Here is a 60948-nt window from a genome sequence, read left to right as displayed (position 1 = left end):
CATTTTAGATGCTTCTCACCCTCAGGAAGCACTTAAGCTGAGTGCCTAGTCACCGTGTTCTTTTCTGGCCATAGTTGCTGCACTTCTCTATTTACTCTCAACATTGAGCAATGGGGTAACAAAGACACAGCCAGCTGGACTGTCTGGGTGCTAACAAAGTATCTTCCTCTTTGCTCCCATTGTGTAACTGTAGCCCTGGCTCTTCCTGCTAATCAGGGTCAATTACTGCTGCTAGGATGGTGACGCCTGCTCCTTGCCTGCTGGTCCCTTGGCATAAGGGGCTCAAAGTGTCTGGTGGCACCTGAAGGTTAAAGTTCAATGGGATTTTTGTTATAGCCCCTGATGAAAATACTCCCATTTTGGGAACCAGGGCCTCAAAACCCTCAAAGTTCACAGGTGCAGTGAGAAATACCCAATGGGATCACTGGGCTTAATGGTACGTGAAGCCACTCCTACTTCCACCACTTGCTTCTGGACCTGTCTGTTCTTATTGGGACACAGCACCATACTGACTGTTGACAGAGTGTACATGGTGTCATGGAAGGTGGTACCCTATCCTTAGTTGGTATCATCTCTGTGCTGGAACCTCAGCTATGCCTTTACAGTCCACTCCTTCTCTCTGTTCATGCTGGCATCTGGATGGTATAGAATGTGATAAGGCCAGTGGATCCCATGGTCACATGCCACGGTCATGCCTCCTTTGCTGTGCAATGAATGGGTCCTTTGGTCTGATGCACCGTTATATGGGATCCTATGTCAATAGGTCAGACATTCAGTAACACTCAAAAGACACTGGTGCTGGCTGAGACCCTGCAGGCAGAAAAAGCAAACGCCCAGAATGTAGCAATTTCAGTCAAATAAATGGTTGCCTTTTCCAGGATGGAGAGTATCCAACGCAGTCAACTTGTCATCCAGCCTGGTTGCTCTCCTTGAGGAATATTGCCATTTGGGGGGCTCAGCATTGGCTTAATTGCTGGTAGTTTGGGCATTCAGCAGTGGCCTCAGCTTTTGCAAGTGGAGCCTATGTTCTTGGATCCATGTATTACTCCCATTCCTGCTACCATGGCTGCTCCATTCACATACCCATTGTGCTGGTACCGAGGTGGCTGATAGCATCTGGGGGCCATCAACTGATAAGTTATTCTTCCTACTTGTTCTTTAGGGCCTCTTTCAGGGTAGATACTCTCTGCAGGGCATCTGTACACTTCTTGTCTACTCAGAGTCCACCTATATACTCCTCTCTCTCCCAGACCTTTTGTTTTTTTTTTAGTTTATTTTTGACAGAGACAAAGACAGCATGAGTGGGGAGGGGCAGAGAGCAGAGACAGAGAATCCCAAGCAGGCTTCATGCTACCAGTGCAGGGCCCAATGCGGGGCTTGACTCACAAAACCGTGAGATCACGACCTGAACAAAAACCAAGAGTTGGACATGTAATCGACTGAACCACCCAGGTACCCTTCTCCCAGACCTTCTTGTCTGTTTTTTTTTTCATGTGCACTTATTTTTGAGAGAGAGCAAGTGAGCCCAGTTTGGGGGGGGGGCAGGGTAGAGAAAGATGGCGACACAGAATCTAAAGCAAGCTCTAGACTCTGAGCTGTCAGCACATAGCCTGATGCAGGGCTCAAACTCATGAGCTGTGAGATCGTGATCGGATGCTCAGCTGACTGTGCCACCCAGGTGCCCCTTTTTGTCCATCTTTCTTTCTCCTGCCAGGTCCCCAGTCAACCAGCCAAATCAACTGCCAGTGCTGTGAGTCCATACATATTTTAACTACTGCTACATTTCCACACAAAGTTAATGGCCAGGTGCACCACTGAGGATTTATCCTTTGGGAGAATTTTCCTGGCCACTGTCTTTCAGGATCACCTCAGGGTGGGGCTATAGTACAGACACAGTTCATTTTCTACTTGCATCCACGTACCATTCAGACCTATCAGCAAATTAAATTTTGCTTTTTTTCCTTGTTAGCTGATCAAAGGGACCTCACTTCCTATGTAACCATAGGTATGAGTTGAGGGCAGAGGCATTGGTGCAAAAACGGTAAGTGACACGAATGTCTAGGTCATCTGCTGGTAGAGCTTACTTGTGCCCCTGATCCTGTCCATACCCAATTCTGGATGTACTACTTCTGTCCTGCTAAGAATTATTGCTGGGCCTATTTAACTTTATGTTTTAGTAGGTCTAAAGGGCAGAACCTAACTTACACAAGAAAAGCTCATGATGAAGAATTTGGGGCCAACAAAAGTATACAAAGGGAATAGCTTTTCAACTTGTTCTGGGGATACACAAGCAAAAAGTTTGTTGATAACGGATTGGAAGGGAGGTCAGGCTAGAGAATACTGTTAGGGCCTCAACAGAAAAGTAGAAGAGAGAATGGTGTAGAAGAAATTGATCTATAAAATTCTAAAGTGGAAGAATTGGTAAGTTGGTACAGAAATGGAGACAGCAAGCATATTTATGCCATCCTTTTAAAAAACAAAATCATAGCTGTGAAAGGAAGGAGAGAGGTGGCATCTGAAAAGAGGATGAGTTAAAGGTCTCTTTTTCTCAAAGCTTTTTTGAAGATGGACTTATGTTTATGTACTGAAGGAAGAGGCAGTAGAGATGGAGAAAATGGCTAGATTTGAGGGTTAGAGGGGCTCAGCTGAAGTTCTTGAGAACTCATTTTGATAAACAAAACAAAAACAGAAAAGAAAAAAGAAAAAAAAAAAAACCAAAAAAGCAGAAGTGCTAAGCTTTTAATCAAGGGAGCAAGACAGTAGGAGAGTTCAATCTCTCTCCACACAGCCCCCTCCTGGCCATCACTGGGAAAATCCTGACTCAAAGTTTCAAATACTATTTTCTGTTATATACCCATTTCTCCTTACCTGCTTTCTGGGGAAAATAAATATCAATACCAATCCCCGGAGTAAAAGCAGACAGTCTGGATAGGATAGATCTAAACTTCAGCTTCCCGTAAAGTTTGATTTTTTTTCTCTTTTTAGAGAAACATTTTTTATTAATCTCTGCAACGGTTCAACTAGCTACAGGAAGAGTAAAATTTCTAAATGCATGGTCTTGGAATGAGCACAACCCCTTTTGTAGCAAGACGTCCTTTTACATATATTTTCTCGTCCCTAAGTTACCTGTAAGAAAAAAAAAAGGAAATAATTTAGTGTAAGGTTTTCCTACTGGACATCCAACAGTTGTATTAATGAGATGGGTACAGATTAGTAATCTGATGGCTTTCGAGATCGTTTAGCCAGGGTGTTCACGGGTGGTGCAAAGTAGGTTTTAGGAGACCTGTTTACCTTCTCACGCTAACATCTTTGAGTCAAAGAGAGTGGGATAGCTACTACGCGAACTAGGGCATCTGTCCCAAGTAACTCCATTCTGCTGCCCTTTTACCAAAAGGTTTTTCAATTTCCAGACTGTGACAGGCCACCTGCCCACGTAGCTCTCTGGAAAGTGTCCTAGGCTCTAAGGATGCCACATCGGCCCACTCTAGCGACGTGGGGTTCAGAGAGAAGATGAGTGCTACGACTCCGACCCTCGGAGACCATCCCAGTACCTTTGGTTATTAAAAGCGCTTCCGGGAGAGGCCAGCCGGAGAGATCGAAGAAGGTATTGATGGCAGCTGCTTCTAGGCCTCAGCAAGGTCTCCATTCACCAAAGGAGTCTACACCGTCCCGCCCTCTCCCCACCCGAACCTGGACACCCCCAGCGTCCCGCAGAGGCAATACCAAGACCCCATTCCACCCAAGATTCAAAGTAGTGAAACAGGAGACGCTCCCCCGCCTCTCAAACCAATTGAGCACTGCGCAGGACTCTAACTGACACCTGGTCGCGCCCCCCCGCGGGGTGGGGTCTTTTGGTCGGAATATGGCGGCGGCGGCGGGGTCTACGGGTCACTCTCCGACGCGCCCTTGACTGGCTCTCCGCCGCGCCACCTACCTTGCTAGCTAGGGGCCCGGCGCGCTACACGAAGGGGCGGGAAGGAGCGCTGACGAGCACTGGGCAGCGCCAATCAGCACCGAGGAGTCCGGACCGCGCCCAATCAGGAGCCGGGTGGCCACGAAGGGGGTAGGTTGCAGGCGAGCAGCGCATGTGGCGGACGCCGAACGCCCGGGACCTCACCTGCTGCTGCGACTGAGCCGCCCACCTCGCTGCTTCCCGAGCGCTGCACATCAGGGCCCCGGTGCCGGCTTGAGGACGCCAAGGAAGCAGGGAGCCAGCAACGCTGACCGGCTGTTGGCCTGCCGCGTTCGCGGCCTGAGCCCAGGAAGGCCTCTTGCAGAGGTTGCGGGGCCACCCCCGCGACTGTGCCATGACCGACTCTCTCCGCAAAGGGGACTCTTCCTCAACGTTTACTGCAGAGAGAGATGAAAAGCCTGTTAGACCGTGAGACGAGCTCGGGGCCGACCGACTAGGGGCACTCGCGGCAGGCCGCCCGCGCCTTCCCGGACCCGTTCTTTTTGCCCTGAGAGGGAGGCCTAGTTCGCCTCCGGGCGCGCAGCGGGCGCCGAGGGGTGGGGCAAGAGGGTCTGGGCGGGGCGCGCGTCGGCGGCATGTTCCTGCGGAGGCCGCGGGCCCTGGCCGCCTGGCTAGCGGGCGCGGCGGCGGCGGGACGCGCGGGGGCGCGGGGCGGGGGCCTGCTAGCCCTGCTGGCCAATCAGTGCCGCTTCGTGACGGGCCTGCGTGTGCGGCGCGCGCAGCAGATCGCGCAGCTGTACGGCCGCCTCTACTCGGAGACCTCGCGCCGCGTCCTTCTCGGCCGCCTCTGGCGCCGGCTGCGCGGCCGCCCTGGCCATGCCTCTGCCTTGATGGCGGCGCTCGCTGGCGCGTTCGTGTGGGACGAGGAGAGGATCCAGGAGGAGGAGTTGCAGAGGTGAGTCCGGAGACGAGGTCGTTCGGTCCGGTTCGCTGGCGCGGGTCAGATTGGGAGATCGGCACATCGATCCTCGGGGCCTGCCTTTTCGGTCAGTGTGTCCGGTTTACCCGGTGGTACTTGAAGTGACGATGCAGTAACTTGATCCTGTTTTAGCACACCATGTTTTTTTTTTATTGTCTTTCTGTGCTAATTTCATTTGTCTGGCTAGAAATAACGAAATGCAGATTGGTGTAGGTGGGAAGACTTTGAATAGGGAGCATCACGCCGAAGAAATAACGTTGTAAAAAACAAATTAGGTCTTGAAGGCATGTAACCCATTGGTTCACGTAATCTTTAATTCTTCCAAAAAGGTGCAAATTCAATGCAGGTTTCAAATTTGACCTAAGGATATGCAATTTACAAAATTACTGCATTCCAAATGGGATTTCGTGAGAAATGCCAGGGGAGCTCTTTTGCTGCTGTGACAGAATTATGAGGCTGGAAAGGCTTTTGGCCTCTCAGACCAGTAGCCCAGCCATTTTAACCTGCAAAAATTAGGTCAGTTTTTTGCTGCTCTAACTACAACTTAGGGAATAGTGTTTCATTAGACTCTGAAGTTACGCTGTCATCATCATCAAAATTTCTGGGTGAAAAATGCAGTACCATTGGTTGAATTTGTTAATCTGTGGTTCTGAGTCTTAATCCTTGTAGTTTTCAACTCATTTCATGGGAAGCCTTGATTTAGTTCTTGCTTTACAGTATCTTTGTATTTTCCTTTTTTTAGTAAACTTTTTTTTTAAGTTTATTTATTTTGAGAGAGAGCATAAGTGGGAGAGGAACAGAGAAAAAGGGAGAGAGAGGGAGAGAATCCCAAGCAGGATCCGAAGTGTCAGCGCAGAGCCCACAACCGTGAGATAATGACCTGAGCCGAAATCAGAGTCCAGATGCTTAACCAACTGACCCACGCAGACGCCCCTCTGTATTTTCCTTTTAACAGCTATCCCCTCTCTCCCTCCACCCCCTAAATTTTTGTTTCCCTGTAAATCTTTACAAAATTAAGTGGTTGGCCCTAGGCTATGGTTTTTGATCCCTGCATTACTATGATAATACATATAGAAAACTAGTTACTAAATATCCACCCTGAGGATATAAATGCAATTGAAAGTCTTAATCTTATTCACAAAAATGTTAAGATACCAAAGCATGATAGGTTGCTTGCCTAGTTTCTGTTAGTATTCTTGTGCAACTTCTCAGTCTCAGGTATGGGAAATAAAACGACTTATGGGAGGAAAACCTTTGTATTAAGAAATTATCAATTAACTGTTTGAATTTTCGTTTTCTTTTTGATGATGAAATACCTATGTTCCCCAGTAGTCAAGTTTGAGAGGAAAATTCCCAGTTGGATCTATTAAGGAAAGACAAGAAAACCAGAAAAGGGCTACCTGGTGCAAAAGAGAGGGAGATGTTTTGGGATGGGAATTGAATAGCATTGGGGGCCTGGGTGGTAGATGACGTTCTTTGGCTTATTTCATGTGTTTTTATGGACAATCTGTCCTGGGGCCTTTGTTTAGTAGGCTTGCCATTAGCAGGAGCTAGAGAGGAAAACAAGATAAAAAATGCATGTGGTAAAACATTTGAGTCAGTAGTCACTACCCACTGTAGCAGAAAGAGACCAGTTGATGACCAGGCCCTGTATTCGTACCATTTCCCTTCTCTTTGAGCTGTCTGTGAAACCCGGGGGCATTTGAAACACTCTTGGTTCTAATCCAGCTCCTGAAGAGGTATTGCCCTCTGTTAACCCACTCGCGAATTTCATAAGCTTAGATGAAGGCCAGTCAGAACACTGAAGGTCCTTTCTGATTCTCCAGAGTTGTTGTAGTAAAGATCTTCGTTTAACAATTTGTTTTCTAGTTCATGCTTGAATTCAGTTATATACCTAAAATTTGATGAAGGTGTCCATTTTGAGAACTAAAAAAAAAATGTTTGTTACCTTGCTAGGGAGACGAATAGTAACGCTGTTCAACTATATGCCGATTGTACGGTGGTTCTATAGGTTTCTTATATTTCTAATATCTTGTCATATATTTTATTTAATAAAATATTCTGGGTTCAGGTTAACATTTTTTGTTTGTCGTTTAAGTATTTTATTTGCTTTAAAGGAGGCACTGCTGAGGTTCTTATAGCTAGTTTGGAACATCTTAGATTTTCTTTGTTCTAGTGAAATGATTTTGGGTGGCTTCCATAATGGAGCGCGGTTGAATGTGCCTCAGGACAAGTGCATTTTTTTCATTGTTAATGAAAGAAGAGCATGATTGTCCCATGGCCCCTAAATCACAGCATTTGGTTCTTCTGTGCTGTTTTTGTACCAACTTGTGCTGGTACTCTTTGAATGTATGCTTTAAACGTGGCATGTGTTTTTTCTTATGTTACTTGAGTCTCCGTTCAGAATGAAAAGGAATAACCTGGCTTTCAATTCTTCTATGCTTGAGAACATCTTAACAAATAGAATCTCATTTATTTAGCAACAGCAAGAAAATTTGAGAAATGGAGTAACGTGTACAAAGTGACTCTGACGCACTGATGGGCACCAGGTGTAGAAATCAGGTCTTTTAATGCTTGGTCTAGTATTCTTACCCAGTGGCTTCAATTAAACAAATCAAACAAAATAACTTTCAATCATTGTTTTTGGTACTAGCTGGCATTCTGTGAGCCCAGGACAGATCTTATGGAAAAATACAGTAGTAATTTTTTATTGCTTTGGAACATTAAAAAAAAAATTACAAGAACAAAAGGAGGAAGGAAGTTAAGAAATATGAAAGGCTAGGGGAAAATGTTCTATTAACCCCTCCTCCTGTTAAAAAAGTTACAGTCCATTGCTCCAGAAATTTGAGTAAATAAGTACCAGTAAAATTTCATAAAGAAATTGTTTAGTTTCCCGCTTTTATCTCAGGTCATTTAGAATAATTGTAACTTTTTGGTGTATTATTAATTAGATAAATGACCAACAAAAGGTCCTTCATCTTTTTTGCCACTGTCACTTGAAGATTTTTTGCTGGCATACCCTTCTTAGATCATCAGGACTACATTAAACCTGACTTGAAATTTTTTACATTGTCTTCATTATTTTCCCGTTAACCAGTTGGCCCAGAATTGCAGTGAGCTAGCTGATGTTTTGTTATTTGTAGATGTGTTGTCTCGTAACAGTTGTACTTGAAAGTTTCTAACTTTGACCGTAATTTGTAATTTAAGGAAGGGATTATGTGAATTGAGGCAGTTGTGTTACTGAAATTACTAATTTCGGGATGGCTTTATTTGAATCATTTTGGGCCCTTATATCAAACTCTATACTGGGGCAGGACTTAACATGGCCGAACCTGGTTATACTTATTACTCTGTTTTAATAGTTTTATGTCTTCATTTTCTTTCTATACCTCTCAATCCATATTGAAATCACTTTAGTTTTGGAGAAAGGTAAGCATTGGCTGTCTTTTTCTTAATCCTTTTACTAATCTGCTGGTTCTGTTACTATTTTGGGAATAATCTCTTTTGTCCTTTCTTCTTATTACCTGTTTAAGTCTCTTAGATAACAAGGTTTAGACACTCACCCTGTCCAAACAGGATTTGGCACAGCAGGCTAAAGAGATGTATGGTGAGAGGTTTTCCTTCCTCCACATACAGGATAGTGACTGACTTTGAACACCTGTGTGCTGCTAATGATGTCTGTCATGTCAGCATTTAGAAGTTGAGACCCTTCGGGGGCGCCTAGGTGTCTCAGTCCGTTAAGCGACCGACTTCGGCTCAGGTCATGATCTCACAGTTTGTGGGTTTGGGCCCCACATCGAGCTCTGGCTCAGAGCCTGTAGCCTGCTTCTGATTCTGTGTCTTCCTCTCTCTCTGCCCTTCCCTCTGCTTGCATTCTGCCTCTCTCTCAAAAATAAATAAACATTTAAAAAAAAAAAAAGAAGAAGTTGAGACCCTTCACATATTGTTGAATCTGTGGACAAGAATCATTTGCATTTTCATGTCGCAGTCTTGTGCCAGCATTCAGATTGTGCTATTTCAAGTATGAATGTCAGGCCTTCACAAGACCTTTCTCTCCCCCTCTGGGGACTTGGTCTCATAATTTTAATCAAGGTCACCTAGTGGCCTTTAATTATATAAGAGAGGTTGATAAAGCAATGGGTCAGAAGCTCTGTACCACCTTAGAAGGCCATTAAAAGTATTGCCTATAGTCATATAATTTTCTTAAAACCTTACTATGTAATTTTATGAGCCTCTGATGAAGTTTTAATAAGACATTCCTCCCCTTCTTCGATATGTGATAAGAATGACATTCAAGGGTGGTGCTTAATTTTTACTGAAGAATGCTTTACTAGTCCTAAAAGTGTCATAATTGGTGCTGTGTGATGCCTGAATTGTTCTCTGAGCCAGTCTGGTTCTGGTTTTGCTTTTGCTTTTTTCTCTGAAAGATCTTACTGTATAAAGTTCCTTTCCTATTTCTATATGTGTTTGTAGTGGTAGCAGTGAATCCTGTTTTGCAATTTTTAATTCAAATTAAAACTTTTTAAAAATGGTTAAACTTTTTTCATCAGAACATCAGTATAAATTGTACTGGCTAGGGTTCTTGGTTGCAAACAGTGGTGATATTGGTTAACTTAAGCCAAAGGGATTAATCAGAAAGATGTTAGGTCACTCAGGGCATTGACAAGAAGACCAGAGTACAGGTTGGCCAAGAGAACAGCCAAGACTTGCCATAGGAATAATCAATCTCCTTAGGGTACTAGTGCTGATTTTGTTTCCCCTAGGTTGGTTGCACTGCTAGACTCTCAACTTCTTCAAGATCACTGAGAATAATCTCCAAAAGATCCCATGCCTTGTATTATTTCCTCAAGATTCACATCCTCTACCAGAAGTCTCTAATTAACCTCCTTTAAGTTAGGTGCTGTACTTCAACTGCTAGGGCTTGAAAGAGGGCTATATCCCACCTATTTTGGGATTCTCATCGAAGCCCAAAGTTTAAAATTCAGAGAAACGGAATTTTAGAGCTAATAGAAATCTTCAAGAAATAATGTCCTAACATTACAGGTAGAAAAAGGGAGGGATTTACAGGTAAAATGACTTGGCATAAGATCACATAGTTGGCAGAGTGAGGACTGGAACACAGGTCTTTACAGTCACCATCACTTTGGGTTGCTCTAAACTTTTAATCTTGGGCCACTAGTATAACTTTGAATTTTTGGCTTTTAAAGTAATGTGTTAATATAATCTTTTAATAAGAATTTGAATCATTGAGGCCTGCTTTCATATATACTCCATTTATTCAGTAAACATTGGAGTCTTTGATGTTTACTAGGTACTTCTAGATGCTGGGAATACAGACATGAAAGACTGATTTGGGGACATTAGGGAATTCATAGTTTAGTAAAGAGGCATGTATAAAGATAGATTAATTATAATATGATATATGGCTGTAGAGGAATAAAAGTAAAAGAATATGGTTACTCTGCCTGGAAGTTGACCTTGAACTGTGTGTTTTTTTGAAGGTTGAAGAAGAGTGGGCATTTCAGACAGTCTATCAGTAGTTGATGTCTTCTTCAGTCTTGAATAACAGAAGAGTTGTATATGATGCAGACAGCCAGCATTCTTTCTTTCCATGGGCTATTTAAACATTAAGGCGAAAATATAAGCCATGTTTTTTTTTTTCAACGTTTATTTTATTTTTGGGACAGAGAGAGACAGAGCATGAACGGGGGAGGGACAGAGAGAGAGGGAGACACAGAATCGGAAACAGGCTCCAGGCTCCGAGCCATCAGCCCAGAGCCCGACGCGGGGCTCGAACTCACGGACCGTGAGATCGTGACCTGGCTGAAGTCGGACGCTTAACCGACTGCGCCACCCAGGCGCCCCAAGCCATGTTTTAAAAACTATTATAAAATGTTTCAGATGTATAAAAAGACTTTAACATGAATGTTACAAATACAGTTATATTTAAGAAATAAAATAAGATACCATTAACGACTTCTCTGTACTCTTGTCCAGTTGAAATCTCCCCTGTCCCCCAGATTATCTATCTCAGTTTGTTGTATTTCATTCCCATCTGTGTCTTTATACATAGGCATATGTTCCTAAATAATATATAATGAAACATAGAAGGTTATATGGTATTATCTTGGATGTTTTAAAGCTTCATGTAGTTCTGAACAAAATACTAACAAACTGAATCCAACAACATATAAAAAGGGACATGAAGTAGTGGGTTTTATTCCAGGAAAGTAAGGTTAGTTCATCAAATAAAAATCAGTTTAATACACCGCATTAATAAAGGCTAAAAAACCACATGATCATCTCAGTACAGGCAGAAAAGCATTTTGATAGTCCAACCTCCTCTCATGATAAAAAATCATTCAACAACTAGGAATAGAAGGAAACTTCCTCAACTTGATTAAGGGCATCTACAAAAGACATAGCTAGCAGCATAGTTTAATGGTGAGGGACTGAAAGGTTTTCTCTTAAGATCAGGAATAAGACAAGTATGTCTGCTCTCACCACTTCTGTTCAACATGGTACTGTTCAACAACATTTTTTTTTTTTTTAACTGCAAAAGATCATTGCAAGAAATTTTAAAACATATAAATGGGCAGATAAGCTGTGTTCATGGATTGGAAGATGATTGTGAAGATAGCAATACTAGTCAAACTGATCTATAAATTCAATACAATCCTTATCAAAGTCTTAATTAGTACACTATTTTGTGCAATTTGACAAGCTGATCCTGATACTCATATGGAAATGAAAAAACCCAGAATGGTCAAAACAGTTTTGAAAAAGGAGGACAAAGTTGGAGGACTCTCTCTTCCTGATTTGAAAACTTATTACCAAGCTATAGTAATTAAGATGATATGGGGGGTGCTTGGGTGGCTTAGTCAGTTAAACATTGGACTCTCGGGGCGCCTGGGTGGCTCAGTCGGTTAAGTGTCCGACTTCGGCTCAGGTCAGGATCTCACGGTTTGTGAGTTTGAACCCCGCGTCGGGCCCTGTGCTGACAGCTCAGAGTCTGGAGCCCGCTTCGGATTCTCCCACTCTCTCTGCTCCTCCCCCACTCGCACTCTGTCTCCGTCTCTCAAAAATGAATATTTATTTTATTTATATTTTATTTTATTTTATTTATATTATTTAATTAAAAAAAATTAAAACAAAACAAAACATTGGACTCTTGATTTCAGCTCAGATCATCATCTCACAGTTGTGGGAATGAGCGCCGTGTTGGGCTCCACACTGAGTGTGGAGCCACTTGGGATTCTCTCACTCTCCTTTTCCCTTTGCCTCAAACCCACTTACCCTCTCTCTTAAATAAATAAATATTTAAAAACATATATGGTACTGGCATAAGGATGGATAAATAAATTGTTGGAATAAAATGGAGAGTTTTAGAAATAAACCCTTATATTTATGGCCAGTTGATTTTCAAAAAAAGTTCCAGACAATTCAGTGGGCAAAGAATAGTCTTCAAATGGGTCTGGGACAACTGGAGAGGCACATTCTAAATAATGAATTTAGACCCCCTGCCTCATACCATACACAAAAATTAACTCAAAATGGATCAAAGTGTAAACTAATACTAAAACTTTTTTTTTAATACTAAAACTCTTGGGGCGCCTGGGTGGCTCAGTCGGTTGGGCGTCCGACTTCGGCTCAGGTCACAATCTCACGGACCGTGAGTTCGAGCCCCGCGTCGGGCTCTGGGCTGATGGCTCAGAGCCTGGAGCCTGCTTCCGATTCTGTGTCTCCCTCTCTCTCTGCCCCTCCCCCGTTCATGCTCTGTCTCTCTCTGTCTCAAAAATAAATAAACGTTAAAAAAAAAAAAATTAAAAAAAAATACTAAAACTCTTAGAGGAAAATATAGGCATGAGTCCTTATGACTTTGGATTAGGCAGTGATGGTTTCTTAACTGTAACTCCAAAAACACAGGCAATTAAAGAAAAAAATAGGTGAATTGGATTTCATCAAAATTAAAAACTTTTGTGCATCAAAGGTCACTATCAAAAAACTGAAAAGATAACCCAAAGCAATGGACAAAATAGAAATTATATCTGATAAGGGACTGTTACTGAGAGTATATAGAAGAACTCTTACATTTCAACAATAAAAAAATGCAATAAAATAACAGTTTAAAAATAGGCAAAGGGGCGCCTGGGTGGCTCAGTTGGTTAAGTGTCTGACTTTTTTTTTTTTTTTTAACGTTTATTTTTGAGAGACCGAGTGCGAGTGGGGGAGGGAGACATGGAATCTGAAGCAAGCTCCAGCTCTGAGCTGTCAGCCACAGAGCCCGAAGCAGCCTTGAACTCAGGAACTATGAGATCATGACCTGAGCCAAAGTCAGACACTTAACCAACTGAGTCACCCAGGTGCCCCCAAATGTCCAACTCTTGATTTCGGGTCACGTCATGATCCCAGGGTTCCTGAGATCAAGTCCTATGTAGGGCTTTGGGCTGACAGTACGGAGCCTGCTTGGGACACACTCTCTCTTTCTTTCTCTTTCTCTCTCTCTCTCTCTCTGCCCCGCCCCCACATGCGGTGCATATGTGCTCTTTCTCTCAAACATTTAAAAATAGGTGAAGAGTTCCATAGCTGTTTCTCCAAAGAAGATACGCAAATGGCCAATAAGCACTTGAAAATATGCTTAGCATCCATCATTAGGCCCTGGGGAAATATAAATCAAAGACCATAATGAGATATGCTTCTCACACCCACTAGGATTGCTAGAACCATGAAGATAGACAATAACAAGTGTTGGCAAGGATGTGAAGCAGTTGGAACCCTCATACATTGTTGGTATGAATATAAAAATGGTGCAGCTGCTTTGGAAAATAATTGGGCAGTTTCTCAAAAGGTTAAACATAGAGTTGCCATGACCCAGCAAATTCGATCCTAGGAATCTACCCAGGAGAACTGAAAGCTGTGTAGAACTGTGTCTACATGAAAACTTGTACACAACTGTTTATAGCATTATTATTTATAACAGCCAAAAAGTAGAAACTTAAGTGCCCATCACCTGATGAATGGATAAACAAAATGTGATGTATCATTCAATGAAATAGAAGTATTCAGCCAAAAAAGAGGGGAACAAAGTACACCATGAATGAACCTTGAAATTATGCTGAGTGGAGGGGCGCCTGGGTGGCTCAGTCGGTTAAGCATCCTACTTGAGCTTACTCAGGTCATGATCTCGTGGTTTGTGGGTTTGAGCCCCACATCGGGCTCCATGCTGACAGCTCAGAGTCTGGAGCCTGCTTCAGATTCTGTGTTTCCCCTCTCTCTCTGCCCCTCCCTCCCTTTCTCTCCCTCTCTCTCTGTCAAAAATAAACATTAAAAAATTCATAAGAAAATATGCTGAGTGGAAAAAGCAAGACACAAGGGACTATATATTGTATAGTATTTATATTAATTGTCCAAAATAGACAAGTTCATAGAGATGGAAAATAGATTTGTGGTTGTGAGAGGTTATGGGAGTGAGTGACTGCCAATGGGTATAGTTTTTTGGGGGGATGTTGAAAATGTTTTGGAATTAATGGTAATGGTTACACAACCTTGTGACTATACTAAAAAACATTGTATTATACGCTATAAAATGATTCTTCTGGAATGTGAATTATATTTTTAAAAGAGGAGGAAAAATATGTAATTATATAAGTTTTTATAATCAACCCTTTGAGGTAGGTGCTGTTATTATCCCCATTTTACAGATTAAGAATACAGACTGGTCAAGTAATTTAATGTTTTGGTGAATGAATGTTGGACTGGGATTCAAACTCAGGAAGTCAGGTTTTTATTCATTTTATACTGCTTTAAACCCACACCTTTCTTATGCAAGTCATTGTGTGGACGTTTCATTTCACAGGTTAATTACAACCACCTGCACCATTCCTTTTGTTTTTCTTTGCAGATCCATTGATGAGATGAAGCGGTTGGAGGAAATGTCACATGTGTTTCAGCGCTCTGGAGTTGAACGCCACCCTTCAGAACCAAAATCCCAGACAGAAGGGAATGAAGATTTAGGGGGCAAAGAGCAGCCATGGGAAATGGTGATGGATAAGAAACACTTTAAGCTGTGGCGGCGCCCTATTACAGGCACTCACCTTTACCAGTACAGAGGTGAGCCCAGCTTGGCTGCCTTGTGTGTTCCATGGTTGCCCAGGTGTGCAGGACTTTTGTTCCTCATCCTCTCTAAACTGTTCTTTTCTGATTCTTGATCAGAAAATTTACCATGGTTTCTTGTTTTTGTTTTGCCTCCCCCAGATGACAAGTATCTCAGTGTCTTCATTGCTATACTTTGCTGTAGGTTGTCTTTGTCTGTCTTTGCTGTCCCAATAGGATAATCTAGTTTTTGAATCTGCCTTTTATGTTTCTATAGCAAATGTTTTTTTGTTGTTGATGTTTATTTATTGGGGGGGGGGCAGAGAGGGAGTGAGAGAATCCCAAGCAGGCTCCGCTGTGTCAGCACAGAGCCCCATGTGGGGCTCCATCTCAGGAACCCTGGAGTCATGACCTGAGCTGAAATTACGAGTCGCCTGACTGAGCCACCCAGGTGCTCCTGAATCTGCCTTTAAGATCTGTCTGTACTCTATAATTGGAATGCAGTTAAGTGATAGGAATAAGGCAAGTGATGGGGATGTGGCATTAATCCCTTATTCTTTGTTATGTCATTCTAGTTTTTGGAACCTACACAGATGTGACACCCCGGCAGTTCTTCAACGTTCAGGTGAGTAAATTTTTCTTCCCAGATTTGGAGCTTCTAAGCCTGGAAATCCACTGCAAACTGTCCACATGAATAATTTCTTTAACTCTGAAGACATTGGCTTCAGTACATCTATCTTTGTATCCTTCTTCTCCTGTCAAATAGCATCTAGGTACACATTGGACTTACTCTTTGTCCAAGGGGATGAGACTGATTCTATCCTCTTACAGGGCTGTTGGGAAGATCAATTAGAGGAATGTAATTGAATGTTTTTAGTATTTTATAAGGTGTTACGGTTATTTTTTCCTAAACAATTTAAGGGTAAGTTACATACGTGTCCCTTTATTCCAAAATCCTTCAGTGTGTATTTCCTAAAACTAGACATAGTCTCCTAACTGTGGTGCCATTATGAAAGTCTCTAAATTTAACATTGATGCAGCTCTTATACTCTTTTTTTTTTTTTTTTTTTTTTTTTTGCAGCTCTTCTACTCTTGTTTGTATTCCAGTTTTTATCTATTGACCCGACAATGTTCTTTACAGCATTTTCCTCTTGAGTGCAGATCCAATCAGGATTTAGTAATGTGGAATATTGCCACAGTGAAGCTATTTAATTAGTAAAGATGAAGAGTATTCAAAGACTCCTTTCTTCCTTGGGTGGAAATGTACGAAAAGGGGAGGTGGGATCACCTAGAGTTGTATAAAAATTTTTTTTTCCTTCTTGGATTTTTCACTGTTTTATCAGGCTTTCAGTAGCTAATTAATGATTATGACACTCACTAATAATATGCAAGTGCACACTTCCCCCCAAACACTGAATTTTGTTAATTTATATGGAATTTTTGTTGAGTTTGGATGTGTATGATATGTCTTATTTTGAAATTCCCTGGTTACAAGTGATGCTAGAAATTTAAATTTTTTTTTTTTTTAACGTTTATTTATTTTTGAGACAGAGAGAGACAGAGCATGAACGGGGGAGGGGCAGAGAGAGAGGGAGACACAGAATCGGAAGCAGGCTCCAGGCTCCGAGCCATCAGCCCAGAGCCTGACGCGGGGCCTGAACCCACGGACGGCGAGATCGTGACCTGAGCCGAAGTCGGACGCCCAACCGACTGAGCCACCCAGGCGCCCCTGATGCTAGAAATTTAAACATACGCTGCCTGCATTTCTTTTTGTGAAGTGTTGCTCATACTTTTGGGCTTTTTGTCTGTTTAAATCTTTAAAAATTTGTTTTACCCTTGTACATTTGTATGTCATTACCTATTAAATTTTCCCTAAACATGTCTATCACAATAGTTTTTTCTTATATTTTCCTTTGCTTTGCCTTTTTAAAAAAATACTTATTTTTGAGAGAGAGAGCGAGCGGGGAGGGGCAGAGAGAGGATCCGAAATAGGCTCCATGCAGTCAGTGCAGAGCCTAACGTGGGGCTCTACCCCATGAACTATGAGATCATGACCTGAGCCAAAATCAAGAGTTGGTTCCTTAACTGACTGAGCCCCCCAGGCGCCCCTGTGCTTTGCCTTTCTTTAGTAAGATTCACTTTCAAGATAATGCTATTGGCCTATAAGAAAGGATTTTGAAAGACTTGTCTAAAATAAACACAGCTGTGTTTTTCATACTTTGCCACTTTTAGGTCAGGTTTCCATTTCAGAATAAGATCCTTGGGTCAGAGGTCCAAGCATCTGGAGAAGTCTTCTGCAGCTTTGTTTTGAATTTCTTAGGTCTTGACAGTCTCTTCTCTTTCTACAGCTGGATACAGAGTATAGAAAAAAGTGGGATGCCCTGGTAATCAAGCTGGAAGTGATTGAGAGGGATGTGGTTAGTGGTTCTGAGGTTCTTCACTGGGTAACCCATTTTCCTGTGAGTATTTTCGTTACTGTTTTTACTTTTATCACATCCATGTGAGGCAGAACACTAATTCTGCCTATTCTTTCCTTTAGTATCCAATGTATTCCCGGGATTATGTTTATGTTCGACGGTATAGCGTGGATCAGGAAAACAACGTGATGGTGTTGGTGTCACGGTATGTGTGGTTACTTGTGGCTCCTCCTGAGACCCTTTAGCTGTGTCCTTCATAGATGTCTGGTGGGAGTTTGCATGGTCTTGTTGTTAATAGGGGCGCTGCTAGGACCCCATCCATCCCAGCTAGAACACGAGTGGGCTTTGACTGGTGACAGTCTAGGAAGATAGAAGGGATGTAAACTTTTCATTAAACCATTTCTTTAACCTTAATATTGATAATTAGAAAAATAAGTGCTTTTTTCTTCAGCACAAAGGTTACAAAGCCTAGGAATCACCAAGGAAACTCACTTTGTTTTTAGAACTTAATTTGTATTCATTCATCTTGGTGACTCTCTGTTTTGTTTTATTTTAAAAATTAGAGCCAGCTTTTTAGATTTTCCTCTTAACTTTAGCTCTTACGCTGTTTTGTATGTAAACATTACTGAGTTTCCTTAACTTTTCTCCTTACCAGTGCTGTGGAGCACCCTAGTGTTCCAGAGTCTCCAGAATTTGTAAGGGTCAGATCGTATGAATCCCAGATGGTTATCCGTCCCCACAAGTCATTTGATGAGGTGAGTTTTACATCATCCGAGAGATGATGTGTAGCTGCTATGGGATTTTCTCAAGGAATGCCTTTTGTCTGAACTGGGAAGGGCAGTGGTTCTCAAACTTGGCGTGCATCAGAGTCCACTGGAGCTTGTTAACATACAGTGCTGGGGTATGGCCCAAGAATTCTCATTTTTAAGAGGTCCCCATGTGATGCTACTGGTTTGAGAACCATTGCTGTAGGGTGATACACCTGGAAGATCCTCCAGGACAAAGTTCTGATGACCCACGACTCCTGTTTGTGAGAGACAGGAGAAGACGACGACCTGTTAGCGGCATTCTTTGGGAACTGAAGGAGCACCTTTTCCATCAAAATTTCACCACAGTGGGCAAAACATTTGAAACCTTTCTGGATTTCTGTTTCCTTATCTGTAAAATGAGAGTGTTAAAATAATGTTCTCAGCTTTCTTTAAAATTCTGTGACCTTTCTTTGAGAAGAATTTTTTTTTCAATGTAGGGAATTGCTTTTTTTTTTTTTTGTGAAATCTATTGAGTTTACTACGTATTGATTCCAGTGGTTGCTGGTTTTAGTTGTATTTCACTTTATAATTAAAGGCTTTGTTTCTTTCATTACTTTTATTTTTGAGCTGGATGAACTGTGTGTTAGTATGGTTTTGTTTTCAACAAGTTGTTCTATTTATACTGCCTGACGTGGGACTTTAAATATGACAGAAATGGTGGTTCGCTTCAGTTAATGTGGTGATTGACTCTTTTTAACTGGGAGATCTGTGTGTTTACTTGTATACTATTTTTAGAGCAGTATTTTTCAAACAGATTGCTACCCGTTAGTGGAAGACAAAATTAATTTAGTGCATTATGACCAGCTAAAAAAAAAAGAAAAGAAAAAATACATGGAGTAGAAATCATCTGAGTGTAAGCATATTTCATGAGACTTGTTTAGGTACATACGGATGTATGAATGTGTGTGTATGAGGCTGAGAGAGAACTGGTTGCAGTGTAAAAAGTTTATTTACAGTGTGTTGTAGTTAAAAAGTCCTTTAGAACTTTAGAAAATAGAAAAGAAATAGTAAGGCTACTTAGTGTCCATGGCTAGTTGCCTTTAGGAAGGGGAGCCTGGGTCAGGCTGGAGACCGTGTGGGAGACAAACTTAGGTCTCACTCTTTTCCTTTAAAATTTTAACCTTGCCCCCCATATATTTCCTATTGGGAAAAAACTGACTTGAGTTCCAGCATTGCTACCTTTAGAAACCATGACCATGAAATAGCCAAGGCATCGTTTAGCACCTAGCCGAGTGTGTTGTATCTAGCAGGGGCCCAGTAAATAATTTCTTTCAGTTGGGGTGGGGGAACAATAGAAATTATCTATATAATTCTTTTAGTGTATTGGTGGCAAGCTCTTATGAAAAAGGTAAGATTTGAGTGGGGTCTCTTGAAAAGGCAGACTGGATAGAGGAAAACAGGAAGTGCCCTGGGGGCAAAGACAAAAATGAGCCATGAATAGGTTCAGAGACTCACCACTCAGAAAGGAAAGTTGAGATTAGGGAGGAGTGATAAGTTAACATTGACCACGTAGATAGAATACTTGAAAACCAGGCAGCTGCATTTGGACTTGGCAGATGGAAAATAGATCCTTGAGCCAAGGTATGGTGTTTTATTTGTTTTACTTTTATATACATTTCAAATTTTCCCTAATTAAAAGATAAAGAAGTAGAAAGAATCATGTTGATGAACCTTCTATTCTATATCCATTCCCAGCTCCAACAGTGATCAACTCATGGACAAACTTATTTTATCTATATCCTTTCTTGTCCCTTTTCCTGCTCTCCTGATTATTTTGAAACAGTTTCTTGCTTTACTATAGAAGAACCCATAGAAGAATTCTTCTATAGATATTTCAGTATTTATCTCAAAAAGAAAAAGCATTTTTGGAAATACAACCTCAGTGTCATAATAATCCCTAATATCAAATAATCTAGTTAGTGTTCATATTTTCCTGATGGTCCATGAATTTTTTTGTAGTTGGTTTATTTGACTCAGGACTCAGTTGGTTAAGCGTCTTACTCTTGATTTTGGCTCAGGTCATGATCTCCCAGTTGTGAAATGAAGCCCTGCGTCAGACTCCGTGCTGGGCATGGAGCCTGCTTTAAAAAAAAAAAAAGTTTGGGCACCTGGGTGGTGGCTCAGTTGGTTAAGTGTTGAGTCTTGGTTTTGGTTTTGGTTGAGTCTTTGGTTTCTGTCTCTATCTCTCTCAAAATAAAAAAATAAAAAATAAATATCTTTTTTTTTTTTCTTATTTATTTTGAGAGAGCACGAGCTGGGAGGGTCAGAGAGGATCCCAGGCAGGCTCTTTGCTGTCAGTGTGGAGCCTGGCACAGGGCTTGAACTCATGAACCGTGAGATCATGACCTGAGCTGAAATCAAGAGTCGATGCTTAACCAACTGAGCCACCCAGGTGTGCCAGAAGATTTTTTTGTTTGTTTGTTTGTTTTTTTTGTTTATTTGCTTTTTGAGAGACAGAGTGTAAGCAGGGCAGGGGGCAGAGAGAGAGGGAGACAAGGAGTCAGAAGCAGGCTCCAGGCTCTGAGCTGTCAGCACAGAGCCTGACGCGGGGCTTGAACTCACAGACTGTGAGATCATGACCTGAGCTGAAGTCGGACACTAAACCGACTGAGCCGCCCAAGCTCCCCCCAAAAGATAAAATTCTTGAAGGAAAAAAATAATATCATTCAGACTCTAGACATTTGAAATTTGTTCATATTATCTCTTGAGTCTTTTGAAGTCAGTATGTTTCCCCTCTTTCTTTTTTGTTTTTTGTTTTGTTTTTTGTTTCTTGTTGTTGTTGTTGTTTTGCAATTATATTTGTTGAAGAAGCAGGGTTTTTTGTCCTGGATCTTGATGATTGTATCTCCATAGTATCATTTAATGTGTTCCTCTGTCCCTGTCCCCTGCCTATATTTCCTGGGTATTGGTAGTTACTGTTCAAACCTCAGGCTTGAACAGATTCAGGTTGGTTGGTTGTTTTGGGCAAGACCACTGTATCAGAAGGCCAGTTGATGACTGTTTCTTTCTTTGTGAATTTAGAAATGATTGGTGATTATGGCTCAGATCCGTTATTTCATTAGGGGTATAACAAATTGCTGGTTTTGTAATTCCTTTATTTTTCTTCATCTATTTCCACTTATTAATTGAAATACATTAAGGTAATTTTCCTCACCAACTGTTTGGTTTTCTATAGTGCACATAGGAAAGGGAAGTAAGAGAAATGGTTGATTTGTTCCTTTATTTATGAGTTTCAAAATAATGCATTGGTCCTTTCAACCAGGGATCCTCCAAAGGTAAAGTTTTTATTTTTTTGTTATAGACAAATACCATTAGTCTTTGCTGTAGAAGAACCGATAGAAGACTTCTTCTAATGCTATTTTAGTTGTTGTTGTTTTTTTTTAATTTAAATCCAAGTTAGTTAACATATAGTGTAATAATGATTTCAGGAATAGAAGTTAATGATTCATCACTTACATATAACACCCAGGGCGCATCCCAGCAAGTGTCCACCTTAATGCCCCTTGCTCATTTAGCCCATACCTCCCACCTAGCACCCCACCACCAACCCCCAGTTTGTTCTCTGTATTTAAGAGTCTCTTATGGTTTGTGTCCCTCTCTGTTTTTATATTATTTTTGCTTCTCTTCCCTTATGTTCATCTGTTTTGTATCTTAAATTCCACATATGAGTAAAATCCTAGGATATTTGGCTTTCTCTGCCTGATTTATTTCAAACAGCATACATAATACATTCTAGTTCCATCCACATTGTAGCAAATGGCAAGATTTCATTCTTTTTGATTGCCAGGTAATATTCCAGTGTGTGTGTGTGTGTGTGTGTGTGTGTGTGTGTGTGTGTGTATGTATGTGTGTGTATCATAGCTTCTTTATTCATTAGTTGATGGACATTTGAGCTCTTTCCATACTTTGGCTATTGTTAATAGTGCTGCTATAAACATTGGGGTGCATGGCCCCCCTTCAAATCAGCACTCCCATATCTTTTGGATAAATACCTAGTAGTGCAATTGCTGGGTTGTAGGGTAGTTCTATTTTAAATTTTTTGAGGACCCTCCACACTTTTCCGGAGTAACTACATCAGTTTGATTTCCTACCAGCAGTGCAAAAGGGTTCCCCTTTCTCCACATCCTTGCCAGCATCTGTTGTTGCCTGAATTATTAATTTTAGCCATTCTAAATGGTGTGAGGTGGTATCTCACTGTGGTTTTGATTTGTATTTTCCTGATGATGAGGAATGTTGAGCATTTTTTCATGTGTCTGTTAGCCATCTGGAGGTCTTCTTTGGAGAAGCGTCTATTCATGTCTTTTGCCCATTTCTTCACTGGATTATTTGCTTTTTGGGTGTTGAGTTTGAGAAGTTCTTTATAGATTTTGAATACTAACTGTTTATCTCATCTGTTATTTGCAAATATCTTCTCCCATTCCATTGGTTACCTTTTAGTTTTGCTGATTGTTTACTTTGCTGTGTAGAAGCTTTTTGTCTTGAGGGTAGCTATTTCAGTTTTTAAACATGTTTGGTTAGTTTTAACCTATTGCAGTTATTCTTTTTCTTTTTTTCAGTTTGTTTATTTTGAGAGAGAGGTGCGAGCAGGGGGGAGGGGCAGAGAGAGGGAGAGAGAGAATCTGAAGCAGGCTCCAAGCTCTTAGCACAGAACCCAGTGTAGGGCTTGAACCCATGAACTGCAAGATCATGACCGGAGTTGAAATCAAGAGTTGGATGCTTAACTGACTGAGCCACTCAGGTGCCCCTACAATTATTGATACTCAAATTTGTCCCAATTTTGGCCATTAGGGGCCTCATCTTCCTGGCTTGAATCCTTTTGACTTGACCTCAGGGGTTCTTTTGTTTTCTGCTGTTACAAGATATCCTAGGTTCATCTTGTATAGGTTTAGCTGAAATTAGCATTTCTTTAGGGAGTCCTGGTTCCTTTTAAGAAAATGTCATTTAAATACCAGGATTTGGGGATGATGACTGGCTCAGTCAGTAGAGCATGTGATTCTTGATCTCAGGGTTGTAAGTTCAGGCCCCAGGTTTGGTATAGGTATTACTTGAAAATAAAATCTTTAAAAATAAATAACCAGAATTTGGTTTCTAGGAGTAATAGCTATTGGTTTGCTCATTGTTTTTAGGTCTTTTCAGAAGATAAAACTAAGTAATAAATTTTACTTGTTTGTTTTAAAGATAAATCTTGAATACATGCCAATACTTTTAATTCAAATTTCAGACTGGAGAGTTGTTTATTATTTTGTGTCTTACATCTATCATATTTTCCCATGATGAGAAATTCAGTTCTTATCACTCCAAACATAACTACCCATTTGCTTTAACCTGATATATACACAACAGCTTCAGAGTAATACCGCAAAGATCACCAATAATGTGATGATTTAAAATTTGTATATATATATTTTTTTATCCTTAGGGTATGTACACAGGGTACAAAATAATTGAGTTTAAGTTACTTGAGAGGCACCTGGGTGGCTCAGTCAGTTAAGCATCCAAATTCAGCTTGGGTCATGATCTTGTGGTTTGTGGGTTTGAGCCCATGTCATCTCTCTGCTGTCAGCGTGAGCCCGATTTGGATCCTCTGTCCCTTTCTCCCTCTGCCCCTCCCCCACTCTCTCTCTCAAAAAATAAACATTAAAAAAAAGTTTTTTATTACGTTTCTTTATTTTTGAGAGGCAGAAGAGAGGGCATGAGTGGGGGAGGGGCAGAGAGAGAGACACACACAGAATCCAAAGCAGGCTCCAGGCTCTGAGCTGTCAGCCCAGAGCCGGACGCGGGGCTCGAACCCATGAACCGTGAGATCATGACCTGACCCAAAGTCGGTCATTCAACCGACTGAGCCATCCAGACGCCCCCAAAAATAAACACTTAAAGTTATTTGAAATAGGTGTTCTCTTTGTGATTTTTCTTACTGACTCAGTTTGTAGTTGGGTTCCCTGTTTTCTACTTTACTTTTGATTTTTAGATACTGCTTTTTAAACTTAATTTTGTTTTATTAAATTATGAAAAAAATTTGTTTTTCCAAAGTGAAATTTATCAATAACTAGAGTGATTTTGCTTATATCGCTGTACCTTCCACCCAGTTCCATCCTTCTTCTTATGGGTAATCATTGTTTTTGGTTTCCTTTTAAAACACAAGTAGTGGTGGATGAGAACCTGGGTCTCTTGACTTCTCAGCCCAAGTGTTTTATGGGAAGAATAAAGTCTTTTATATATATTAATTAATTTAGTTTTCTAGCCAACCTTTGTGGTGGGTACTGTTACTGTTTCCACTGTACGGGTTTTACCTTTCCCTTCTCTTTACTTCCATAGTATTCATCTGTATCTCTGTTACAGCATCTATTCTGTTAATTGAAAGCTCCTGAGGGCAGGGACTAGCACATTTTTGTTTGCTCTGTCATACCCAGCACAGTGCCAATCACAGCAGACATTCAAATATGTATTGAGTAAATGAATAAAAGATTAAACAATCCATTCAGGAAAAAAAAGAACTTTGGTGTAAAAGTGTGGGAATTTAGGGGCACCTGCGTGGTTTAGTCAGTTGAGCATCCCACTTTGGCTCAGGTCATGATTTCATGGTTTGTGAGTTCAAGCCCTGCATCGGGCTCTCTGCTGTTGGAGCAGAGCCTGCTTGGGATCCTTTGTCTCTGTCTCTGTCTTTGCCTCCCCTGCTTGTGCTCGCTCTCTCTCTCAAAAATAAATACATAAACATTTTAAAAAACTGGTTTTAAAAAAAAAACCATGGGAATTTAAAGTTGTAGTTCTACCACCTGGAGTTGTGGCCACTCTGCTTTAAAAAGTACAGACATAGGAGCACCTGGGTGGCTCAGTGGTTAAGCGTCCGACTTCAGCTCAGGTCATGATCTTACGGTTCCTGAGTTGGAGTCCCATGTCAGGCTCTCTGCTGTCAGCACAAAGCCTGCTTCAGATCCTCTCTGTGCCTCTCTCTCTGCCCCTCTCCTGCTCACGCATGTACTCTCTCTCTAAAAAATAAACATTAAAAAAAAAGTGCAACATAAGAGCGTTTGGTTATCTCTTACCCCTTTGGATGGAGCATGATTGGTTACTTCTCCTAGGATCAGGACACTTGTAAATCTCCTTAATTTCCTGTCCTTCACTGGAGTTAGGCAATGAGAGTGCTGAGCCAAAAAGAGTGGTGGGTGCAAGGGCCCTGCAGTCAGAATTCTGGGTTCGTCTTGGCTGTCATTGAGTATGTGGGTAACCTTGGGCAAAGCTCCTTCTTTTTGCTCAGTTTCCCCCCCTATAAAATGGGGTAACAGTATCTACATTATAAGTTGAAATCGTTCCTGGCACACCATTAAGTGGTCTATAAAGGTTTGCTGGTAGTAGTAGCAGCAGTGCGGCAGAGTTTATATCATTTTAAAAATAATTTTTAAAAATTAAAAAAAAATTTTTTACATGTATTTATTTTTGAGAGAGCACAAGTTGGGGAGGGGCAGAGAGAGGAGACACAGAATCCAAAGCAAGCTCCAGGCTCTGAGCTGTCAGCACAGAGCCTGATACGGGGCTCGAAAACTGTGAGATCATGACCTGAGCCGAAATCGGATGCTTAACTGACTGAGCCCCCCAGGCACCCCCGGGAATTTTTTTTAATGTTTATTCTTGAGAGAAAGAGCACAAGTGGGAGAGGGGCAGAGAGAGGGAGACGTGGACTCCGAAGCAGGATCCAGGGTCCGAGCTGTCAGCACAAAGCCCGATGCAGGGCTCGAACCCATGAACCACGAGATTATGACCTGAGCCAAAGTCGGACACTTCACCAGCTGAGCCACCCAGGCGCCCCAGAGTTTGTATCATTTTGATAAAGATTAGGACCTTTAAACATTTTGGGATATGTGTTGGGATTTTCAAGACCACTCCCAAAATTCACAGGAAGGACTCCTAGGACTAAGCATGTAATTGTACTCATGACTAAGATTCATTATATAGTCACGTAGTAAGGATACGCAGCTGGATCATAAGGGAAGAGACAGGCAGAGTCTGAAGGAATCCATGTGGAGGCTTCCTCTTGCTGTCTCCCGTGAAGGAGAGCACATTCTTCCAGCAACAAAAACATAGCAACAGGTATGTGATGTTTCTGCCCAGAGAAGCCCATTAGAGACTCAGCACCCAAGATTTTTATTCAGGGCTGGTCGCATAGGGATCCTCTGCATAGCACATACCAAAATTCCAGATGTCCCCAGAAGGAAAACAGGTGGTTAGCGCAAACTGTATGATTGTTTGCACAAACAGACAAGACACAAAGGGAGTCACCCTTACACTTGACTGGGAATACTCCGGGAGCCAAGTTCCCGGATACCACCCGAGGGCCAACCTTGTAGGGTGGCCCTTCTACGAATGGCAACCTCTGAGGTCTTCAGTATTAACACTTTTCTGTGCGGGGTAAAAAATGACACTGTCTGCCCCAGAGTCCGATCATGATCATTCTGGGGTACTGGATATGGAAGCTATGGTGGGTAATTCAGGTATCATTATTTTTGCTGTACTTCTTTTTCAGAATGGCTTTGACTACTTGTTGACCTACAGTGACAATCCCCAGACTGTGTTTCCTCGCTACTGCGTTAGTTGGATGGTTTCCAGTGGTGAGTGGGCACTTGTATACAAGGCCTGGAACCTGGGCTGAGCATTTTGTTTTTCTCTAGCTCTTTTTTAAAAAAAAATTTTTTTTTTAACGTTTATTTATTTTTGGGACAGAGAGAGACAGAGCATGAACAGGGGAGGGGCAGAGAGAGAGGGAGACACAGAATCGGAAGCAGGCTCCAGGCTCTGAGCCATCAGCCCAGAGCCCGACGCGGGGCTCGAACTCACGGACCGCGAGATCGTGACCTGAGCTGAAGTCGGATGCTTAACCGACTGAGCCACCCAGGCGCCCCTGTTTTTCTCTAGCTCTTAATGGCAAGCAAGATTAGTGCTTGTCTCATGGGAGCACTGTTGGAGAAATTAAATATCTTTCCTGGTCCATTCTTGAATACTGTGAAGACATTGAAACCTCCAGCTGGGGTTCAGAGGGATGAGAGTTAGGGAGTCCCTGAAAGCAACATGTGCCCAGAAGGGAGTTTTAAGAACAGTTGCTCAGCTTTTATTCCTTAAATATGGACTGTGTATGTTAATGTGTTAACAATTTTTTTCTTTTTAGATAGTGTTGGAGGCCATACAATCTGGTGGTAAAAATGTGGTAGTTATAGGACAGTAACCTTGAGAAAGGGGCTACCATGTATCTTGACAAAGGCTACATATCACAGCTGTAACTGTACCTTTTTCTTCCAATTCCTTGTTTTAAAAAGCATCCTCATGTGATTTTCTTTCTTTTGCTTCTCTGTAGGCAGCTTCTAATACCTCAGGGGGAGAATGGAGAGATTAGGTGTTTCTGTTTGATATTTGTCTAAATAAAATTGGCAGATAATTAGGCTATGCTACTGATAAGTGGTGTTTTAATCACCTAAAAGCCTTATGCGGCTTGATCAGTACCCCTTTCCAAAGGATCTCCGAGGTCATGGATTGTTTTCACTGTATACATTTTAGGAGGCAGCTGTCACTCACAGGTTGTTGATTAGGCTGTGATCTTTATAAGAAAGGAATTGGCTCCCTACCGTGAAAGAAATAGGGCCTTCTAATTTTGAGCCTATTGTCGGTTTGTATTTCAGCCTACCCAGATTTTCCTCTCTCCCACCAGGCATGCCAGATTTCCTGGAGAAGCTGCACATGGCCACTCTGAAAGCCAAGAACATGGAGATCAAAGTAAAGGACTATATCTCATCTAAGCCTCTGGAAACGGGTAGTGAAGCCAAGGCTACCACCCCGTCTTCAGAGCGGAAAAATGAGGGTAGTTGTGGCCCTGCCCGGATCGAGTACGCTTGAAGGGTTTTGGGATAAGAAGGGACAGGCTGCTTTTAGCCCTGTCTCAGTTCCTTATCTGCTACAGAATGGGGACATGTATTAGAAAGCGTCTGCTGTAACCACCAGTGCAGGATAACTCAATAACTGGTGTCCGATTTCATTCAGAGCCCTTATTGCTCTTTATCAAAACAGGAGGAATCATCCATGAGGGGGTTGTCATATTCTCAGGCCAAGCATTTTGAAATTCAGTATTTCATTGAGCTAATCTGGAACAAACCTCTCACCTCAGGCCAGAAGGGGACAACTTCTTTTCGCTTCCTGAGTAGTTTCCTCTGCCAACATTCCAGTTCTCACCATCGGTTCTGCGGCGCTTGGGATTTCCTTCAGTTCTGAAGGTCCAGCTGGAAAGTACAGTTGGCCAGTTGAGTCTTCAATGAGGGGTCATTGGGAGTGCTCTTGGTAACAGTCCTAGTGTTGAATGGATGTGAACTATTGCTTGGCAGTGTAAGTGCCTTGTCCTCACCCTGCTTCTATCTTTAGGGACATCAAGTTTGTACCAAGGAATTTCTGCCTCCCAAATACCACCCCATTGACTCGCCACCCCCCAAAGCAGTTTCCTTTGCATTGACCAGTTCTTCTCTATACATGCACTATATTAATTTGGATCATCGCCTCCTTCCTTAGTCCGTTTATCAAGAACACTGGGAAATGAATCCTTTCAGATGGTAGCTTTCTGTGTCATCAGTGTTTTGATAGGGTCAGTGGTGATGCTCAAAATATCACACTTTAGGTTTGGGGTTTTTTTTTGTTTTGTTTTTTGTTTTTTTAACCTTTGTGTCAAAATGTAGGAATTGGGAACTTGAGTAGGATTTCTCCATAGTCCTACTGTAGAGAAAACACCATGTTGATTCAGGCATTATTTTTCACACTTCAGGTTTGACTGGATGCTGAGGACTTGTCCATCTTGGAAGGCTAAAGGCAGAGGAATGGGGGTTGGGCCACTCCCTTGGAGCTCTCAGAGCTGTAGACAAGCTGTGTGAAGAATTAGATGTAATCTTGCCCCAAATACTAATATAATGGGGATGTGGTTTATGTGACCCTTTTCTTCCCCTGCAAAGTTTTTCCTCCTCTTTTCAGAGTTAAAACGAAAGCAAAACTACACTGTTTGGGTAAAGTCACAATCAGATGTATCAGTTTGGCCTGGCTGATTTTGCTTATGGTCCTGCTGCAATCTGACAGAATAGGGATCAAGTTTTAAATACTCCCTTCTCTTTTTTCCGTAGAATTTAAACGGCTGGATTTTCCCCTTTTTTCCTACTTGGCTACCCTTTTGTGTTGTTGAAAAGGGGATCTAAGCCTCAGATTGACTCAAACCTCTGGACATTTTTGTTGCCTGTTAAGTTTTGTGCCAAGGAAATAACTGCCCCCGTGTCTCATGTCTTGCCTTCTCTGAGTCGTTGGCAGAACAGAGAGATGTGTTGAGTATCTCCAGCTTCTTTTCATTGATCATTTCTCTCTTCTCATCCCCAGGACTTCACAGAAGCCAGGGAAAAGCTCCCTGGGCTATGTCTGAACTTAGCGCCTGTGATTGTTGGGGCATGGATGGTGGTGTGGTTAAGAGTGTGTGAGTGCACAGGTGTTAAGGAGCTATGTGTTGCTCATGTTCCTATTTTTGGCAACTTGACCCTATACTTGGGGTCAGTCTGTACAGTTACTTATGTCATTGTAATGATTTCACTTCTAACTGTGACATTTTTATCAAATGTGTGAATAAATACATAAAGATTGGTACAAGAGTGTTTGTCTTTGGACATGTGGTGGTGGGAAATCTTGTATATTGGGCTTATGGTTTCTTCCTGATCAGAAAGTTGGAGTGTTTCTACTTAGGGTTGGCACATGGAAGCAGCAAGGTGTGGTCTGGGTAGGGGCTAACACAGAGCTAACCACCTTGCCTTGATTATGAGCCCTTTCCAGGTAGCCAGTTTGGCAAATGAAAACAAACCACCTGTTTCCACTTCGTTGTCTTAATCTACTCACCATCTCCTTTGCTTTTAAGGAAGGATCAACCTGAGGAAACAGTGTTTGAGCTTTGCTGACAGTGAAACTTGGGAGGGAGCAAGGAAAGGAGGAAAGGATTTGAGGAAGCCAGGTCTAGTGCGGGAGGCAGACCGGGACTCTGGCTGGAGAGGGAGGGTGGTGAGTTCAAACCCCACTTGGCCTGGTGGGAAGTAGGGTCACACAAGCAGTTCTGCTAGAGTGTAAATTTGTTGCAAGGCGATGGATAGATCGGAGACACTTAAGAGCATAACGTGAATTTTGAGTTTATGTGTGATTCTGCCTGTGGGAAACACTACGTGAACACAAATGTACACCTGAACCATTAAGGCTCTTTTCTCCAAATTGTTCGGAGATAATCACTGGAAAGCCATCCCTGCTTGTAGACTACTTGTTAGGTGTTGTATGCTTATGGGTGCACATGTGTTTTTATAATCAGTTTGGAGAGTTGGTGACTCTGGCCTCCGCCCTGCTGCAGAGGCCCCTACACGTGGCATCCTTGACATCGTTCTCCAGATTCTGCATTAACACTTCCACTGAGAAGCATTTGAGTTCTTACAGAAAGCAACATTTCCATTGTTGGACAGTTCTAGCTTTCAGGAAGTCCTTTATGTTGAGACTAAATGTGCCACCTCAGCATCTACCAGGATCAGTGGGTCAAGCCCTGTCTTTGGAACAACACAAGGAAAACATTTCCATGGGATAGTACTTCACATTCTTGAAGACAGTGCTCATGTGACCTTTACCCTTCCCCAGGTTTTCTGTTGCTAGCAGCTTCAAAAATCCTTCCAACTCTTTATTATGAAAATGTTTGAAAAATTGAAAAATAATAAAACTTTGTATGCCCTCCCCCTACCTTTGCTGGTTGTTAACTTATTATGGTGTGTGCTTTGTCTTTATATATAAATACACTTTGCTGTGGACTGAACTGTCTCCCTAAAATTCACATGCTGAAAGTCCTTATGGCCAATGTGATAGTATTGGAAATGGGGCCTTTGGGAGGTGATTTGAATGAGATGAGGTCATGAGGGTGGAACCCTCCATGAACGGATCTGTCCCCTTATGAGAAGAGACCCCAAAGTTTTGCTTGTTCTCCCCTTCCACCGTTGTGCAGACAACAAGGTAGCCTGGCAAGCCAGGGGAGAGTGTTCTCACCGGGAACAGGATTGGCCAGCATCTTGAGCTTGGACTTTTAACCTGCATAACTGTAAGAAATAAAGTTCTGTTGTTTAAGCTACCCGGTCTATGGTATTTTGTTCTGGTAGTCTGAGTAGAGTTTTCATGACCATTTGAAAATAAGTTTCAAACATCACCATATTTCACCCCTAACTTGAGTATGCTTTTTTTTTTTTTTTTTTTACAGTGATGTTCTTTGTAACCACACTAACCAGTAGTAGCACAGAGAATGTAATATCTATGTAATATCTAATAACTCACTCCATATTAAAATTTCCCCAGTTGTCTCCCCCGCCCAGTGACTTAACAGTACCTCCCCCAAATCCAGGATCCAGTTAAATATCGAGTGTTGTGTTAGTCAATAGCCAAGTAGCTAAGTCAACGGTAGCCTGCCCTTTGTAATGTAGCTTTCTGGGTGCTTCAGATGTAGTGCAGTGGTTCTCAAACTCGAGCTTTGAAAACTCCGTGCCAGGATCTCACCCCAGACCAATTACATCAGAATTGCTGAGGGTGTAAGTATGGAATGTTAAAGCAATCAGAAGGATTAAAAATAGGCTGCAATCTCCCTTGATCTGCACACTTCTAATCCAGGCAAAGGTGTCATTAACTTGTCACCAGTCTTGTCACACTGTTGGCTTAGGTTGGGCTTGGGATCAGCTAATAATAGCCACCATTACTGAGCACTCACGGTGCCGGATACCATGCTTCATGCATTCATGCAAGATCTCTAATCCTACCACAGCCCTGTGAGTATGTAGCTATCCTTGTCGTATAAGCAAGGAAATGGCATCAGAGGTTAAGGAATCTTCTTGCTCAAGGTTACACAGGAAGTGACAGAGCCAGGATGCAGACCTAGCTTTGACCTCGCCAAAGACCCCTCCAGCAGCATGTCTTCACATTTAGTTTCTCATAAATACTGTCCTGCTTGATTCCTTCCCAGGGTGGCTGACTTCTTTTGGAACCTGGATCATAGGCTTGCTTTTTATCCGCTCTTGTTAACTTTTACATGGCTTAAGCCTCCCCCTTACCCGCTAGTTCCACCATCCAATTGCTAATTGTTTGGTGATGCTCTTTCTGGAAGTGTCAGAAGCATAAATATTGGAGTGAGTGACTTGATTTCGGCTCAGGTCGCGAGCTCTCGTTTCATGGGTTTGAGCCCCGCCTTGGGCTCCGCGCTGACAGTGTGGAGCCTGCTTGGGATTCTTTCTCTCTCTGCCCTTCCCCCACGTGTGTGCATGCTGTCTCTCGCACCCTCTCTCAAAAAGAAGCATAAATGAAATTTCTATCTTTGAAACTTAACCATATATACCACTTTACAATGACATATGGGTTAATAAAGGGATGGGGTGGTATTCTTGGGGACATCTTAGGGTAGCATTTTCTAAAAATAGTTCCAAAGTAACCAGTCTCTGCTCAGCATGGGAGCACCGGAGTCTGGAAATTTTCCTTTAACAATGAAAGTACTCTTCATAAAATCTGAGAATTCTGATTTCTCATAAACTTGAAAGAGTTAAAAATTACGGCACGTGGATGGAAGGGATTTTTTTTTTTTTTTTTTTTTTTTTTAAGATTTTATATTTAAAGTAATCTCTACACCCAACGTGGGCTCTGGGGCTCGAAGTCACAACCCCAGGATGAAGAGTTGCAGGCTCCACTGACTGAGCCGGCCAGGTGCCCCTGGAAGTGATCTTAATGTACAATGTATTTGTTCCTACAAAGCTCAGTGGATACTTGACAGAGCATCATTCCAAAAGAAACTCCAGGCCACACACACTGTCAGTTACTTTTAATAACCTCATGGTTGATTCTGTTCTGCAAGTGCACTTAAAATTTTTTTTCAGATAACTTAGAAATGACCTAACTCTAGCATCCACTTTTAAAGAGCCTGACCACCCCTAAAAAGGTAGGGTGGGTGTTTGAAAGTACTAATATTAATGTTTTTACGGTTTATGCATTTTATCGTGATCGTAAGACTCTGTTATGTGTGTGCGTTAGGATTATGTTAAGCCTTCAGGGACAGAAACCCACAATATGGCTGAAACCAAACTAACAATGTTCTCTTGTGAACATAGTCCAGGGCTGGTAGTTCCAGACCCAGGCTCCTGCTGTCTTGTCCCACCTTCAACATGAGAATGGTACACTGTTACATCTGAATCTCTGAGGGTGAGACCCAAGCATTGTGTTATATTTGTGTGACTGTTTTCCCTAAAATGTGGCGCCCAGGACTGGACCTGACTCTGTTCCCCGGCAGGTGAGCACCCTGAGGACCGGGACTGTGTCTGCTCATTACCTGTTGAGTCACTGCCTGGGTGGGGCCTGCTCTCCCACCAGCCGCCATGTCTGTGTTTTGCTGGTGGGAAGGCGGGGAGGGGGAAAGAGAATGTCCCTTCCCTTGAGGACGCTTCCCAGAATGCCACACCATTTCTGCTTATAGACCAGTAGCCAGAACTTCGTCAAAAGACCACACCCAGCTGTTGAGGAGTAGTTGCTCCTTGGAGCCTCCATATGCCCAGTTAAAATTCAGAGGTAATTTTGCTGAGGAAAACGGAGAGAGAGGAGATGGGCGCAACTGACAGGGTTCGCCAAATTATGGTTGAAACATCCTCGCCCACAACTTTCAGTGTGGCACTTCAAAGACTCTGGATCCAGAGTCTACTGCAAAAATGCCAGTAGATAATTCTGGTTTGCTAGGGCTGCCATAACAACCGCAAGCTGAGTGGCTTGACCAACAGAAATACGCTGTCACAGATTTGCAGGCCGGAAGTCCAAGATCGAGGTCTCAGCAGGGTTGGTCCCTTCTGAGGGCTGGGAGGGAGAGTCCGTTCCAGGCCTCTCTCTCAGCTTCTGGTGCTTGGCGGCAACCTGTGGTGTTCCGTGGCTTGTAGACGCGACACCCCAATCTTTGCCTTCAGGTTCGCAGTGTTCTCCTTGTGTGCGTGTGTCTGTGTCCAGATTTCCCTTTTTGCAAGGAACCAGTCATGTCGGATTAGAGGCCCTCTCTGTTTAAGTAAAACCTCATCTCTTTTTTTAACCTGTTTAAAAAAAATGTTTATTGAGGGGACCCCTGGGTGGCTCAGTTGGTTAAGCGTCCGACTTCAGCTCAGGTCATGATCTCACAGCTCGTGGGTTCGAGACCCGGATTGGGCTCTGGGCTGACAGCTCAGAGTCTGGAGCCTGCTTTAGATTCTGTGTGTCCCTCTCTCTCTGCCCCTCCCTCACTCATGTCCTGTCTCTCTCTCTCTCCCTCAAAAATAATAAATAAACATTTAAAAAAATATTTTTTTAAAATGTTTATTATTTCTGTGCCTGTATTTCTGTGCCTCAAAAATAATAAATAAACATTTAAAAAAAAGTTTTATTTAAATGTTTATTATTTTTGAGGGAGAGAAAGAGAGTGCACGCGTGAACGAGCACACAATAGGGGGAGGGGCAAAGAGAGGGGGACAGAGGATCCAGAACAGGTTCCATGCTGACAGCATAGAGCCTGACGTGGGGCTTGAACTCAGGAACCACAAGATCTTGACCTGATCCGAAGTTGGACATGTAACTGACTGAGCCACCCAGGAGCCCCAACCTTTTTTTTTTTTCTTTTTCTTTTTAAGTAAACTCTACCCCCGACACGGGGCTCAAACTCACCACCCTGAGATCTAGAGTCACGTGCTGTACCGACTAAGCCGTCCAGGTACCCCTAGTGTAACCACCTCTTAACCTAATTAATTACATCTGCAATGGCACTGTTTTCAAATATAAGGTCACATTCTGTGGTCTGGGGGCTAGGACTTCAACATATGAATTCTGAGGGGAAGCAATTTAATCCCTAACAAGGGTAAATTACAGAGAACTCAATGTAAGAATGACTTTTCAAAAGAAATGGCCCTGTATGGAGTCCAGAAAGACTCCCCAGCCTGGGCAGGGTCACCTGTCCTGCAGCTTCAGCGTGGGAGCAGCAGGGGGCAGGGCTGCACCGCCTGCTGGGAGCCTCTTCTCTGTTTGCCCTTGGCTGCTGGAAGGATTTTACATCTCATAAAAGCCAACAGTTCAATGTGGGTCTATTTGGGCACCACTCCCCCTCCCTCAAAGCTTTGATGGACATCAAGACCTATGAATAAATGAGAGAGGAAGTAGGTCGGATGACCACAACCTGTGTGGGTGTATATAATAAGTTGGGAAGACGAGGCTGAGGGCCAGTGGGAGATTCATAGGCTCGCTGCCTAGTGACCAAGGGTTTGTGCAAGGGAAAGAGAGAGAGGTGGGGATAAAGAGGCAGTGGCTTTGATTTGCTGCTTCTTCCCTGACAGCCTGTGGCCAGTCCAGCCCCCGCTCTAAGGAGTTAGGTGCTAACCTCCGGCGCCAGCCAGAACTGATGGGCTAAGCAGAGGACCCCGTCCTCCTGTTATAATTCCTGCATTTCCTGTTATAATTCTTTTCTTTTCTTTAAAAAAAAATTTCTTTTTAGTGTATTTATTTATTTTGAGAGAGAGAGAGAGAGAGAGAGAGAGAGAGAGAAAGAGAGCGCACACTAGGGGAGGGGCAGAGAGAAGGAGAGACAGAATCCCAGGCAGGCTCCTTGCTGTGAGCACAGAGCCTGATGCGGGGTTGAACTCACGAACCTTGAGCTCATGACCTGAGCTGAGATCCAGAGTCAGATGCTTAACCGACTGAGCCACCCAGGCACTTCTTTTCTTTTCTTTTCTTTTCTTTTCTTTTCTTTTCTTTTCTTTTCTTTTCTTTTCTTTTCTTTTCTTTTCTTTTCCTTTCCTTTCCTTTCCCTTTCCTTTCGCTTTCCCTTCCCTTTCCTTTTCCTTTTCCTTTCCTTTCCTTTCCTTTCCTTTCCTTTCCTTTCCTTTCCTTTCCAAGTTTTTATGTTAGAGGCGCCTGGGTGGCTCAGTCAGTTAAGTGTCTAACTCTTGACTTTGGCTCAGGTCATGAGCTCACCATTTGTGAGTTGGAGCCCGGCATCGGGCTCCACGCTGACAGGGGAGAGCCTGCTTGAGATTCTCTGTCTCCTCTCTCTCAGCCCCTCCCCAACTTGTGCTCTCTCTCTCTCAAAAATAAATAAACTTAAAAAAAATAGTTTTTCTTTTAATTACAGTGATAACATACAATGTTGTATTAGTTTCATCCTGTTATAATTCTTTGTTTGCTGTATTTCTGTGCCTGCGAAAGAAGGCACGGTGTGGTGATATGTAGCAAGGAATTATTGAAGACCCACTATGTGCCTGATGACTTTCAAACGATTTATGAAGCAGCTGGGGAGTCGACATTGAACTAGACAGAATTAAGCAGTCCAACATGGAGGACCAAAGGAGTGTCAGCTCTGTGTGGGGATGAAGCGGAAACTCCATTCCCGAGACCCGCCCACAGTCTGGAACCTACGCTCCAGTGTCATGCTGATTCACCAGTGAGAAAATTCTTGATTTTGCCTTCATATTCTTTTGTTTCCTGAAGTAATAATTGTGCGGTGAAAAAGTTAAAACATTTATTTTACTCACAAAACTATAAAGAAAAATTATTTGTAATCCTCATATCCCAGAGAATCAGTGTCTTTTTTTTTTTTAATGTTTATTTATTTTTGAGAGAGAGAGAGCATGAGTAGGGGTGGGGCAGAGAGAGGGAGACACAGAATCAGAAGCAGGCTCTGATTCTTTCTTGCACACCTCTTTATTTTTGCCTGGAGTGAGTACTTGGTTTCTCATTTGCTTTGTTGTGTTTTGATCGCAAATTCACACCCCCGCCCCCCCTCTGCCGACTGTGGTCTCTTGATATTCAGCCAGAGCAGGTATTAACGGCTTCTCCTTCCAGGAGACGGCTGGGCAGGAGAGATCTCCCAGAGATCTCCCTTCCCCTTCCACTTGGGAATGCCCAAGGATGGACTATCCTTCTCCTGAATAATAGAGGTGTTCCTTGAGTGGCTAAAAGCCATTGGTTTGAGTTCATATTAAGAAACTCAGTCTGGGGGGCTGTGAGCGTGTGAGTGTCGGCACCTGGCTATGAACTTCATTGTGGGGTGGGCTGGCTGTGTTTCACACGGACCTTCAGCTGCTTCTTATTCTAGGCCCTCATTTTGCTCCGCTCGGTGTCCCACTTATTCTGAGCCTTTCGCGGATTCTGCTGTGTTGGTGGGTTTCTCACTTGTCCCCACTACTGACTAGGAATTCAATTTTTTGTTTCCCCTAAGCCATGTACCATTTTGTGCACCTGCTTTCCAGTTCCCAAAACGTTTTTCCTGTTGTTCCTCTTTCTCCTTGACTGTGTGGGGTTTGCCTTAAATTTTGCTTCCTTTAATTGTTGTTGAAGTGGGGTTTCAGGTGGGCGCAAAAGGTAACGGGCGTTTTCAGTCTGACATCTACCTGGGTTTGTTTTTGTTTCTTTATGTAGTTTATTCTCCTAACTTGTTGATGTGTAATCAAAGTACAGTTAATGGTATGTATTTTTAAAAAAAATTTTTTTTAACGTTTATTTATTTATTTATTTTAAATTTTTTTAACGTTTTTTTTTTATTTATTTTTGAGACAGAGAGAGACAGAGCATGAACGGGGGAGGGGCAGAGAGAGAGGGAGACACAGAATCGGAAGCAGGCTCCAGGCTCTGAGCCATCAGCCCAGAGCCTGACGCGGGGCTCGAACTCACGGACCGCGAGATCGTGACCTGAGCTGAAGTCGGACGCTTAACCGACTGAGCCACCCAGGCGCCCCTAACGTTTATTTATTTTTGAGACAGAGAGAGACAGAGCATGAACGGGGGAGGGTCAGAGAGAGAGAGGGAGACACAGAATCTGAAACAGGCTCCAGGCTCTGAGCGGTCAGCACAGAGCCCAAGGCGGGGCTCGAGCTCACAGACCGTGAGATCATGACCTGACCCGAAGTCGGACGCTTAACAAACTGAGCCACCCAGGCGCCCCTAATGGCATGTATTTAAAATGCATGATCTAATCAATTTTGATGTGTGTATGTGTGTGTGTGTGTGTGTGTGTGTGTATACCTGTGACCCCATCATCACAAGTAAAATAATGAATATTTCATCATCATTCCATCGTTTATAAAATTCCTTTGTGCCTCTAGCCCTGTCCCCAGGTAACCACTAATCTGCTTTCTCCATCAAATAGCTCACATATTCTAGGATTTTATATAAATGGTGTCGTACGGTATGTCCTATTTTTTTCCCATGGCTTCTTTCATTCAGCATAATGATCCTCGATTGGTCCACATTGCATTTTTAAAAACATTTTTAAATGTTTATTTCTGAGAGAGAGAGACAGAGAGCGAGCAGGGGAGGGGCAGAGAGAGCGGGAAACACAATCCGAAGCAGGCTCCAGGCTCTGTGCTGTTGGCACAGGGCCCAGGGCAGGGCTCGAACCCATGAACCGCGAGATCATGACCTGAGCTGAAGTCAGTTGCTTAACTGACTTAATCACCCAGGCGCCCCTCTTCATTGCATTTTTTAATAGTTCCTTGCTTTCTATTGCTAATTGTTATTCCACAGCATGGATATACCACAGTTTGTTAATTCATTCACCTGTTGAGAGACATTTGGATTGTTCCCAGATCTGGGTTACTACAAATAGGGCTGCTATAAACATTTATGTACAAGCCTTTGTGTGACTATGTTTTTGAGGTTTGCTTTTGTTTTTTAAGGAAATACCTAGGATGGAATGGCTGAGTCATGTGGTAGCTGTGTGTTCAAACATTTTTAAGTAACTGCCAAACTGTTTTCCGAAGTGGTGGTGACATTTTGCATTCCCACCAGCAGTGAATGAGAGTTTCAGTTGCTCCGTCTTACTGCCAAGACATGTTATGGTGTCTTCTCATCCTTTTTGAAAATTGAAGTATAATTGACATACATCCTGTGAGTTTCAGGTGTAGGTCATAGTGATTTGATGATTTTTATATATTATAGAATGATCCCCACAGTCTACCGACCACATAAAGTTATCACAATATTATTGACAATATTCCCTATGCTCTACGTTATATCCCCATGACTTACTTATTTTATAACTGAAAGTTTGTAACTTTTAATACCCATCACTATTTTGCCTGCTCCCCACACCTCCTCATTCTGGTAACTACCAGTTTGTTTCCTGTGTCTATGAGTCTGTTCCTGTTTTGTTTTGTTTGTTCATTTGTGTTGGTTTTTAGATTCTACATATAAAAATCATTCGATATTTGTCTTTCTCTATCTGACTTACTTTACTTAGTATAATACCCTCTAAGTCTATCCATGTTCTTGCTCATTAGCCTTTTAATTTGCATGTCCCTAATGACTAATGATGTTTAGCATTTTTGTGTGTTTATTGGCATTCATAAATCTTCTATGAAGTGTCATTTGAAATCTTTTGTTCAATTTTATTAGGTTGTTTGTGTTCTTATTACACTGTAAGAGTTTTTACAGTGTAAGAATCTTATTTTTTTCTCTTTTATTTTTTTATTTTTTTTTTCAAAAATTTTTTTTTCAACGTTTTTTATTTATTTTTGGGACAGAGAGAGACAGAGCATGAACGGGGGAGGGGCAGAGAGAGAGGGAGACACAGAATCAGAAACAGGCTCCAGGCTCCCAGCCATCAGCCCAGAGCCTGACGCGGGGCTCGAACTCACGGACCGCGAGATGGTGACCTGGCTGAAGTCGGACGCTTAACCGACTGCGCCACCCAGGCGCCCCTTATTTTTTTTCTCTTTTAAAATATTGAGTTGCATACAATTCATACACCATAAAATTCACCCCATCAAAGAGTACAGTCAGTGGTTTCTAACATATTCACAAAGTTGTGCAACCATTATCACTCTCTAATTCCAATCACTTTTATGGCCCACCCCACCAAATCCCCAGACCCATCAGCAATTGCCCGTCCCTCTCCCTAGTCCCTGGCCACCCCTAATCTATTTTTTGTCCCTATGGAACATTTGATGTAAATGGAGCCATACAGTATGTGGTCTTTTTTTTTTTTAAGTTTATTTATTTTGAGTGAGAACAGAGAGAGAGAGTGAGTAGGGGAAGGGCAGAGAGAGAGGGGGAGAGAGAATTGCAAGCAGGCTCCATGCTGTCAGCACAGAGCCCAACATGGGGCTCAAACCCACGAACCATGAGATCATGACCTGAGCTGAAAGCAAGAGTCAGACGCTTAACTGACTGAGCCACTCAGGTGCCCTATGTGTGGTCCTTTTGACGGGCTTCTTTCACTTAGCATAATGTTTTCAAGGTTCACCCATGCCGTAGCATGTAATCAGTACTTCATTCCTTTATATGATTGAATACTATTCCACGGCATGGATATACCACATTTTGTTTATCCATTTATCATTTGCTTAACGTTTGAGTTTTTTTCTACTTTTTTGGCTGTTATGAATAATTCCATTACGAACATTCATGTTTAAGTTTTTGTAGGGACATATGTTTAAATAATTCTCTTGATTGTGTACCTAGGACTGGAATTGATGGGTCATATGATAACTCTAGCTTTTTGAGTTACTACCACACTGTTTTCCAAAGCAGCTGCAATTTTTACATTCGCACTAGCAACTTACAAGGATTGCAATTTCTGCACGTCTTCAACACTTGTTACTGTTTTTTTCATTCTAGCCATCTCAGTGGATGGGAACTGGTATTTTACTGTGGTTTTGATTTGCACTTCCCCAATGAGTAATGGTTTGGGCATCTTTTCATGTGTTTATTGGCCATTTTTTATCTTTTTTTGGAAGAATGTCTATTCAATACCTTTGCTCACTTAAAAATTGGATTATTTATCATTTTATTGTTGAGTTGCATATTTGGATATTTTATTTTATTTAAAAAAAAATTTTTTTTAACGTTTATTTATTTTTGAGACAGAGAGAGACAGAGCATGAACGGGGTAGGGTCAGAGAGAGAGGGAGACACAGAATCTGAAACAGGCCCCAGGCTCCGAGCGGTCAGCACAGAGCCCGACGTGGGGCTCGAACTCACGGACCGCGAGATCGTGACCTGAGCCAAAGTCGGACGCTTAACCGACTGAGCCACCCAGGCGCCCCAACATATTTGTATATTTTAGGTACAAGTACTTTGTCTGATACATGTGTTGGGAATATGTTCTCACTGTGGCTTGCCTTTTTTTTTTTAATGGTATCTTTCAAAGAGCACATGTTTATAATTTTGATGAAGTCCAACTTATTAATTTTTTTCTTTTATATTTTGTGCTTTTGTGTTCTAAGAAATCTTTGCCCAACTCAAGGATGCAAAGATTTTCTCCTCTGTTTTCTTCTAGACACTTTATAATTTTAGGTTTTACGTTTAGGTTCATGATCTGTGCAAGTTAATTTTTATATATGGTATGAGGTAAGATTCACATTTAATGTTGAGGATATTTCCAGTTATTCCTTGTTCTATATTATTACATATATCTCCTCACTGCAGATTATTTTGTATTTCATATGAGGCAGAATGGGAGTGTCATTCCTCTTCTTCCCTACCTTTTTCCCTCCTTGCCCTATTCTACCCTTTCCCACACTTCTTACAGGGAAGGTTTTTTTGGTTTTTGTCTTTTGTGCTTTTCTTTCTTTAAGAGTGAGGATACAGAGATTTTGCCAATGAAGTATACTGTTTTGACTAAATACTGCCATGTTTCTTTCTGTACATCTTTGCCAGCACTTGGTATTATCTGTTTTATTTATTTTTAATTATTTTATCTATTTTATTTTTTGAGAGAGAGGGAGAGAGAGTGTGTGTGTGCGTGTGTGTGCAAGCAAGGGAAAAGGAGCAGAGGGAGAGAGAGAGAGAGAGAGAGAGAGAGAGAGAGAGAGAGTCTTAAGCAGGCTCCATGCTCAGTGTGGAGCCTGACATGGGGCTCAATTCCATGACCTGAGCTGAAATCAAGAGTTAGATGTTCAACCAACTGAGCCACCCAGGCACCTCTGATTTTTAATTTTATTTTTAATTTTGCTAATCTGGATGGTGTAAAGGGATATCTCATAGTTTTATTTTTGAATTATCTAATTGCTAGGGAGTTTAAGATTTCTCTATATACTTATTAAACATTTAGATTTCCCTTATATGGATTGCCTATTATGGCTATCTCCATTTCTGTATAAATTCTCTATTTTTTTTCTTGATTTGCAAAATTTCCTTGTATATGCTGAATTAGGATTTAAAAAAAATTTTTTTTAACGTTTATTTATTTTTGAGACAGGGAGAGACAGAGCATGAACGGGGGAGGGTCAGAGAGAGAGGGAGACACAGAATCCAAAACAGGCTCCAGGTTCTGAGCTGTCAGCACAGAGCCCGATGCGGGGCTCGAACTCATGGACCACGAGATCATGACCTGAGCCGAAGTCAGATGCTTAACCGACTGAGCCACCCAGGCGCCCCTGAATTAGGATTTTTAATAGTTTATTTATGAAACAAAAGATAATATATATGCAATAACTGTTGTCAGTTTTAGACACTGCAAACATTTTCTTCCAATTTATCACTCATCTAGTACTATCTTTGATGTTGTTTATTGAGCTGAGATCTTTACTTTTTATGTAGTCAAACCTACTTTTTCAACTATAATCTGTGCTTTTAAAATTTTATTCCCTCAAGGTAAAAAAGATGCCCTCCCACATGCTTATCTCTTAGCTTTATAGTTTAACTTTGTATATTTAGATATCTACTCCATTATGTAGGTGGTGTGAGGTAGGGATCAAACCTTGCTTTGCCCATCTGGTTTACCAGTTTTATGTTCTAAGCGTAGCTAGCACAGAAGCTAGGCTGCCAAGGAGTGGGAGAGGGGCACAAGGATCAGGGGACCCACGAGTGGGAGAGAGGAGCAGAGAAGGACCCATTATGGTGGTTTTCTCCAGCAGCAGTTAGCTACCAAAGCTGAGCGCTGGATTGAGCCATTAGGTTTTTTCCCCCAGGTGTCAGGTTTGGAAGGACAAAAAAGGAAGGGAGTTCAGGACTTGGCAGGGGGCAGGAAGAGTAGCTACAGTAAGCCAGGAAGTGCTGTGGACAGAAGCAAGTGTCTTCGGTTCTTGTGGGTAGGTGCTTGAGACATGGGGACATGCTTAGGTTATAATAAATGAAAAAACGACCAGGAAGCCAAATGTGTGGTCAGTAACAGTGCCCAAATGTAATAGGAGGGGTTTCTTCCACCCCCTCCACCCTTGTTGGAGTTTGCACAGACCAGGGTAGACTGACTGATGGCGGCAGTCAGAGTTAGGGCCGGTAACAGCTGCCCTTCCATGTGGGGCTGTCTCCAAGGTGCTGGCCCTCAGGCCAGATAGGAGAGAACCCCTCACTGTCGAGGATCCCCAGGAGGAGGGCGAACAGGATGTACATGACTAATCGTCTGAAGGCTGAGGAGAAGCTCAGGCCCCAGACGGTGGTGGGTGACAGGAAGCAGAGGGGTTTAATAGATGTGACATGGGAGCTGGGGGGCGGAGGGGCAGGGCCGCAGAGAGTGGGTTTGTCCCAGTAGAAACAAACGTGGGGCTTTCCAGCCAAGGCAGACTGCCGCGCAAAGCCGGAGAGCTGGGTTACGGTACACTGCCGCCCTACCATGCCTACCACCGGACACGTTAACAGAGGTTCGGGGCTGGCTCACAGACCTCCCTCGTGTTGTTGCACTGCCCGCAGAACAGGACGTCCTCCCCGTCGGAAGGCCGGAGGGAGAGAGCAAGACTGGAAAAGCCCACAGGCCTTTTCAGCGCCCCAGGCCGGAAGTGACATTTCATTGGCTGGAGTGGGTCACGTGGCTCTGCCGGATGGCTGAGAAGGGCGGGACTCCGTGCATAGGGTAGGGGAGGTCTGGAGACCAGCCACCACCGGTCGTGTCCACCATAGGGTGTGTGATGCTGTGTTCCCAGTCAGGACTGGCCTCCTCCTCCACCTGCCTGGCTTCCAGCCCCACTGCTGGACTTGCCCCAGAAGGGGAGATGTTGATGAAAGGGGAGGCTACAGGGGTCCTTGGAGGGCTACCCGGCTGGTGGGACCAGCTGGTGAGGAGGATGGGGGTGGGGGGTGAGGGGCAGGGTCTCTCTGTGCTGCCAGAGGAGGGGCAGTCTTTCTGGGGCTCCCTGCCAGGCCTTGTGGGGCTAACGGCCTTGCTTTCAGTAATGAACTTCCCTCCCTGCCCTTTCTCACCAAGTGCAAAGGTCTCACACCTAGGGAGCGAGTGACTCCAAAAATGAACCAAGGTGGGTTATGGCCAATGCTTCAGTGTCTTCTCCTTTCTTTTCCGTTTGTTCTCAGTTTTCTATAATGGGGTAGATTTCTGGGACAACTAGGGAACATAGCAACTGTTTTGTGGTAACTGAGTGCAGGGTGGGGTGTGGCAGATGAGGCGCCTGTCCTGGGGGAGGTAGGACTTGGGGTCTCAATGGTATGCGGTGGGTGTCTTTGTTGCTGGCTTTCACCAGTGAGGCCACCCGCTTTTGATTCCCATTTGGTAGCCAAGGAAACTAAGGCTCAGGTCATTTAAGGATCTCGCCCAAGGTCATGTAGTGTGTTGGTGAGAGAAATAGGCTTGGAGCCCAGCTTCCTGACCCTGCCTGACCTGACCTGACCTGACCCTTGCTCCTTCCCCTCCACCTTGGTGCTGTTCTAAGCTGAGCCTGCTCCATGAGACATTTGACACATTAAGACTGTTCCTTCAGGAGGGCAAAATCAAGTGCAAATTCCTTCAAGCCCCCAGGTGTTGAAAGCAAGAGGCTTGTGCTCCTAGAACACCCAGGAAAGGCCGTGTGAAAACCCAGCAGGCGGGGGTGGGGGCCCAAGTCTTGGGGCCCAGGGTGTCAGAGGGGTGGAAACAGGATGTGAGCAGAGAGGGGCCGGGCCGTGAGAAGCAAGGTGGCTCCCAGCAAAGGCAGCCACCTGGTGCGCTGTGTTCTGAGCCACGGAAAAAGACCCTGGGCTGCGTGGGAGTCGTCACATCCTGCTCCCTGACAGGCCTCCCCCGCCCCGCCTGGCTCCCAGCCAGGGCAGAAGCAGACCCCTGGGTGAGAGGTCAGGAACGGTGCCTTCTGGAGAGATGGGGATTAAATCTCCCCAGCTACCCCAGGGAGGCCTGGTATCCAAGGCTGAAACCAAACCTGAAGGAAGAACAGGGCAAAAATGTCACTTGTCCATCCCGTAGACCCCGATGGAGGACCTGCTCGGGCCAGGCCTGAGCTAAGAGCGGGCAACGTGAAACTGCCAAGGCCCATTCCCTGACATCAGGGAGGCCTGAGTATTGGGAGGGGTGGAGTGCAGTGGTGAGCCTGGGCTCTGGGAGACCCTCGGAGAGGCCCTTGGTTCAGCCTGAGGATCTGGGAAGGCTTCCTGGAGGAAGTGAGGCGTAAGGGAACTCTTGAAGGAGGGGCCTGTGAGGGGTGGGTAAAGGCATCCCAGGTGGGGTCAGCCAGCACAGGGTGCTGGGGCACACCTGGCCTAAGGTGTGTGCGTCAGTGTCATGGGGGGGCCTCTCTTTGCGCACCCGGCCAGAGCCGACCCACTTGGCCTGCTCAGGGCCTTCAGTCTCCCCTCTGGCCTGGCCTCCCACCAACACTAACACTGACACTCTCTTTCCTTGTCAGAGCAATCCCTGCCACACGCCCCCGCAGCGGACCTCAGGGCCCCTTCCCCTGACAGTTCACTTGTGGGAGAATCCTAGACATTCGCTTCCTGGCCTGGCCCAGCCACGGTGTGGCCCCTGCAGCTCTTGTCACACCAGCAGCCACCTCTGGGTGCTTCAGTGCTTGTCCTTGGTTTGTAACCAGACTTTTTCTCCTAAAGCGTCTTCAAAAAACTTTCTTTGTTTTAATGTTCTAATTTATTTTTGAGAGAGAGAGAGGCAGAGCATGGCAGGGGAGGGGCAGAGAGAGAGGGAGACACAGAATCAGAAGCAGGCTTTAGGCTCTGAGCTGTCCGCACAGAGCCCCACGTGGGGCTCGAACCCGTGAACTGCGAGATCATGACCTGAGCGGAAGTCGGACGCTTAACGACTCAGCCACCCAGGTGCCCCCCTCCTAGAGTGTCTTGATACATATTTACGTTTATATAGAATACAGAGCTTTCTCTTTTTTATAAAAATAGTATCATACCATACGACCTTATGGGCAGCTCCCCTTTTTCATATTCTCTTGCAGCTTGTTCTAGATGAGTGTGTGTAGATTTGCGTCATGATTCTTTTACAGGTGCTTCGTAGAACTGTAAAAATTGTGTATTCCATTTCCCCCCGATACAGACAATGCTGCATCGGAAATCTTTGTACAATTCTCTTTCCAGAGTGATACCCACAAGAGGGGTTGTGGGGTCAAAGGGCATGTGCTTTCAACATTTGGATAGGCCTTGCTGAATTGCACGTACCACCCCCGCCAATGATACCAATTTATACTCCCACCAAAGGGGCGTGAGGTTACTCATTTACCTGACCCTCCCAGTACTGAGCAAATAACCCCATCACATTGTTCCTGTGGGCAGAGTATGTTTGTTGGACATTTGCATTTAAAAAAAATTTTTTTAAACGTTTATTCATTTTTTGAGCGACAGAGAGAGACAGGGCATGAGCAGGAAAGGGGCAGAGAGAGGGAGACACAGAATCTGAAGCAGGCTCCAGGCTCCGAGCTGTCCACATAGAGCCCAACGTGGGGCTTGAACTCACGAATCGCAAGATCATGACCTGAGCCGAAGTCAGATGCTCAACCGAATGAGCCACCCAGGCGCCCCGGACATTTGCATTTCTTGACCTGTGAATTCTACGTTGCTCTTCTTTGCCCCTTTTTCTGTTGTGTTCTTTGACTTTTTTTTATTCTTGCTTTCCTTCCCCACACTCCCTTTTTCCTCCCTGTTTATTTTTTTCTGTGACCGCCATCTGACACCCAATTTACAGGAGTTCAAATGTATCAATTCTTCCACATGTGGCTTTTGTGTTGTGCATTTTGCTTATGGCTTTTTAACCCCAAAGCTTCCAACATACTCTGGTGGAGATTTTCTCTAATACTTGCATATTTTGGTCTTATTTTAAGTCATTTATTCTCCATGCAACGTATTTTTGTGAATTTGAGATGTGGATCAAAAATTTTGAAGGAGTGGATAGCCAGCTGTCCTATTGCTGTATGTGGAAGGGTCCAATCTTTGCTCTGTTGGTTTGAAATGCCGCCTGTGTCACTAAGTGGGCTTTTGGACCTTCTAATCAGTTCCATTGTTCCACCTGCCTATTTCTGGGACAGAACCACACTTGAAAAATGACCAGACTTTTGGGGCGCCTGGGTGGCTCAGTTGGTTAAGTGTCTGACTTTGGCTCAGGTCATGATCTCAGTCCGTGAGTTTAAGCCCCGTGTGGGGCTCTGTGCTGACAGCTCAGAGCCTGAGCCTGCTTCCGATTCTGTGTCTCCTTCTCTCTCTACCCCTCCCCGGCTTGTGCTCTCTCTCTCTCTCTCTCTCAAAAATAAATAACCATTAAAATTTTTTTTTGAATGGTTTATAAAAAAAACAAAAAAAAAATCACTAGAGTTTTGTGGCTTATTCTTTTAAAGTTCATTTATTTTGAGAGAGAGAGAGAGAGAGAGAGAACATGAACAGGAGAGGGGCAGAGGAAGAGAGGGAGAGAGAGAACATGAACAGGAGAGGGGCAGAAAAAGAGAGGGAGAGAGAGAGAATACCAAGCAGGTTTCCACGCCGTCCACACAGAGCCCGACTCAGAGCTCGAATTCACGAACTGTGAGATCACGACCTGAGCTAAAATCAGCAGTCGGACACTTAACTGACAGGCCAGTAGTTTATTTTTAGAATAAGTGGGACAAGTCCTCCCTGTGTGTTCTTAATTTTCAAAAATTTCTTTGCTGTTTTTGTAATATTTTCTCTTTTCACATGAATGTAAAAAAAGTTTTGTCAGATCCCATTAGAACATCTCACTGTTTGGGGCGCCTGGGTGGCTCAGTTGGTTGAGTGTCCGAGTTTGGCTCAGGTCATGATCTCGCGGTCTGTGAGTTCGAGCCCCTCATCGGGCTCTGTGCTGACAGCTCAGAGCCTGGAGCCTGCTTTGGGTTCTGTGTCTCCCTCTCTCTCTGCCCCTCCCCCACTCATGCTCTGTCTCTCTCTCTCTCTCTCTCTCTCTGTCAAAAATAAATAAACATTTTTTAAAAAAAGAACATCTCACGACTGGGTTGTAATGCATTTATAGATCAAGCCACGTAGGACCGCACATCTTCATGTGAAATATTCTTATTATGGGGCCTGACATAGTTCTCTGTATACTTAGCTTTACCATGTCCTTTCAACCAAATTTTACAGCTGTCTTCACACGGGTCTTGCACCTTCCTGTTAGGCTTGTTTCTTGGTTATCTTATAGTTGTTAATATTTTGAACGGCAACATTTTGTTATAATTTCCCATTGGGGTGTGTGTGTGTGTGTGTGTGTGTGTGTGTGTGTAGGGAAGCAAGGATTATTGTGTGATGATCTTGTATCTGGTTACCTTGCTGATTTCCCTTTATAGTGCTAATATTTGTCAGATGATTCTCTTAGATTCTTCTGACAGGGAGTCATATTTCCTACAAATAACAATGGTTTATGTTCTCCTCCTACATCTCTTTCTTGTCCCGTTGAAAGACCAGGACCCACAGGCCTCTGTCCGGCAGCTGTTCTAGTGGGCTAGCTTGTCTTGTTCTTCCTCCTAGGAGAATGATCCGGAAGCTTCGCTATTAAGTATGATGTTCGCTGGACTTAAGGAGGCTTCTATTTTTTTCTATTCCTCGTATGCTAAGAATGCCGCTTTTCCGTTATCTTGAATGAGTGTTAAACGGGATCTGTGTTTTGACAAGCTTGCTTGGCGTGGTGGAGCCTGGGATTTTAGCTGGGGACGTGGCTGCCGAGGATAATGGGTCTTCCTTGCAGTTAGGTGTGGGCCCAGGTCTGGCCGCTGGGTCACGAGCCTATTGTTCCATAATCCTTTACATTATTTACACATGCACAGCCCTTCATAGTTTCCAAAATGCCTTTCCGGAAGGCGGCTGATTCAGTTCCCACAACAAGGCAGGCAGGCAGGCAAGGTGGCGCTGCTCTGGGCCCTTCCTCGGGAGGCGTCTGAGGCTGACTCACCAGCCACAGCACAGCACGAGGGGGCTGCCCAGCAGGGCTCACTGGGAAGGGGAAGGTGCCTCCTTGTTGGTATGCAAGCAGTTTCTGTTTCCCTTATTCGACTGGGGCTGTGGGGTCTCTTCCCCCTCGTCGAGATCTGTCACGGCATAGCACCAGTCTGGGGGAGCTGCCCTGGCCCCCTGCAGGGTGGGGGCATGGGGGAGCCCAGCCTGGCCTCACCTCAAAGATTTCAGGCTGCTGGACACTGCCTTGCCCCGTGTCCCCCAGACCCACGTGGCCACCCCACGGCTCCAGCAACTTATTCCCTCCCTGGCCAGGATGCAGTGAACTTCTCTTCCAGCCCTGAGGCTCTGGATGGGGAAATGGGAGACCACCGAGGACAAGCCCAGTGGCTCCTCTGTGACCTGCTCCTGACCCTTCCCCCACAGGAACCGCGGCTGTCAGCTGCCCACGGCCTCATTGCTCAGCGTGGCTCTGGCACAGGGCCTCTTGTGACAGTCGGGCAACTGCGGTTGGCCCAGGGGCAGGAGAGTTCTGTAAAGGGGTGGAAGGAAGGGAGTGCATCTCTAGGAGCTTAGACGAGACAGGTCCTCCCCTCCACCAGCCCCCTGCTCTGGACGTGGCCTCGCAGGTCTCACTTCTAGGTCCTCTCTGGACCTCTTTTGTCACCTGTAGATCAGGGCTAATGAAATTCCCCAGGGTGAGGCCTGGGTGAGGCAAAGCAGGGAAAGGAAGAAAGGATGCATGAGAGCGCTCTGCACCCACCTTCTTGACTCCAGTCCTTTGCTTGGCACCGAGAGACAGAGAGACAGAGTGGCATCCGAGAGGGGCAGGCGGCAGCTGAGTGCACAGAGGCTCCGGTACAGCCACAAGCTCCTGAGGGCTCAACAGTGCTGTGGTGCTCCCGAGAGAGAGTCGAGAGACAGTCGACGCTCCACCAGGGCCGCCAGGGAGGCTTCCTGGAGGTGGAGGCAAAGCGAGCTTATCTCTCAGTCAAGGTGGAGAGGTTCCCTAGCCCCTGGAAGATGGGATCCAGTCCCTCTAATTTGTAGCTACTGTGGGTGGATGGGGGGTTCGGGGCCCAGGGCCACCTTAGACTTGCTTCCTGTCGTTGGAGAGGCAGGAGCAATGCACCAAGCACAGGGACCTCACGGGGAACGGAAGGGTTGACATCGCAGCTCAACCTTGAACACACTAGGGAAAATCTCTGAACCTCAGTTTTTTCATCTGCAAAGTGGGGAGAAAAAGTAATTCCTGTCAAAGTTAAGGGAATTCCTATCTTTTTTTTTTTTTTTTTTTTTAAAGAGAGAGGGTGCAAGTGAGCAAGGGGCAGAGAGACAGAGAGAGAGAGAGAGAGAGAATCCCACAAGGGGCTGAGAGAGAGAGAGAGAGAAGTGGGGCTCACCCAGGGCTTGTGCTCAGCCGAAGCAGGGCTCCAGCTCACGAACTGTGAGATCATTACCTAAGGTGAAGTCCGATGCGTAACGACTAAGCCACCCAGGCACCCCAGTAATTCCTATCTCTTCAAGTGACATAAAGCGAAGAATGAGAAACGCCATAGAGTGTACCTAACATCTGGTAGGTCCACAAAAAGTGTGAGTTTGAAAACATTGCTGAGTGTTTCTTGCTCTCGGCCCGTGTGAGGCACCACCCAGATGCCTGGGGCTCCTGGAACAGAGCTGAGCAAGCCCGCAGGGTCTGGGGTCTCCAGTGGGGCAGCAGAAGGCAGGCCCCAGCCCCCAGGAGCTGGGGAAGGGTGGCGGCATGTGGGGAGACCCATGGCCAGGCCCCTTAGCCATAGACGTTCTGGGCTAGAGTCTGCGGCCTGGGCAGAGGGGCCTGGTGGGGGAAGGGTGCAGGGAACTGAAATTCTGGTGTGTGGGGAAGCAACCAAAAATCTTGTTCTACCTGGTGAGCATCCTGTGCTGGAAGGAGCTGTCTAGTTCACGTCTGCCACCCCCCTGCCTCGGCAGGGGCTTCAGTCCCCAGATGGGAAGATGTCCCCAGGCTCTGGGGCACCTGCTCTATTGGGGGGGGGGGGCAGTTCTGCAATTCTGACCTCAGAGTGCCGGCTTCCTCTCACTCCTTTGGCCTTGATGGACAAGAGCCTCAGGCTGGGGACGGAACTGACCTTCAGGTGGGGACACTCCACCGCTCCAGCACCATGCAGGGGAGCGTCCCTGGAGCAGCAGCTGTGCTGGGCCTGGGATGGTGTGGGGCTGCAGGGCAGGATGGAGGAGGGCTCCCAGAGACACCGGCCCCTGAGGGGAAATCTGCGGGGCTGCACTAGGGCCCAGGAACTTTTCCTGGAGACGGTGGCTTCAGCAATGGTGGTGGGGGTGGGGGCAGGTGGCCCAGATGTAGGTCTTTCCAGCTGCTGCACCAGACACACCTCCCAGGGCACTGCTCTCCTGCCCTCCCGTGGGTCCTCCTGTGGGTTCTGGGCAAGGACAGCACACCCTCTGGCCCTCCTGTGTCTCTGGTGTCCCTTCCCCACCCTTAGTACCCAGACCAGCAGTGGGGAGGTCTAACCGCCTGGATTTCTAGCCTAATGACTCTTGTCTTTGGGGCTGCACCCTGGGGCCCATGGCCTCGTTCCAACCTCCTGCTCTTTTGCACTCAGGCCAGCGTGATCTTGCAGCCTCAGCCAGCCCGCCCCATGATGGCAGGAACACTGGGCATCTGTGCCTACCTGGCCACCGCAGGCTCCAGGAAGGTGGGCCTGCGAAACTACCGGTGACCCGCCTGGCCTAGCCCCCAGGGCCCTTTCCTGTGTCAGACTAAATCGGAGGCCTGCCCCTGCCCCTGGGGAAACTGAGGCCGGCACTCCTTGCCCAGTCCTTGCTATGCATGAGTCAGGCTGGGGAGACGGGACAGCAGCTTCCCCCCCGGGAAGAAGCAGGGCACCTTGGTTGGGATGCTCAAAAAGGACCTGCTGAGAATACAGCCAGGCCTGGCTCCTTGGACATTTCTGCCTGTATCGCCGTCTCCCTGACTTGGGGTAGTGGATGGGCTATAAGGAATTGTGTCACTGGGGATGACAGCAAAGCCCAGCTCACAGTGAAGTGTCCCTGGGGCACCCAGCACAGGGCCTGACACCCAGGAGAGCCTTTGCCACTGTATTTGCAGAGTCCAACACTAATGCGGGCCATCTTGTTTGGCCTCGCGATCTCCCAGGGTGATCTCCCCTCCAAAGAACATGTGCGCGTGTGACCGTGCATGCACGTGTATGTGGGTGTGTGCACGTGCACGCACGTGCGCGTGGCCCTCTCTAGATGTCCAGGGGCGACTCCATGAACAGTGAGGGCTTCGGCTTTTCTTCAAGGGCAGCATAATCCGATCTGTGGCCCTGATCCGCCTAATCCTCTCCAGACACTTCCTCTCTCAACCCCCAAGCCATCTGTGCTGCTACAGCCAGCCTCAGAGCCAGGGCACTCCTGGGCACCCCGTGTCCTCCAGCCCCCCAGCTCCTCTCTGGCTGTGGCATAGGTGGCCTCCCTTCTCTGCCCTTCTCCTTCACACGTGCTGAGTAAGCGGCCCTCTTCCAGACTGTAAAACCGAGTCCCGGGACGTGGTGAGCACACACAGCAGCTGGCGTCCCCTGGCTGGCTTCTGGGTCCCCCGGCTGCGGGAGCAGGTGCCCAGGCAGAGCTCGAGGTCGGGAAGGAGGAGAGGAAGGCCTGGCCTCATCCTTCCCTTAGACAGCTGTCCAGCCCTCTGCTCAGCCCAAACCCGGGAGCCCTCCTCCAGTGGCTCTGTCCGCAGTCCCTGCTCGTTCTCCCCACACCTGATCTGGACACATTCTCCATCTTCATTACCCCCCCCAGGTCCAACCAGTTCCCCTGAGCCACTGCAGCGGCCCCCGACGGCTCCCTGCACGGGTTCCGAGGACTTCTCTACTCATATGCCGGCCTGTTTCCTCTCCGGAACCATTCCCTGAGGTGGGAACCTGAGGGCTCCTCTTCTGCTCTGGCGCCGGGAGAAGGTCGGAGTGAGGGGCCTAGCGGGCCCCATCCTGACACTGACCTCTGTTCAACAGTGTGGATTTTCGACTTCCTATGTAATCAGCTTCCTGTTTGAGGGCTAGCACAGAGACACGTTAACATATCTACAGAGGTGCGTCGGGCTGTGGCCGTGAGCTGAGCATCGGGCTGTCCGGGGCCCTGTGCACCCCGCATCCTCAAGGGCTTTGTGGCCGAGCCAGGAGATAGCGCTGATGCCCTACAAATAGCAAGGTCCTCCTGGATGGCCGCCTGTGTGCCCAGAGCCCAGCCGAGAGAAGGGCTTTGGGCAAGAGTAGGAGCAGATAAGAGGAGCCTGGGTGGGTGGGGTGGGGATCTGGATTCCGAGGGCTGGAGGGAGGGACACAAAATTGTGAGCTCAAACTCTGGCTCTACGATCTATCAGCTACGACAGTTTGGGTAACTTAGCCTCTTGGTGCCTGGGTTCCCCCATTTGTATTTGAAGTACCAGTCGTTCCTACCTCTTAGGGCTGTCTGAGGTTTGAATGTGACCATTCCCGTACAGGTTTTAGGACAGAGCCAGGCTTCCCAGTTTTCGCATTTACGGGCCGTGTGGCCTTGGTTCCACCACCTGACCCCTTTGGGCCTGGGTTTCCCTGTTTGCAAAGCCTGGGTAATGAGGTCGGCTCCCAAGCCCTGAAGCTTAGATGCAGGAATGCCTAGGAGACCCCCAACGCAGTGCTAGTAACTGCTCTTGTTTCATGAGGGCACAGAGAGGTTAAGTGACTTGTCCAAGGCCACACAGCAAGGAAGCAGCCCAGCTGTCTTTGAGCCAAGGCAATGTGGCTCCAGAGCCCCCAGCGCTCACCGAAACACGCTGCGGCCATTGCCCTGCTGCTGGTGGCATCACTCGTCTTCAGGGGAGTGGACCAGCCTGGTCTTTGGTGGTGGTAAAGGTGTCAGGGGTGACAGGTGGGAAGGAACAGTCTCTGGCTCCTCTGGGCCTCCAAGCCCCCTTGCCACCCCTCACACTGCCCCCAGCCCTGGCTGTGAGGCAGCCCTGGGAGTCCTCTTACCACAGAGCCACGCACCCTGAGACCGCAGTGTGGTCACATTTCTGAGAATCCCTCGCCTCTTGCCTAACCGTTCCCACTGGTGACTGAGCTCTTCCTTAGCAACCTCTTCTTCCCTTCTCGGCCACTTCATCCTAAGCCAAGGGCACATCTGGCCAACAGGGTGGGAAGGGACCGTTTCACGGCTGCAAGAGGCAAGTGCTGGGGGCCCAGCGTGTGCTGGGGGTGGGTGCCTGCCAAGGGAAGAGTGCGGAGAGAAGATCTCCCCTAGCCCCAAGCCCGGGCACACCCAGGGGTGCAGCCCGGGTCCTTTTGATGGATACGCCCGTGGAGCATGGCTCTCGCCCAGGGGAGCTGGCTCTGGCTTTGGCAATGGGACCGGGTCTCCCAGATGCCCTTCGTCATGGCTGTGGCCTACTCTCGCCTCCGTCCTCCATGCCTCATGCTCCTCTTTTGATGAGGGACCATGGCAGGAGGGAGAACCAGACCCCAGAACCACACAGAAGCTGGAAGGGGCTGTGGGGATTCTCTCCTGGACAGTGAGTCCTGACTCTCCCACCTGTGTCACACTCTTTAACATCTTTGGGTCCCATCTGTACCATCCGACTATATCATTACTCTAGGTGGATAACTAGTCTCACTTGCCATGAATACGACATAATCACAAAAACAAATATTATTGAAACAATGAGGTCAGCCCCCTGAGGGCAGTGGTTTGTGATTTACTGCTGTATTCCCAGCACCCAGAAAAGTACCTGACACATCACGGGTCCTCAAAATATATTTTTTGAGTGAGGGACCGGTAAATGAGCAAATGCACAAAGGAAAGAGTGATCTGGATATGGACGCTTGGGGAAGGCGCTAATGTTCGAGAGGTGTCAAAGCCACACCGGCTTCCAGTAGAGACTTTCTTCTCGACATATCTATTGTGGGGAGGAGAGCTTTCCCAGCAGACTGCCTGACTGTGCTCCTGCCCACAAGTACATGTGACAACGTGTGTGGGGACAGATGCCAGCCCCTTCGGCCACAGGAGGACCCTCTTCCGAGTCGGGCTTTCTGACCCCTGGATGCTCCCCGTGGTGCTGGACAGGGCCATCTTCGAAGAGCATGCAGTCACCGTGCCCGCCTGGCAGGAGCCTGTGGGGGTGGCCGCCGTGCCTCCTAGGCAGAGGCCTGGCACAGGAAACCTGACGTCACCCTGACTCACTCCTCAGATGAGGCTGAGGGTGGCCATCACTCGTCACTCTCACCTTCGTGCCTCCCTGGCATAGACCATGATAGCCATGCCATTCATTTCTTCCTTCCTCCCTGGGGCACAGGCTTGGGGTGTAGGTTTGGAAGGAGGAGGAAGGAATACGACACACAAGCCCACATCAGCACAGAGCTTCGAGCTTCGTGATTGTAGAAGGGAAACCACTTGGCGTGGGGGCTGGGTAGATGTGCTAGGGGGGCAGGGAAAGACCAGGAATCCCAAAGGCAGGAGGTGAACGACACTTCACTGTCCAAGCAGGTGGTTACAAAGAATAACACAGCATCATCATTTGTTCCAATTAGATATTTTAATTAAAAAGAAAAAAAATGAAGGTGGGTCCCAAACCTACTTAACAGTGCCCGCTCTGTAACTGAGTATGGCACACCCCTGCTGTTGTCCCTTACGGTCTAGTGACGAGCGGGGTCCGCCCTTCAGAACCTGCAGCCTGGGGGGCATCCAGTCTAACCGAGACCCCTCCTCACACTGTCTTCACCCGTGTGTGCCCGGAACCCTGCCTCCCCTCTGCCAGGGGGGACGGTGTTCCTTCAGGAGGTGGCAGAGGAGGGAAGACATCCCCTGCCATGACTCACCAAAGGTCTGGGCTCTTTAGTCAGAGCAGAAGTGGGGGTGGGACGTGGGTTTGCGTCTTCTTCTCCCTTTCTTCTTACCCCGGCCTTTGGCTTTCACCCTGTTATTGGGGGTGGGGGTTACCCCAGTTTGGGAAGAGGGGGAAGGAGGCAAAAGAGAAGCTCCTCTTTCAGTGCTAAGTCAGGCCTCCTCGAGTCTGTGTTCCAGAGCTGCAAAAGGGACAGCCCCACAGCAGGTGGCTTCGAGGGGGTGACAACACATATCCAGCCACCTCAGGCAGAGCGCTGGGCAGGGCCCCGGGAACTGTGTCACCAGAGCAAGCCTTTGATAATGTACTCCCACTCCCGAGTGGAACTTCGAGTCCGTTTTTCCCAAGGAGGGCAACAGCCCAGCATGGGAGTCCGCGATCTGCAGCCCCCACCATCGAGCTGATTTTCACTCCTGAGCCACGATCTGCAGCCCCCACCATCGAGCTGATTTTCACTCCTGAGCCAGGATCTCAGCGGGCCAGTTCTCTCTCCTCCTCCCCAAGGAGCTGGAAGGCCGTGGCTCCCAGCGTGGCAGGTGACGCCAGCCCCACGGGTTAGCAAGACTGGACCTGACCATTCTTTTGCATGCTCTGTAATTTGCCCCTGGAATCAGCCATTAAGTCATTTGCCAGGCTGATGCCAAGGATAAGGGCCCCGTATCAGCCTCTGGGATCTGTGGCCCAGACACCCCGGCTCTGTTGTGGGCTTTGCCGCCTCAGCCTCCAGACTGGCCTGTAGGGAGGGACAGGACACTGCAGGGGCCCAGGCGGTGGTGTCACCTCATGGCCTTGGAACCGGTGTGGGTGAACAGCTGGTGAACTACGAGCTCCCATCTTACAGATGGGGACACTGAGGCATGAGAGAGTGACTTGGCCCCAAGAATCTCTGGAGTCCGTGGGGCTTCTGTTCCCTGGATCCTCTCTTCCCCACAGCACACATAAGCTACAAACGGTCTCAAACACTGTGCATACAGACCATGCTCCAACATCTATAGACACGTAGACCCACCATCTTGAGGAGTTTAGAGTTTATAAGCCAAGTAGAGGGCTTGGGGGTTGACACGGGTCCTAGCTGCAGCCCTCCAAGACAGTCTGGACACAGGGAACAGCAAGGGAGCTGGAAGGATCTTACACAGGGCACTGAGTAGTGGGGGCCTAAGGGTTGGGATCCGAAATCCCACACAGCTAGGGGCAGGAATGGGGGCAGCTCCTAAACATCTCTGCTTTGGAGTTCAGCGGCCAAAATTTCTTGCCCCCAACCCAGGGGCCCAGATCCTCCACCCCCCCCACTCCCCCCCCCCCCCCCCCCCCCGCCCCACCCCACACCTGGGCCTCACCACATCCGGTCCCTGGGCTTGTGGCTGGGGTGGGGGCAGGCAGAGGGATGTAGGTTGCTGAGCTCCCCATTCTCAATGCTCACTGTCTTGCTCTGGTGCCAGTCCAAGGTCCCTGCTGTCCAGGGGGCCTGCTACAGCCTAGGAAGGGTTGACAGGGGGCGTGGTAAGGGGGTGGAGGAGGCAGATTCTGGTAGTTCTTCTCCCTCTTCCCCTCGGTGAGGCTCTTGAAATTCCCACAAGGCCCCAGGGAGAGCCCAGCAACGTCAGCCAGAGTTCCCCTTCCGAGTAGGCCTGTGACTTGGGGAAGTGCTTCGCCCTGGGCCCCTGGGGTTTCCCTGGGCCCCAGGGGAAGCCTTGCCCCACTCATAACGGGAAACTTATCATAGGCCCCCCGCCTTTCCCCTGGAAGGTCCAGGGGTCCTTCTCATGCCAATGTCCAGGGGTCTTGGGCCCAGAGGATAATAGTCCGGGCTAGCCTGGCCACTAACCTGCTGTAAGACCCAGAGTGCTGATCTCAGCCATGCAGTGCGGGAGAGGAGGGAGAAGGGGAAATAAAGTTTCTCCTGTGCGAGATTTCTAACTAGAAAAGGGCCATCTCAGCATGGCTTCCCAGTCTTCAGTGTAAAAATCATCACAATGTCATTTTTTTTGGGTAACAAATTCCTAGAGGGAAGATCCTGGAAGAGAAAGGCAGAAGGCAGAGGAAGCTCGGCAAGGGGCACCGCTGGCGCCGAAGTCTCTGGGCACGGGGATGTGCACCTGAGAAGCCAGTTCCCAAGCACTGAGCAGTGTGGAGCAGCTCAAGGGGTGGGAGCGTTCTTCCAGGCTAGGGCGCAGAAGTGGCGGGTGGCATTCGCGCCCCGCTGATCCTGGCAAACGCCTTCCCTCCCCAGCTGGTCCCGGCTTCCTCCCCCACCCTCCGCCCGCCCCGTCCCCGGGCCCGCCCAGCTCGCGCCAGCTGCGGGCCGCGGGGGCGGGCGCCGGCGCCTTCCTGCTGCCCTTGTATGGTGACCCGGGAGGCCGGCCCAGGGGTACTTAAGCCGGGGCGCCGCCCAGGGCGCCCAGAACCCTCCTTTCGGGCAGCGCGGAGGCCGTGAGAGTCCGGGAGCGCTCCGGATTACAAGAAGAGGAAGCGCAGTTAGAGGGGCCCGAAGAGCCACGGCCGTCGCTATGGGGCTGGAGGCAGCGCGCGAGCTGGACTGCGCGGCGCTGGGCGCGCTGCTGCGGGAGCCGCGGGAGGCCGAGCGCACGCTGCTGCTCGACTGTCGCCCCTTCCTGGCCTTCTGTCGGCACCACGTGCGCCACGCGCGGCCCGTGCCCTGGAACGCGCTGCTGCGGCGCCGAGCGCGGGGCCCGCCCGCCGCCGCCCTCGCCTGCCTGCTGCCCGACCGTGCGCTGCGGGCGCGCCTGGCCCGCGGGGAGCTGGCGCGGGCCGTGGTGCTGGACGAGGGCAGCGCCTCGGTGGCCGCGCTCCCGCCCGACGGCCCGGCACACGCGCTGCTCTCCGCGCTGCTGCCCGAGACCCGCGCGGGGCCCACGGCCGTCTGCTTCCTGCGAGGTGAGCGCCGCCCGCGCCGGCCCCCTCCCGGCCCACGCTCCCAGCCCGCCGCCCCCGCCGGGCCCACCCCGCTAACCGGCCCTCTCCCTCCCTGCAGGCGGCTTCGACGGCTTCCAGGCCTGCTGCCCCGATCTGTGCTCCGAGTCCCCCGCCCCGGCCATGTCGCCTGTTGGGGCCGAGAACAGCCGTTCTGACGCCAGGGCTCCCTTTTACGACCAGGTGAGTTGAGATCAGGGCTCCGTGCACTGCTCTCCCCGCCACCTCCGTATTTGCCCGATAGGCACCTCTGGGGAAAGAGGCCGCCACTTGTGGATGCCAGGAGTCTCTCCATGTCCACATTCGTGTGTGTGTGTGTGTGTCCGCAGCAAATGGGAGCACATCTATGTGTGTATGATATGGGCTGCTCACGTGAAACTGTGTGCCTGAAGTGTATTTGGGGCCTTGATGGGGGAGGTGTGTGTTTGTGTGTGTCCCCTTGTGTCCTCGTATTCTTGAGTGTGATCCTGGTCAGGATAGGCTGAGGGCTCCTCTTGTCCAGGCCAGCCTGCCCTCTCTTCCCTCACTGGTGTTCAGGCTCTCCAGGCCTGGGCTGAGAAGACCTCACCATCACCCCTTTCCTCCTCTCCATGCAGGGCGGCCCGGTGGAGATCTTACCCTACCTGTTCCTGGGCAGCTGCAGCCACTCCTCCGACCTGCAGGGGCTGCAGGCTTGTGGCATCACAGCTGTCCTCAACGTCTCCGCCAGCTGCCCCAACCACTTTGAGGGCCTTTTCCGCTACAAGAGCATCCCGGTGGAGGACAACCAGATGGTGGAGATCAGTGCCTGGTTCCAGGAGGCCATCAGCTTCATTGGTAAGAGGGGGGCCCTCAGCCCAGGGACCTGAAGGGGCACCTGTCAGCTCCCCTGCCCGCCGTCTTGTCTGACCCTCCTCCCCTTCCCCGTCTCCTTTGCAGACTCGGTGAAGAACGCTGGAGGCCGGGTACTCGTACACTGCCAGGCGGGCATCTCACGCTCCGCCACCATCTGCCTGGCTTACCTGATCCAGAGCCGCCGCGTGAGGCTGGACGAGGCCTTCGACTTTGTTAAGCAACGCCGGGGAGTCATCTCCCCCAACTTCAGTTTCATGGGGCAGCTGCTACAGTTTGAGACGCAGGTGCTATGTCACTGAGGCAGGGCCGCACCTTGCTGGCTCCCCCAGGGCCACCGGGTCCCTCCGTTCAGGGAAAGCTGCCCCTTCCCTGGAATTCGAAAAGCCCCCAGCTGGTGGTGCTGGGAATGTGGGAATGCTGGACTTTCTCACCTGGTGCTCTTCTGCTAGGTTTGAGGGCTGGCCCTCATCCCGAGGGACCAGAATGGAGGGCATGTCTGCTTCCCCTCGCCCCTCCGTCTTCTGGCAGAAACTGACTGGACTCTACACCCATGGATTCCCACTGGTCCCACCACCGTGTTGGAGCCCTTGGCAGCCCGAGACCTCTAAGGGAACAAGCTGTGACAATCAGGAGCCCCGTCTGCAGGGGCGGGGAGGGGGGGGTTCCACTACAGGCCTGGAGTCTGAGCCCTGAGCTCCTGGGGAGCTGGGTGTCGGGGAAGTGACGCGTCTGGGGCGTCCGGACCTCTGTGCTTGCGTGTGCGCACGTGTGTGTGTGTGAGTGTTTCACGCCTGTATTGGCCAGGCGCTGGAAAGTTATTTGTGTTCAGCTGACATTTAACACTCCCTCCCCCACTTCCTCCCGGCCCTGTGGGCGGGGGTTGGAAACTTAGCACTTTATATTTATACGGAACATTGAGGATGCGTCAATAAAATATTGTTTTGTTTAAAAAA

The 60948-nt window shown here is 46.5% G+C and overlaps 2 protein-coding genes and 1 long non-coding RNA gene across 3 annotated transcripts in view; 2 read left to right on the top strand and 1 right to left on the bottom strand.

Moving 5' to 3' along the window:
• Positions 1 to 2934: 2934 nt before the first annotated feature.
• LOC109265139 (uncharacterized) lies at positions 2935 to 4223 on the bottom strand. Its single transcript, XR_002079049.2, has 2 exons — positions 4118 to 4223; positions 2935 to 3126 (listed from the first exon to the last, which is right to left on the bottom strand). It is a non-coding gene; the product is annotated as an uncharacterized LOC109265139 (long non-coding RNA).
• Positions 4097 to 31360, top strand: STARD7 (StAR related lipid transfer domain containing 7). The gene is made up of 8 exons (XM_019446131.2): positions 4097 to 4868; positions 14794 to 15002; positions 15560 to 15609; positions 17333 to 17443; positions 17524 to 17606; positions 18057 to 18156; positions 26729 to 26813; positions 27905 to 31360. Exons 1-8 carry the CDS (start codon positions 4549 to 4551, stop codon positions 28087 to 28089), a joined length of 1143 nt encoding a protein of 380 aa, XP_019301676.1. The 5' UTR covers positions 4097 to 4548; the 3' UTR covers positions 28090 to 31360.
• Positions 31361 to 58615: 27255 nt separating this feature from the next.
• Positions 58616 to 60948, top strand: part of DUSP2 (dual specificity phosphatase 2) — a 2336-nt gene continuing 3 nt past the window's right edge. The window contains exons 1-4 of the mRNA XM_019446107.2: positions 58616 to 59125; positions 59223 to 59344; positions 59758 to 59977; positions 60080 to 60948. The exon at positions 60080 to 60948 is cut by the window's right edge and continues 3 nt beyond it. Coding sequence (XP_019301652.1) covers positions 58738 to 59125; positions 59223 to 59344; positions 59758 to 59977; positions 60080 to 60294 — 945 coding nt within the window. The 5' untranslated portion in view covers positions 58616 to 58737 and the 3' untranslated portion in view covers positions 60295 to 60948. The remainder of the gene's footprint in view (positions 59126 to 59222; positions 59345 to 59757; positions 59978 to 60079) is intronic.

Source organism: Panthera pardus, unplaced genomic scaffold, assembly GCF_024362965.1.
Source record: "Panthera pardus isolate Hobbes unplaced genomic scaffold, ASM2436296v1 HiC_scaffold_26, whole genome shotgun sequence".
Taxonomy (NCBI): domain Eukaryota; kingdom Metazoa; phylum Chordata; class Mammalia; order Carnivora; family Felidae; genus Panthera; species Panthera pardus.
This window is presented reverse-complemented; position numbering and strand designations above follow the sequence as displayed.

What these genes read in the sequence shown, in the direction of transcription:
- STARD7 (XM_019446131.2), top strand. Translation starts at nt 4,549, where the DNA reads ATGTTCCTGCGGAGGCCGCGGGCCCTGGCCGCCTGGCTAGCGGGCGCG. An exon ending in GGCAGTTCTTCAACGTTCAG is followed by an intron (nt 15,610 to 17,332) that starts GTGAGTAAATTT and finishes CTCTTTCTACAG; the next exon opens with CTGGATACAGAGTATAGAAA. An exon ending in ACTGGGTAACCCATTTTCCT is followed by an intron (nt 17,444 to 17,523) that starts GTGAGTATTTTC and finishes TCTTTCCTTTAG; the next exon opens with TATCCAATGTATTCCCGGGA.